The sequence below is a fragment of the Rousettus aegyptiacus genome, unplaced genomic scaffold (assembly GCF_014176215.1).
Source record: "Rousettus aegyptiacus isolate mRouAeg1 unplaced genomic scaffold, mRouAeg1.p scaffold_m13_p_3, whole genome shotgun sequence".
Lineage (NCBI taxonomy): Eukaryota > Metazoa > Chordata > Mammalia > Chiroptera > Pteropodidae > Rousettus > Rousettus aegyptiacus.
The window spans coordinates 23648592-23720680 of NW_023416306.1; the positions used below are offsets into that span (position 1 = coordinate 23648592).

Below are 72089 nucleotides of genomic sequence, written 5' to 3' on the forward strand. Positions count from 1 at the left end.
CTGCATGGTGATTTCAGTGCTAGCATTTATACTTGCATAACAATCTCTTTAACATGACGTAGAGGTATTTTAACACAATGGGCCATGATGTAAAATAGAGGTGTCCTTATTACATATATATGATGTGTTCCTAGTAGAATGATCATAGATCAAATGACATATAGTGCTGTGTAAGGTTTTAGATTGGAGAATACTGAGGAATGTGTGTGTGTTTGTCGGGGGGATGCATTATACAGTTCCCACTAACATCCTCAAATGAAAAGAAGCTGCCCTGCAGTGGGTATCACTGTCTCTCCCTAAGCAACTTTATTTCACCCTTTATCAGCATAATTAGACAAATATTACGCTAAGCTTTGTTTTGTGGTTGCTTGTACTTATTTTGTATTTTTTAAAATAGTTTTATGAGAATAGAAGGTGAAAGGAGTTCATCTCAAAGTTTATGCCCTCACACATTAGAGTAAATCTTGTATGAAAAGCATTTTTCCCTTAGTTTTTAGATTAAATAATGTTTTAGAAACAACTGTGTAGTTGAAAGATTGTGAATCCTGAAAATAGACATATTCAAATCCTGATTCTCTTGCACCTTAACTGAGGAAGTAAATTAACTTCTCGGAGCCTATGTGTTCTCATCTGAGAGTGGTAATAGCAACTTTGTTCTTAAAACCAGGAAAGAGATCAAACTATGTACAATCAATGTATGCTTCTTCTTTTTTTTTCTCTTGAATCTACATTTTGCTCTTTAAAATTTTCAGCAGCAGTTCACCAGGGAGTAGCATGGGCGATGGATTAGCAGCACAGTGCACTTTTGGTCCATTTAGCCTTGATGGAAATTATGTGAGAGAGGGAGTGGAAGATACAGCTTAAAGTACTAGAATTATTTATAAAGGTAAATTACTCATGGTCTTTCTGGTCCCCAAAAGCAGAGGTAATCAGGATGTGTTTAACACCTGCTTCCTTATGCTGTGCTGGAAGCAATCTCAGGATAAAAATATTTTTTAGATTTTTTTCCTTCAAATTAACATCTGCCTTGAATTTTTAATCCTTAGTAATTAGCAGTAAAGCAAACTTCTATCCCTAAATTACTAAGGGATTTAAAATTTTGTCTGATTAAAGTCGATAGATGTGAAATAAAAACCTTTCATTTTGGAACACAATCATTTAGACAATTTATATATTTTTCATGCCTACAAAAACTACTAAGTATTAGATATAACATATAAAAAGGCTGACATCAATTATTTTAATTCTTAAGAAGTCTCCAGCATGAAATCTTTGCTTTTAAAATTTTACTGAGACTGCAATACAAGCATGGTTATATGACAAAACCCTAATAGCAGAGTGAATATGGGTCGAAAAATCTTTCTAGTTAGTTTGCTAATGTGTACAAGTGTGGTAAATGGGCTAAATACCATGGTCTAGCCCATCTTTAACTTTTATGAGTCTATTCTTTCATTAAGCAAATCTTTGAGATAAGGCACTAATTAAAAGGCTATAGGCTATAGAGATGCACTCAACAATTTAGTCTACTAGAACTATAACATTGCAGGATGGGTACACTGTTGATAGGAATGGTTTAGGGTGACTTTCACACTGAGAAGAGCATGAGCAAAATTACAGGGACAAAGTATGTGGAGGGGTGGCAAGTGTTGCAGACTGGGCAGAATGTAGGGTTCATAAAGGCAGTTTTAAGATAGGCTGGAGTTTAGAGGGTTTAGAATGCCCAACTGTTTAAATAGCTAGTGATGTGCATTAGGGCCAATACATGGAATGGAGCAAGAGAAATTTAGAAAATTCTTAATGACCATCAAGTAACAAAGCTAGTCTTACAAACCACATTAAAGAAGTTGTCTTGGAAAGGATAATGTGTAAAGCCTCAATCCATTGAAGAAAACTCTCCTTAACTGGAAGAAGAGGGATGGCTTATGCCTACCATTCTGCCTCTCACTAGATTGGTATGAAATGATCCACTAGCATGAGCCTTAGAACTGAATCACAACCTTTATCTCTACAATGCATTTAAACTCTCTCTCTCCAGTGAATTTAAATATCTTTTGCTCACACCCATGCATGACTAGGGTTCTCTGCAAGACAGAATGTGAATGTTTTCTCAGCTCCAGGCATAAACCCAAGATTATACCTAACTCATAGCTTGTTATATTATTTTAACGGCTAAGAGAGTACGAGCTCTTCAGACAGTCTGAGAGTTGAAATCCTGTTCCCCTCTCCTTCCTAGATGCATAACTCTGGACAAATTATTCTAGTTTCGCACGTAGAGCTGAGAATAAATATGGAGTTCAAAAAGTGAGGATTAGGCAATATTGATATTCTTTCTTGATACTAACAACAAAAATGAGATATGATAGCTTCTTATTTGCAGCATGGAATCTGAAACTGTATTAATAAATTTCTCATTCTCCTTAACAATAAATCCATAGGTCTTTCCTGTACTTAGAACGGATATTTTACCCATGCAGGATTCTGTAACATTACGCATTGGTCACTGGAAGTTTCCATTCATGGATTATGCAGACCCTCAAAATGTTAACATGTTTCATAATATAAAAAAAATCCCATGTTAGTATTACCATGTCACCAGAAGTCTTTGAGTATTGAGATATGACACTCACAATGATGAATATGTTTTGCCAAAATTCTAATTTTCATTTGAAACCTAGTTATTTGCAACAAATGTGAGATCCATATGATGGGCTCATTTTATTTTTGAGAAATGCCTACCAAATACTGTAGACTTAATAACCATGTCTTAGCTTATGATCAAGTAAGCTCTTTTTCATGATATTCCATGAAAAAGAAAAAAAGCAGTTACTTCATACCCAAAATGAAATAACTACATTTCTGCAAAATACTCATGATTTGGTATATGGCAGAAGTGCTTTATACATAATTCTCATTTTATCACTCCAATTATTAAAGACATGTACTCAGGTTGATATAAAATTTTTTTACAGTTTCATCGTAGAACCTAAGTGAAATTGTCATTAAAAAAAAAAAATTCCAATACACGGCTGTGCCAAATGTGATCAATCAGTACTACCAAGTGTGCTGTACTACTGCCTTGATTTACAGTGGGTGACTGCAGTTTTACCTGCCACTGTTTTTGCACCATTCATGCAGATGTCAGTTTTATACGTTTTGCATACAATTGACAGCTGTGTATGTTGCAAGTAATTTTTCCTACTGTGGCGTGGTGTCCTTTCATTTTCTTCGTGTCTTTTAAAGAGACTTTTTTCTTCCAAGTTCATGTTCCATTTATCCATGTTTGATTTTATAGTTTGTTGTGTCCTACACAATCTTTGCCTAATCTAAGGTCACAAAGATTTGGTTTTCGTCTAGAAGTGTTACAACTATTACTTTTAGGTCTGACTCACTTTAAATTATTTTTTGTGTATATATAAAGGGTCAATATTTGTTTTTCTATATATTTAGCTGTCAGCACCATCTGTTGAAAACTTGAGAATAGCTTATCTTTTATAGATGTTAGATTCAATTTGCTAATATTTTTGGTGTTTGTGAGGACTACTGTCCTGTAATGTCGTTTGGTATGTCTGTCAGGTTTTAATATTAGAACAGTGGCCTCATAAAATAAGTTGAAAGTGTTCCATTTTCTGGAAGACTGTTAAGATTGGTGTTATTTCCTACTTGAACGGCAAAATGTATTAAGTGAAACCATATGGAATCGAAGTTTTCTTTGTGGGAAGATATTTAATAATTTCAACTGCATTAATAGATGTGAAACTAATTCAGGTTTATGTTTTGGTTAAGTTTTACTTTTCTAATAATTTTTCTATTTTGTCTGTTAAATTGGCATAAAAACAGTCATAATTTTGTATCCCTTTAATTTAGGTAAGCTCCATAGTGGCAACTCTTTTTTCATTCCTGATATTAGTGATTTATAATTTCTTTGATTTACTTAATTAGAGATATTCCAATTTTGTTGATCTTTTGAGAACTAGATGTTGGTTTCACTGATTTTTCTCTGTTGCTTTTGTCTTACAATTATTGATTTCTACCTTTTATTTAATTTGGGTTTGACTTTGATCTTATTTATTTAGAATACAGCTTAGGGTAGAACCTTAGACCACCTTTTTGTTTTCTCAAGAAGCATTTAAATCTATCATTCTAACAATTTTTTAAAAACTGAAATGACACAAAGTATGATCCTTGACCGTAACTAAATTAAACTAGAAATCGGTAAGTGAAAGCTACTTAGAAAATCCCCATGTATTTGAGAATTAAGAAATACGCTCCCCGCAAAATAGAAAACATTTTGCAATTCATTTTATAAAGCTAGTATTACCCTGAGACCAAATAAAGGCAGTGGTGGTGGTGATAAGGGGAGCTCTACAGGCCAATGTCTCTCACGAATATACACAAAAATCATGACCAAACTATCAGCAAATAGAATCCAGCAATATATAAAAAGAATTATACACCATGCCAAGCAGGATTTATTCCAGAGTTTAATATTCCAAAATTAAGCAATGTAATTCACAGTACTGACAGGCTAAAGAAGTTACATGATCATATTAATCAATGCTGAAAAAGCACTTGACAAAATTCAACACCCATCCATGATATAACAGTGATAAAAAGTAGAACTAGAACTTATCTAACTTGATAAAGACTATCTAAAGCCCATAGCTAACATACTTAGTGGTGAAAGAGTGAATGCTTTCCTCTTAACTTTGGGAAAAGGCAAATATGCTAGTTCTTATCACTCTTATTCAACATAGTGCAGGAAGTCCAAGCCAGTGCATAAGGTCAGGAAATAAAAGCCATACAGATCAAACAAAAACAAAATTGCCCCGAAGACCACATGACTGTGGGAATGTTGGCCTGTTAAGTTACTCCACCATTTTAGAAGAGGGATCCTCAAGTTTATGCTTTTACATTTGCTATTAGCATACCTGAAATGCTGATAACAACAGTACTTACCTCACTGGATTATTATTGGATTAAACGTGAAATATGTGCAAGTGAGAATGGTGTCTGATATATAGAAAGCGCTCAATAAATGTTAGCTACTCATTATTGCAGGTGTGTGGAATAAATACCCTCATTCCCCTCTAATCAAAGAATGACATTACTTACAAAAATTTAATGTTTGAGGATTTTCATCAAAGAGCAAAGTTATATATGAAAAATATTAGGAAAGCAAATGAACAGAAAATTTGTAATAGGGGAAAGAAAATTAGTATATATGGCAAAATATTCGACCCCACAAGTTATTTATAAAATGCTAGTTGAAAGAGTGAAGTACCATTTTATAACTAGTAAATCAGAAGTATTAAAATTAACAGCCAGTGCTGACTAGGTGTGGTCAATAGGCACACTATAGTAAGTGACAGTGTAAACTGCTTTAACTGTTTTGGCAAACAATCTGCAATGCACTTGAAAGAAAATAAAAAACTTAAGTCTGTTATATGTGATATTGGGCTTCCTGTAACTCAGCATTTATAGCCTTATCTCCCTTGCCTCCCACAGTAGACAGGCAGAGGTGTTTTAAAGATTCGATCTTTTCCAACGTATCCCATAATATCAGTTACCTGGGTGTTGTCTGACATCCTCACATATGTATGAGGATGAAGAATGAGAAATGTTAAATCCAGGGCCAAGAAGTATGAGCATTCATTAGGGACAGGATAACACAAAGGAACTAAGACATATGAAGGAGGGATGTAGGATTAAAATAACATACCCTAGATCAGATTAGATCATGTCAGACCTTTCAAGACTCAGTTTGGAGACACTATTCTGGTGATATATCTAGAGATATCAAAAGCTAGTCATAATCATGTTTATTAGCACTATCTTTTAAGTTATTAAAGAAACTTCATCCTTTTTAACTGGAAAACAGAAGATATAAGAAACACAATAATCATCAAAATTTGAGTCCCTCTGGTAGAACAGATAGAGCTAATTTACTTACATATATATCTGATTGAAGGAAAAAGATAAATTTGGTTTGGTCCACTGGCTCCTACATTCTTATTCACTGAGAGATCGTTCATTGATTGGATTATGAAAAAGCTGACAAATTATACGAAAATATTGGGAGATGTCAGATAAACTTGCAGGAAGCATGCAACACACTTTCTCCCAAACTTCTGTTGAAATATAAATATTCTTTAAAAACTTAAGATTGCACAGACCAATAAGTAAGCATATAGAAACATGATAGTCAAACTTAATAAAAAGGGAAACAGACCCTGAAAGATTTGTCATCTGAGTCTAAATCAGGAATTTTCTTTCCTCAAGGAACTACCGACGAAATAGCTCAGTTCTTGCCTAATAGCTTTCTTTTTGTTCCCTTTGCTGGTCCAACTACTTGCTTTATAATTCTTCCTTAGCTGAATGATTTTATTAGCAACAGAAAACACATTAATATTACCACAGAAATTAAAAACTGATTATGAGCTATATTTATTCTATAATTTAATTTCATCTATTTCTTTGTATTTTTGTTTTTACAAACAGCATTTGCCACCAACCAGGTATCTCAGGCTCCCTAATATATAAAAGATGTGTAAGAAAAATAATTGACATATATAAAATCACAATCACAATAATTAGGCCACAGTTACACTAATTAAGAAAAGAGAATCTATGCTCATTTATAAGGAATTAAAGGAAGAAAAAATGGATTAAGTAACAAAATAACACTAAATTTTTATATAAACAAATTAGATAAATCCCAAGTTCTGAAAAAGTTTGTTTAAAAAATAGGCCAAGGTGAAGAAATCTGTACTTTTAACTTCCTCATGTGATGATCATTTGGGTCCTTTTGCCTTGGATTTGGCTTCCTTTGGAACCTTTCCATTCTGACATTGAGTAAATCTGGCTACTGTAGAAACACCATCCACGAACTTGGTTTTGAAAAGGACATTTGCATTGTTGAACATACCTTCCTTCAGGGACACCACAATGAACTTAAGGGAAAAAAAGAAAAAAATTATAAAAAATACTGCTTCTAAAATCCTTGAAGAAATTCACTCCCTTTTTTATACTGGCTGGGGTTAAAGAATTTTTCGGATATATTTTGATTTTGTTATTTCTTTAAATGTGTGGCTCCAAGCAAATTCGCGTCCTCAAATGCAGGTAACAAAGAGTTATAATATTAGACACCTGAGTGGATTCTAGCTTTCCACATTTGGTTTTAGGAATCTCTTAACTGTACCTTGAGTGCGTCATCACCCAAGTTCACTATTTCCTGCTGGATGTCTGCTTCTTGCTGTCTTCAGCAGCTGTCACCACTGCTTTGTTACTAGTTCCAAATGCTCCATTATTTTTCTCTGATAATTTAATATCAAAAAGGCTTCCAAGTTCCTATAGCACTACCACTAGCTTAAACAAAACATTTGTATTTATATAATTAAAACAGGTACCACTTCACTGTTATCTGCTAAAAAAAAACTCACCATATTAAATATAAAAACAAACTGTTCTTGGCTTAAAGAGATTTTCTCTACTTTTCAGGCAGGAGAAAGAGAGTACCCCACCAAGTGCCACATGATGGTCTTATGCATAAGTATGTTCCTGAAACTTTCCTGTTTAGACTGTGCATCTTCTGGTACCTAGCTTGAGAAACGAATACATTTAACCCTCAATTAATTCCAAATTATGAAAACAATTAGCTTCTTCCCTATTCTACAACAATTCTAATGCCTTTTTCTTTAATAGACTAAACGCTTTTTCATTCTAAACCCATTTGAATATAAGTATATATTCAAAGAAATACAAAATACTTTAGTATTCCTCAGTCTTAAATATCTGATTAATAATGACCACTACTAAAGAATAGTTTTAGAAGAACAAATACTATTACTGAGACAATTTTAAAACTTTTGTTTTTAAATAAAGACACTCTTTTTGGTTCCTACCTGAGAATGTGTGAAATGAGTACGCAGCATCTGCCCAATATTCTGGGTATGAGAGAGATCCAAGGCTGCGTCTACCTCATCCAGGATGTAAATTGGAGCAGGTTTGAAGAGAAGCATGGACAATATTAATGACAAAGCCACTAAGGACCTAAGAAAAAAAGGTTGGAAGAAAGCCATCAAAACTTGATTTACCACTTTTTACCAAAATACTGAAGCAAATCTGCTCTTCTGCTATTATAAATAGTACAGATTTAGTTAAAAGATCATCATAGGAAAAAGAATTTTAAGTCTCAAACTTCAATACTTGTATTAAAATGTTTCTTTTAGCTTTCCATTTATTCTCTCTTCAATGAGTTTTATTTTGACAGAACAGGTTTATATTCTTTCTAGTCAAATAATCGGATATTATACTTGGTACCTGTCTTAAGATCATGTTAGTAGTAATAGTTTTCTCTTTCCTTCCCCCATTGCTTATTATATGCCTATGCAGCAGGTGAGTGAGGACTACATACTTAATGTAACAGCTATTATATTGGTAATAATATAAATGGTTTAGGTGCCGTCCTTTAAACTATTACTATGCATGCATCCACATTGTGTGCACACATTATCTACTTTTTATTGACACCATTTAAGTTCAACAGATTATGGCCCATTACTCTAAATACTTCAGTGTGAGAAGTTTAAGCAGTCCTTATTGTGATGGTTAATATTGGGTCAACATGACTGAATCATGGGGCACCCAGACATGTGTCTAAATATTATTTCTGGGTATGCCTGTGAGGGTGTTTCTGGATGAAATTAGTACTTGAATGGGAAGACTCGATAAAGCAGTTTGCTTTCCCCTGTGTGGGTGGACAGCATTCAGTATGCTAAGTAAGGTCCTGAATAGTAAAAAAAAAAAAAAAAAAAAAGTAAAGGAAAAAAATCCCTTCTTGCCTGATTACTTGAGATATGGAGATTCTGCCCTCATTGTTCTTGGTACTCACACTGAATTACACCACTGGCTTTCCTGGGTCTCTAGTTTGCTGACAGCATTGTAGGACTTCTCAGCCTCCAAAATGAAATGAGCCAATTCCTTGTAATAAATCTCGTCATATATGTACCCTATGTATATCCTATTGGTTCTTTTTATCTGGAGAACCCTAATACACCTTATTTAAAATTTGTTGTTACACCTACTCTTAGATTATATAGCTCTTTCATTTTTCTTCTAGCTAACTTTAGCTGTTTTTGTTCTATCTTGGTATGAATAATCATAATTCTTATAACATTGTTTCTTAGTTTATAAAAAACCCTTGCTTATTTGAATAAAAAATATCTCTAATTACTTAACACTAGAATAAAAACTACAAAAATATTTGTAACACTTATTCTGTAAGTTCAAATATCTCCTGGTATGCAGCACTAAACTGTTAACCTACTACTTACTGCATTCCAATAGGGTATTTATTAAGAAATATGTAAGTGGGAAACATGCCTACAAAGTGGAGGGGGTCTAGGAAAATTAACCCAAAATTTCTAGCAAAAAAACTAAAACAGTACAATAAAAACAAATAATAGTAACATTTACCTCAATAGAGTGTAGCTGAGGTCATTCAAGCAACTTAGAATTATTTTTCATTGGCTTTCTCTGTGAGAAGTGTTTAAGGCATTGGGCTTTAAATTTTCTCATTCAGATATTATGGAAATAATTTTTAGGTCCCAATAAGAAAATATGCATACATTTCTATTTTCCCAAAAACATTTTCTAGGACTTTGGCAAAAATAGTAAAGATGCTGGGAACTAAACTGTGGAATTCAAATTTGGTTAAGAGACAGCAGGTGTCTTTAGACTCCAAATCTTTAGGAATTTTATCGATAAAGAAAAACAGAGTAGACTGCTATTCTCAAAAATGACAAAAGATTTCCTAAGGGAAATTAACAGGTCTTAGTATTTTCTATGTACATAAGAGTTATATGATGGCATTATAGGGCATGTGAACAAATCAAGGACTGTGGATTGTACAGCCTGGGGGGGGGGGCGGGAATTAATAACCATCTTCAATTATGTAAATATTCATAATTTTCTCTTAGGAGGTTTTAATTACTTGGCTCTCTGCAGGTAAGGAATTAGACCACATGGCCTTCTAAGTTTCTCTCAGTATGCTGACTGAGTCACTGTGGAAGGCTAGGAAGGCAGTTCCCTGAAGCCCACTTCGAGCATGCTACTTCCAACACTCATTTGTTCCTTTAAGTGGATCTAACTTTCTATCTGGTATCACTTTCCTCTCACTTGAAAACTTCCTGAACTTGTACAGTTCTGCTGGGATCAAATTCTTCCAACTTTTGTTTTTCTGGAAAAATATATTGCATTCAATTTGAAGACAATTTCTATTAAAATTCTAAGTTTGCGGTTTTTCTTTTTTAACATTTTATAGATTTTGTTCTAGGCTTGCATAGTTTTTGAAATCTAAAGTCATTCTTACCTTTGTTCCTTAACATTGTAATATGCCTTTTAACCTCTGGCTGCTTTTAAGATTTTTCTTATAATTACTGGCATATAAAATCACAGCACTTTTATATGACATGCCTTGATCTGCTATTATATGTGTGCACAAGTCTGGTGTATGTGTTTATCCTACCTGGGGTTCACAGAAATCAGGCCTGTAGGTTTATAGAACTCATCAAGTCTGGAAAATGTAAGGTCATTCTTCAAGTATTTTTGTTTTGCCTCTTTCCTTTTGGAACTCCAAATACATGTATATGTATAACAGGCTACTTGATATTGTCCCACAGGGCAGTGAAGCACAATTTTTACACTTTTATGTTTCTCAGTTCAGTTTGAATAGGTCCTACTGACACGTCTTTAAATACACTCATGTTTCTTATCATATTGTCTGTTAATCTCATGCAGTGAACTTTACTTTTAGGTATATTTTTAATCTCTAGAAGTTCCACTTGATACTTATTTAAAACACTTGTTTCTCTCATCATAGTTTTCTTGTAATTCTTGGAAATAGTTAATGTAACTTTTTACCTTTCTTATCTGCTGGTTTTATCACCTGTCATTTCTAGGTCTGTTTCCATTGACAGATTTTTCTCTTAGGTTATAGGTCACATTTTCTTAATTTCTGTCTAGTACTTTTTATCAGATGCTAGATGCTTATTATGTTGTTCAGAGTCTCAATTTTGTTATCTTTAAGTGTTGGGCTTTTCTCTGAGAAATAAGTTACATTCAGATTAGCGCAATCTCTTCAAGGCCTACGATTAACATTGCTAAGGTGTCTAAAGTAGCCTTCACTTCAGGGATAGTACAGAGATAATGCTATAGTATAGCTCACTGGGGCCAAAATTCTAATCTGCTTCCTTAATTTAGTGAGACTACTGGGCTTTGTGTGGGCTTCCCTTCCTGCATCTGCAGTCCAGAAATTGCTCCTAGGGAGAAATCTGAGGTCAATATTGGCTCACATTATTTTTTTCCTTTCTCACAAGTGCATAAGCCTAGGCTACTCATTTTCCAAAGTCTGAAAACAATTGTTTTTCCTAAATCTTGTCTAATTTTCTATTTATTTATCCTTATAGCCTTTGTTGCCTACTATTTTAATCAAACGTTCTAACTGAAATGTGTAGTCTTACATATTAAGCTCCTTAAATTCTACATGCAGAGAGCTAAGCAAAGCAAAACTGAAATAAAATTGGGAGGCAATGAAATGATGGATTATAATAAAATAAGAGGAGAGTGATTGTAGCTAAGGGATTACTCACCTCTGACCACCACTAAGTTCTGTTAGGTTTTCTTTCCAAGTATTTCCTAAAGCAACCTTGAACTCCAGGCCATCCAATACAGTTTGCCCCTCTGGTGGTGCAAGCATAGCATTAGCGCCAGGCAAAAGAGTAGAAAAAATAGACCCAAAGTCCTTGTTCACCTGAGTAAAAAAAATGATATTAAAATACAGGTTTTCCAAAAATAATCTAACAGTAATATGTATATATATGATCCAGCAGTGCGTCTTGCTATTACTCTAATTGAGGATTTGGCTAATTATGGCCCATATGACAAATCTGACCATATCCATTCATTTACGTATTGTCTCTGGCTGCTAGCACTACAACAATAGTCTTGTAGTTGCAAAAGAGACTATATGGCTCACCAAACCAAAAATAATTATCTGTCCCTTTACAGAATAGTTTACTGAGCCCTATTCTAACTTCCAGAGGGAACTAGAGGATATACCTCAAACTCTACCTTGAAGTTTTGATAGTTTTGCAGGCCATATTGCAGAAATTCTCAGAGACATACAACTATACAATACAAGAGATGGAACTTTCATTGGAAAAGCAAAAACAGAACTTTTTGCCATAAAATGTTGTCTTATAAAACTTTTCTAGTGACTGGTTTGGTAACATGGGCCTATGGTTATCAGCTGACCTTAAAAAACCTAAGATAATCAGGGTGACTCTAGGAGATTAAGAGGAATGAAATCAAACAACCAGATCTGCTCAAGATGTTGAATTGTTTGTTTGAATGCTTCTTCTCATAGCTGAAGAAGTTAAGGTGTCAAGGACAGGAACAGGATTGGACTCCAAGAGAAAAAGACTAAAGAAGCTGTTTGGCCTATTCCTATCAAGCCACAATAGGAGATTACAGAGATTTAGGACCAATATTCTAGCTTGTAATTAGGTAATTTTTGTGCACACACACTTAATCAGCGATTTGAGAATTCAGCCACCTGTTTTGAGACATGATTAATAATCTTGGAGTTCAGCAGACAAATCTCCTAGACATAAGCAGTGTTCCTGAATGTAGATTTACTAAGGGATACATATTTTAAGAATACTGCACACATGCTAGTTTCCTACAAAGAGGATGTAGGTTCTAGTTTTATATATGGGACAGATATCAGAGTTAAACAAGGGTTCATATCGAGGGAGAGGGTCACTGTCTCTTCTGAGAAAAATGGAAGATAGCATAGTATTTATAAACACCCTACATTCATTTTTCTCTTTGAATTTTTTGGCCAGGCAAGAGAGGCCGCTCAGAACTAAGACAGCAGTGGAATGCTAATGTTGATAATAATGCCTAACTAATATTACTGTGAGGATTAAATGAGAAAATTAATATGTGAATAGTGCATGACATATAAGTTTACTCGCTTCGGGAGAACCTTGGAAATTGGGGAAAAATCAGTTTAAAGGATAAATTTGTACCAGCACTAAATTCAGGAACCATGGGCAAAACAAGAAACAAAACCTCTCAGATCCAGTGTTAAATCCACATGATGTGCAAAAATAACAGGGTCAACTTTTAGCATGCTTTTAAAAAATACAGATGACTACTAGGAGATGGAACACTGAAAATTAGCTGCATAGGAGAAAAAACAAGGTGACTGAAAGGGATTAATTGTGCTGCCATTACTGAAAATAAAGTTCCTATAGAATTAAACAACAACCACCACCACAAGGTATCAAGTTAAATCTCAGAGGCACTGTAATTATGTTCAGAATTTTTGAGAAAGTGTCTTTTGCTATGGGAGATATAGGAAAACATATCCTGTATTAGATATCTACATGCAGATAATATACAAGAGGCTAAGGAATTATCCTAAAGGAGACAAATCTATACAGCTAGGGAAATAGAAATAATAGTAAAGAACCTTGAAATCTGCCAAAGTTACCATAAAACACAACATGGTAGTTGGGATTTTTTAAAATAACAGACCAGTAAAAAATACTAAACTTCCTCATTGTCAGTTCTTAAAGAACAAGGTAACAGCACTTAGCTTTGGTTCTAATTAAGGAAGAAGAATCCCAGTTTTTATAGTTTTTGGCAATATGATCTTCGAGACTAATCATTTTAACCTTTAGTTTCTTCATCTATAAGAAGAGTCACTGCTTAATATGTTAACTAATTATCAATCTAATGTGTACAAAATACTTTTAAAAAACCTACAGAAAAATATGAAATCTGAAATGCAATGAGTAATCTGTACCAGGCAAGGAATATACCAATCTTGCTGTACAAACAGTTTTAGAACTAATATTTGACTTCTGTGAGAAACCGAAGTTAGAACAGAAGGGGTCCTTGGGATTGGTTTTCCAACAATGAAAGCTTCCAGTTTCAAGAAGAGGGGGAGTGGGATACAACAGATACTGGGCAGTGTCCAAGGCTTCTTCCAAATATAAGAGCCTGTGATCTCGTGGGAGAAAAAGAGGACAAATAGTGTCCCCTTTAAAGGTGACACAGATCTAGCAAATAAGAATGAAAAATGAAAAAATCCAGATTAGGAATTTAATATAACCTAGGGACCAGAGAAGTAGAACATGAGAGTATGATGGAGCAATGCAAACTTACCTTTGCAAAAAGGTATAGTCAAGACCAAATGGGACAAAATGCATTTAAAAGTGTGAGGTAATTTAAGTGTGAGTAAGTGCCTCCTTCAAACACAAATTAGGCATTACCAATTCATCTTAGAATATAAACCTATGGACAAATACAGAATAAATGATAATATTTTTGGTTCAAATACCTTTTGCCAAGCAATATTTAGGGCTTGGTTTTTCTTCTGGTCAAGGTCTTCTATAGTTGCTAGTATTTTGGATTTGTCATTTTCTACAATTCTCTTCTTTTTCATCAAGTCATTATACTAGTAAGATAAAAAGCATACTTAATTGAGAAAATATAAAATTTTCTTATATTCTAGAATTCAGTCAGGAATATAGAGCTTTTATTATTGTTATATATAATATATACATTCCTATTTACCAAAAAGACATATTGTATCTTTTACATTAATAGCTATAAAGGAAACCAATAATGAAGAAAGTAAATTTATCATCTATATGTAAAATTAAATTATAACTGAGAATTTATAAGACAAGCTCCTAAAATATATTGATTCCACTAATATTCCCTTAAATTCCTAGCAGTTAAGGCACAAAAGAAAATGTCACATATAAACTCAAAAGTAACCCTGCATGCTTTCTTCTTAAGATCTTAGCAGTGACACAAAATTTCAATTCTCCTCCATGATCCTATATAATCTGGTCCTTATTTATCTGACTTTTTGGCATCATACTCTTCCCCAGGCTCCAGCCATATAGTCTTTTTTTTCAGTTCCTTAAACATAATAAGTTCATCATAGCCTTATGGCCCCTGCATTGTTCTTTCTTCCCAAGCATTCTTTCTCTATGTGCAACTTAACTGATGTCTCAAGTTTCAGCTCAAACATCACATCTACAGAGTGGTCTTCCCTGGTTAATGTAGAAATTTACTGAAAAAAAAAACTTTTGAGTAGCAGTACTTCCTAAAAAATCCTCTCAACTCAATTTTCTTTAAAGCCTCACATTTCAAGGAGGCCTCAAACTCTCCTTTAAAAACTCCAGCCAGTCCTGGTAGGTTCCTTGCTCTACCTCTCCTTTATGGCCAAGTTCCTAAGACCTCCTCTCTACATTTTTATCTTATTGCAAAAGGCTATATGTTTGTCAATAACAGAGCTTTCCTCTTTGGTACAGAGATGGGAGTTGGTACATTCTTTTAAAAAATATATTAGATCCAGTTATCATTAATAAAAGCAAACGAGTACAAGTGAACAAGCTTCCTGATGTTATGCAGCTTAAATTCAGACCAATGATTTCCTTCCATAAATATGCTATACATTGCAAAGCTTTAATGAAAAAATGAAAATTAGCAAGAACATTTTAGAGATCACAACACATACATTATTAGCGTCTTTGGTACCAACATAATATAAATTCTTTGTAGATACTAATGTCAGTAACACTTTAAAAAAACCCATTAGAGCAAAATTTCTTAAAAGTAATTGAGCTCATAAGTGTTATCGTTTAGAAGCTCTCATTAACTCTATCATGCAAATTAAAACAGAATTTTGCAGAATTAAAGGTATAGGGCACAATATAAAATTACTCAGACTGCTGATTCCTGTGGGGCTGTCAAGAATAGAGATTGCTTTTCCCTCTGGACTTTTCTAGTGACATGGCAGACTATAAAAGTTTTGTCAGGGAAGATGGATAACATAAAGTAACCAAGAAAATTAAAATAGAGAAGATGCTGTTTTTTACAGATTAGTAAAACATTGGTTAGGTATATTATAATTTTAGTCATTACTTATATAATGGTTCCAGTTATACTAGAGTTAAGAGGAAGAGGAAGCAGTATATCTTATTTTTCATAGACTCTCAAGGTAAGTGAAAGAAACGATAGGGATGTAAGGAATTAGCATGATCAAAAATTATTTTTATTTATACCAAGAATAAAGAGTAGAACATGTTTATGACAAAGGGAAAAACCAGCAGAAAAGTTACTCAAGGTACAACAGACTGATGATGCCAAAAAAAAAAAAGAAAGTAAACAAAACTGAAAAGAGATAAAAAGGAAAACGAAAGCAAGTAATCAAGGACATCAAGCAAAATGTTGACCCTAATAATCACCTCAGGGACCATGCAGATTTATTCATGCTACTCATGTTCCACTGTGGTCAGACAGTCATAGATAAACGACTTACCCGCTCTTCAGCTTCCGTTAGTACGTTCATAGCCCTCATGTTGACATTTCTTCCTAGTTTTTCCTTCATTTCTTGCAACTTCTGCAGTCTCTGACCAGCTTCTTTTGGGTTGTTAGTTTTGAAATCATAGGCGCTATTGGGTAGCCCAAAGAGGTGTTTCTCTGCATTAATCCAGTCATAATCTTTCAACATTTTGGATACCTAGCGATATACAGTAATAGAAGGATCTGTCATTGCTTAAAACTTACATTTAAAAACAAGTTCCTTAAAGATTTATTAATTTTAAATGGAACGCTTTGGAGAAAAACCCCACAACGACTCTTTAAAAAATGAGGTTCACTGTTGACAGTGAATCTCTATTAAGTATGAATATTCTGACCTGGAGGATAGGCTCCAGAAACAAGAGATTATACAGAAAAAAAATTCTCCTATTAAGCATTAGAAGAAAGCCAACTCAGATTTCTACAATGTATATGTAAAACATCTTCATCACAATGAAATGTAAATCAAATGAAGCTCCTTTGGATTTTACCAAATTCAATCTATTGCTTCAAAAAATAACTTGCGAAAATTAAAATTCTTATAGAAATATTTAAGTCATAGATTTGGTAAAAGTGTGAAAACCTAACCCTGACTGATAAATCTTCTCAATTGTAATCTAAGTAAAAAAAAACTGTCCTAAATGTTGATTGCATGCCACTGTCACCCCATTTTGACAAGGCACAGTAAAATACTTCTTTATCTAATTAAAAATTTTAAATTATGGGGCTTAAAGAACACTTCTATTAGAATTGTTTAAGGTTGGTTCTGGCTGGTAGAACCTAATCCTTGTCAGTTTGTTTATCCTTATTAATTCCTGGATATGGTCTCACCGTTAGGCTCAAAAGTAAAATGATCTTTTCTAATCTATCTTCCCTGCTGACCCATAAGCTCTATGAAGGCACCTTTACACATGTTCTTCGTCCTTATATGTTTAGTACCTGACATGGTATCTGATATTAGCTGGCATGCAATAAATATTTGATAAACTATGTATTTCAAAGAATTTTTGATTTTTTTAGCAGTTCCATTTCCACTTGCCAAGTCCCTTTCTTTACTCTCTTAACTGTAAATAAAATCCCCTACCAATCGCCAATACTAGTATTTTCAATTACCAAAAAACTATTAACAACAATATTAGCCTTGGTAATATTTCAGTGAATCCACTAATACTAGGCTAATGGGAAATCAATACTAATAAAATATTAGAATATTATGATGTGACCGTAAAAAATATTCTTTAAACCAAGTATTAAACCTAAACATGATTCTTTCAGAGGGTAGAAAAGCTGTTTTGTATGTTATGATCTTTTTGAAGTTAAAACTCTTGTACTTTTATGATGCTAAAAAAGATTTAAAAGGCACCAAACTGTTACCCGTAAGAAAACATAATGGGTAAATTATTAAGACCACATGGATGCAGCCTTTTAACCAAGCAATGATTTTCTGCAAAAGCATGTCTTTTCTTTAACGTACTTAAGACACTGTGATACATAAAAGGATGAAACTTTAAATAAGAGTGACCAAAAAAATTGTGAGATAACATCAAAAAAGATACCTGCTTGGTAAAACATCAGATTTCAGATGAGAATGCAAAAACTAACTATACAAATCCTAATAAGGACATCCAGAAGCCAATTAAATTTAGAGGTTACCTATATATATATTTCTTTGAGTCTTTAAATTCAATTTAAAATAAGGTAAAGAAAACATTACTACTGTTACATTAGTAATAATCCTATGAACACTGGGGAAAAAAAATTCATTTCCATGTGAGACCGCTAAATATTTGGTAAAAACATCTTGTAGATGGAATGAATACCTTAAGTTAAACGTAAAAACAAAACATTCGCCATTTCGTGAAAATAAGCATTGCTGAGAAGCAGTTAACATAGCTGTAAAACCTCAAAATTATGTTACACAGTAGTCTACTATTTATACATACCTTTGTGGCAGCATCTTCAGCTTCCCGTTTATGTTTGCTGATGTTGTGGTCCAGTTCCTTAATTTTAAGCTGTGAATAATTGTTTTGTTCCTTATGCTTTGCCACTTCTGCATATTTAGTTTTAATTACATTGTCTTGGGCAGTTATCACTTCTTTTTGCTTTGTCATCTCTTCTTGAGCTTTATTTAATGACTCCTGAACAAATCATTAGAAGACAACAAATAGCAAGGTAATGAGACATTTTTCACTTACTAAAACATCTAACAGACTTTTGGGCAAGATGGCGATGCGATTACAGGCAGATGGTCACCTAACCCTTTACATTTTATATCCCCATTAAAACGACTAATGAATTTATACATGGGAAAACCTGGATTACCACTAGAAAAAGGATGGGATATTGTGTTCATGTTGGGAGCAGCAAAGTTTTTACTGAATACAATGTAGTTGGGATTAACTGGAGCGAGGAGTGACTACTGGGTTCTGATCTGTGAGGTGTCTCAGAAAAGTGACATTTCCAGTAGTTAACACAAAGATAATCTGACAGACCCTCAAATGACATTTATCAGGAGGGGCAAAGAAAATAGGTAAAATACAGTAGGCTGGATTTTCCCTTCTGTAGATATTAGCCATAAAGACTTTACCATGGACAACAGAAGGTCTAGCACAGGGGTCAACAAAGAGAAATGGATGAAGAAGAGAAACTTTTTGAAAAAAAGATCTGTGGCACAAAGAAAAATTTGTTGTTCTGACTTTTCCTATCCCTCTCTCCCAAGGTTAAAGCCACTCAACCTCCAAAGTGGTCATTACAACTAGAATTTATTCTACCACTAATGCCACTCCCCCCAAAACAAAAACCCTTTGCTTCATCCTAGATCTTGAAAGAACTCACACAAATGCCTAAAAACAAACAAAAATTAGTTCAACTTGTATTTGGATGGTAGAAAACAAAGAAACAGGACAATCTGCTTGCTAGAAGGCTCTGAGAAAGAATAGTTCTCCATAAGTGATTAAAAGCACCAGTAAAAATTTAGGAATTTTTTAAGGCATACTCATTAGGAAACAAGATAATTTTAAGCAATAAAGAGTAACTGACATTATGATTAGGTACTGTGTGCCTAAAGTACTTTAATGTGCCCAAAGTACTTTCATTTCCTTAAGATGTTTAATCTGTGTCTTTAGAGGGCTTTTGTAGCAGGAGGAGGATAAATCGCAGCATTCATCTAAAAGACTTAAAGATATTTTAGTTCTTTAAAATGTTAGAAAAACAAGTGAAAAATACTCTAGTGACATAAACCAAAGGAAAACAGACATGGGTTTATAAACACTGTATCTGAAAAAAAGCATGTTTATGAGGATTCTCTCATGCTTAGATGTTAAGGGTTGCATTGCAGGTGTGACTGTTTTTATCTTTTTAAAAATCTTTTTTATAATGGTAGGAAAAAACAGGAACTCTGTCACTTAAGATGGAGCAGCAACAAAATTTTAGTTTTATTTGAAGCTAATTAGTAAGTTTCTTTTCTTAGCTCCCTAAGAGTGTCCTTACCAACTCTTAACAGCAAAAGGAAACAATTTAGAATGTAGAGTCTGAGCAAACAAGCTTTAAAAACTAAGTGATGCATTTCAGTTTTCCATAAAGAGAAATGGCTACCCTCTCCATAGAAATGTTCTGATTTTACCTTTATTTAGATCAAGGAAAAAGTGGTTTATTTCCATACTTCTCTTTAAAAACACAATATCTAGTTTTTGAAAAATTTACACCATGATGTTCATGAAAGACAACAGAAAATATTGAATTGAAAAATATACGAAATTAAAAGACAACAGATCAGAAGGAAACAAAATATTTCTAAAACTAAAATTTATTTTGGAAGCAAAACAGGAACTAAACTGTAGAATACTTGGCAAAACAAAGCTGAGAAGCATCACTATCTTAAGAAGCATCACTATCTTACCTTTAAAAAATAGTTTAAAAACTTTTGCTATTGATTTGATAAACACGTTAAGAACAGAAAACTTGAATTTAACCAAATATAGAATAAAGAGGGAATTTAACCACAAATAGAATCAAAAGGAAAGACTTACTTTCCAAAACACCAGATGCTAGTAGCTACACTGATTGAAACAATCATTTCAAGGGGAAAACATAACAGAAAATGTAGAATACAAAAAGCAAGGCAAAACCACTTTACTACAATGTAGGAAATGAATGGACCTCCTTTGTTGAAGCTATATACATTTTGTTCACATGAAAATCAATGACATATACTACTTGACATATACTAATTGATAGCAACATAACAGAAAACTTAAAAAATGAAGTTATATCACAAAATGAAAGTATGTATATTGTACAACATGTTTGCCATAATTAATAATACTGTATTGTATATTTAAAAGTTGATAAGAGTAATCCTAAAAGTTTTCCTCACAAGAAAAAGTTTTAAATATGTATGGCGATAGACGTTAACTAGACATACTGTGGCGATCAGTTACAATATATATACAAATATCAAATCATTACATTATATACCTGAAATTAATATATGTCAATTATACCTTAATTTAAAAGGAGCAGAAATGAAGCAAAAGAGAATTCCAAGTCAAAATCCCAAAAAAGGATAAGCGGTATTAAATATTAATGAGGGACAATCTCAACAGACATAATCCAACATTAATTTGCAGATAACAGGATGTCTTTATAACATTTGAAAACCCCTTCGTCCCAAATCCACCCTTCATTGCCCTGCTTCTGATATTGCAACATTTCTACTTTGTCAGATACAACATTAAGCCTGGTCAGTAAAGGATGCTATAGGGACACTATAGAAGGGGCTTTACTCCCTGGTTCTGGTGTGCTTTTCTCAAGGGCAAGCTTGTCATGTGCAAGGGTTAGCAGCTTGCATGGCTTCCCATGACATACCAGTGAGGGGACCTGGGCACCTCTCCATGGCCCACTGGTATCCAAGAAAGGTATTTCTCAGCAAGTGCTGCCTGTGTGGCACTATACTATGGATGGATCCCCCTGGCACTCCAGACTTTGCCACCAGTGGGCCACAGCTTTATCTTCTTCAACTAGATCTAGTTCTCAGACCTGCAGGTGGAATGGGGCTCTTTTCCAGATCTGTTCCTTCCATGGGTGCACAGGTCATGGTTGTTCCCTAAATCTGCTATTTCTACATTTTTAGAGTTCTCTTTAACCCCTTAGTGATCTCAATCCCAAACTCCTATTATGTTAATAACTTTTTATTTAACATTTACTTGTATAAATTACTGGGGAGTTTTTATGTCTGAAAGGCCTGGGCTAAAATAATATAATTAATATTTCAGAACTCCTTTTGGATCAATAGTCATCATTTTTGTTTCTCATCACGAAGAGTGAAGAGACTGAGACTTCTAAAGTCAAACATCTTTAAGCCAATGTTTCACAAGTGATTAACATTTGCTATTTTTCCACTACAGTAAGTAAATCTTACCTTATTTTTAGCCACCTCAGCTGCCATTACTTCAATCTGACCCTCATAGGATCTGATAGCTTCATTTACAGCTTCAAGCTGTTGTTCACAGGATGCATGCTCTCTCTTGAGCTCTTCTAGCTCCAGAGTGATAGCTTCAACTTCCTATAACAAACACAGTATCTGGGTGATCAACAGGTTATTAACTACTAAAACATACTTACGTATCAATAAAATTAGTAAGAATCTCATGAAATAAGACCCACAGCTTAGTTATTCAACTACCCAAAACACGTCAGCTACCTCCTCAGAAGGGAGGGAAAAGGAAATTATTTTCTGACACTTAAAAAATGACAAATATATGTGCAATATTTATGGGATCAAAGTACTTTGCATAACCTATTCTTTGGTTCCTATAGGGAAAAACAACATAGAATTCTATATAACAAGTAAACTAAGCAGAGGTAAAGCCTTTTCTAAACATAATTATTCAATGTCAAAAAATTAGTTTTTCAGTTTTCTTCTTTCCTATTTTAGCCTTTAGTTCATTAGAAAATACTCTGAGCAGCTATTTAATGACAGAATCATAAGATGGGTTTAAAAAAACAACTATGAAGGAAAGTAGGGTTAAGTGAAATTGTATAGAAAAGTGATTCGGAGCATAGCCATTGGACAGAAAAAGCATAGGTTCAATATCTAGCTTTGATACTATCCAAAAGTAATCAGATATCACTAGTTTATAACTGAATGGCACTTCATAAAATAACATGCCTTGCCCTACATCGTTCTTTCATAGTATACATTCACATCAATAATTACCAAATACATGTTAACACCAAATCTCTGACATAGTTTTGCCACGTTAAATCCACTCTAGAATGAAGCATTTACCAAAAGGCAACTTTGCTCTTTCTTTAAAATTAGCAAGCAAATGCAACTCACACAATTATCTGACACTGAACTGCACGGATGTTATTTTAATTTGATTTATAAGATGTGAAACTTATTTCCTAAAAAAGCATACCCTACTTTTAGATTTTGTGATGAATACTGATGAATAAGGCCAACCAATGATGCTCTACCACCTTCAGCTCTATGTTGATGTTAAAAGATTGGCAACATTTCAAGAGAGGTTATTTATTACCTGTTGTTTTTCTTTCATTTTCTTGCTGGAAGCATCTGCTTTTGTTTTGGCACAATCAAGCTTTTTCTGAGCATCTTTTAGTTCTTTCTCTCTTTCAACTTCCGCATTTTTCATTTTATTCTCCAATACTTCATATTTTTCTTCTGCTTTTTTTTGAATTTCTTTGGTGTTTTTTAAGGTCTCCTCACTTTCCTCTGCATCAATAAAGTAGTAGACAAATATAGATAATGAGGTCCTCCAACTATTAAGTTATAGATAATGCTTACGAATTAAATTTTTAATGAAAGAAATGGTCTGCAAAGTTAGAGGCTAGAGTTAAAAAAATTAACTGTTCTAACCTTATTCTAGAAATAGTATGTTGAAAGATATCCTGTATAAGAGCTACACTTGAATTATCTGAAGATCTGTGATGAAATTACTTCTAATCATATAAAATTGAATAATATAAACTTTACCTACAACTTACCTACTTTAAACAAGGTTTTGAAACAACTTATTAAAAAAGATCATGGACCATCTTTTTATTATATCTGTATACCAGAACTGAGAGAACTGTTATTTTTTTACTTGATTTTAGTTGCCAGAAAGGTTATAATTAATTTCATAAACAAGCTTACTTTGTGCTCTCTGCTCATTTTTTTATTCGAAAAATCTCTTATTAAAGAAGAGAAATATTGTGAGAATATGTCTAGGATGAAGCATAGTAAAAATATTTAAATTTGTGAAGAAAAAAATAAAAAGGTATGATGGAATAAACATATAACTGACACACACTGTGTTAGAACCTAGGTACGAAATAACCCTGGATGCCATTACTACATAATTTCTTATGCTATTATTCACTGCAGAATATTATTGCCAAAAATCAGAAAAATAAATACCTCGAAACTAATGAAAAATCTCAAACAATCTAAATTTATATCTCAAGGTACTAGAAAAAATCCCAAAGTTAGTAGAAAGAAGGAAATAACAAAGATCAGAGTAGAAATAAATTAGAATAAAAGATAATAAAAAATATCAAGGAAACTAAGAGCTGGTTCTTTGAAAAGATAAAATTGACATCCTTTTAGACTTACCAAAAAAAAAAAAAAAAAAAAAAAACCCAAAACAATTAGACACCAACAAATTGGACAATCTATAAGAAATGGGCAAATTCTTAGAAACATACAGCCTACCAAGACTAAATCAAGAAGCAAGAGAAAACCTGAATAGACCAATTATTAGAAAGATTGAATCGGTAATCAAAAACCTCTCACAAAGCAAAAAGTCCAGGATCAGAGGGCTTCACTGATGAATTCTAGCAAACATCCAAAGTACGATTAATACCAATTAGAAGAGTTGGAAACTGTTCCAAATTTATTTTATGAGGTCAGCATTACCCTGATACCAAAACCAAACAAGGATGCCACAAGAAAATTACAGGCCAATTATCCCTGATGAACATAGATACAAAAATCCTCAATAAAGTATTTATTTGCAAACTGAGTTTAACAGTACAATAAAAGGATTATACACCACGATCAAGTAGCATTTATTCCAAGAATGCAAGGAGGATTCAATATCTGCAAACAAATGTGATATACCACATTAACAAAATGAAGGCTAAATTTCATATTTCAATAGGTGCAGAAAAAGCATTAGACTAAGTTCAAGAAAGGTTACGATAAAAGTTCAACATATGTTTATGATAAAACTCTCAAAGTGGGTATAAAGTGAACGTACCACAACATAATAAAGTGCCCACTCTCGCCACATAGTATTGGAAGTCTGAGCCAGAGCAATTAAACAAGAAAAATAAAATGCATTCAAATTAGAAAAGAAGTAAAACTGTCACTATTTGCAGGTGGCTTAATATTATATATAGAAAACCCTAAAGACTCCACCGAAAAATTGTTAGAGCTAATAAATAAGTTCAGTAAAGTTGCAGGATACAAAATAAACACTAAAATCTCATTTCTATACACTAATAATAAACCATCAAAGAGAAATTAAGAGAATAATCTCATTTATAAATGTATCAAATAGAATACAATACCTAGGACTAAATTTAACCAGAGAGCTGAAAGACTTGGAACACTGAAAATATGACATATTGATAAAAGAAATTGAAGACGACAGAAATAAATTGAAAGATATTACATGCTCATGGACTGGAAGAATTAATATTGTTAAAATGTATATACTACTGAAAGCAACCTACAGATTCAACGCAACCTCTATCAAAATTGCAATGGCATTTTTTATAGGACAGAACAAATAATTCTAAACACTACAAAACTATAATCATTAAAACAGTATGTATGGTATTAGCATAAAAACAGATACATAGATCAATGGAACAGGACAGAGAACCTAGAAATTAACCCATACAAAAACAGTCAATTAATTTATGAGAAAAGAGCCAAGAATATACTATGGAGAACAGGTGATCTCTTTAAAATACGATGCTAGGAAAATGGACTGCCACATGTAAAAGAATAAAACTGGACCACTATTTTACAGAATATACAAAAATTAACTCAAAATGGATTAAAGACTTGAAAGTAAGATCTGAAACTATAAAACTCCTAGAAGAAAACATAGGTTGTTCAGTTCCTTGACATATGTCTCTATACCAAAAGAAAAAAAACAATCCAATTTAAAAAATAGGCAGATGATCTGAATAGACATTTTCCCATAGAAGGTACAGATGGCCAACAGGTATATGCAAAGATAGTCAACATCACCAACCAATCACCAGGGAAATTGAAATCAAACCACAATGAGATATCATCTCACATCTGTCAGAATGGCTATCATGAGAAAGGCAAGAAATAAGAAGTGTTGGCAACAATATGGCACTGTTGCTGGCAATGTAAATTGGTGTAGCCACTCTGGGAAACAGTATGGAGGTTCCACAAAAAAATTAAAAATAGCACTACTATGTGATCCGACAATTCCAATTCTGGGTAATTAACTGAAGAAAACAAAACGGTAACTCAAAAGATACATGCGACTCCCACCAAAAAAAATTGCATTATTTATAATAACCAAGATATTTGGAAACAACCCAAGTGTCCACCAATGGATGAATGAATAAAGAAAATATTAAGACAGATAGACACACACACATGAATATTATTCAGCCATAAAAAAGAAGGAAATCTTGATGTAATTTGGATGAACCTTGTGGGCATCAGCTAAGTGAATAAGTCATAAAGACAAATACCATATGGTCTCACTTATATGTGGAATCTTAACAATAACAAAAAGTCCAAGCTCATAAACATACAAAACAGATGGTGGTTATAAGAGGCAGGGGATGAAGGCAGAGGGGTGAACAAGATGAGTGAAATTTTAATTGTATAAGAGGGAAAAAAGGAATAAAGATGCCAGTGAGGAAATAGGTGTGTGGATATTGACCTAAGGAGTGAGAAAAATTAAAACTACTATATATAAAAATTTCTAATTGAAAGGCTAAGATAGGTTCTTAAAATTAAGGAAAGATATCTATTAAATTGAATTACATTAAACATAAAAAAACTTCTATATAACAAAAATACTATAAACTGAATATAAAGACAAGCACATAAGAATATTAAAAATGCAGATACCTTCCAAGAAATAAAAATATGAGAATAATAGAAACTAAGCAACCCAGCAGAAAAATGGAAGAAAAATAGTCATAAAAGTAAGAACCTAGAGATTCATGGAACAAACAAAAGAGATCTCAAACTTCACCAGCAATCAGGGGAATGCAAATTAAAATGCTAATGAACTATTTGTTCACAACAATCCAACAAGAGAATTTTTAAAATCTGGAAAGGAATGGATTTAGAGTCTAAAATGAGAACCTTCATATTACACTGATGGAACTGTGTACTGCCACAGATGGGAACTTTGACAATGTGATAATATGTACTAATTAAGTATTAAAGGTAATTCAAATAAATATATAATAAAGATCTAAATACCTAAAGTAAGGTTATTAGAAACAAATTAAGCACAGGATGTTTTCATCTTACCAATGGTTTTTTTAAGAGCATCTAATTCTTCTTGTTGCTTGTGATAGGAACTTTGCTGGAGTTTGGTTTGTAATAAATCTGCCTCCTCAGTTTTCATCTCCCACTGCTGTTTCAGCCGGCGATACCTTAGAAAAAGAGAAGTTTATAACAAATGCACAATTTTTCTGATGTCTGAGACAGACATTCAAACTACAAGCTTTTACCTTAAAAAGGAAAAAAACTCATGACAGTGGTTACAAGAATAGTTTTGATGAGTCTCACATTTCTGAAGCATCAATTAAATTCAAGTCTGATTTGGTCGCTGAAGGTAAATAACTAAATGACCAAGACTGATAATTACCAACTATTTACAGAAATACTCTTAATTTTAGAAAACACTAAAAATCATATATGAATAGGGTTCCTTAAAAATAATCCCTCCTACTGATCCTTACCAAAAAGAAAAACTTCACAACAGCTCCCCACCAGAAAAATAGATTAACAATATAAAACGATTACACAAAATTTCAAAAATTAGGTCTTTAATCTCCATTTTCAAATGTTAAAAGTGTTCCCTACATTTTCTAATGAGACCAATAGTTTAAAGGGGCACAGTACTGAACAAACATTTGCAAAACATTTTTCTTACAAGCCCTGTAATTAATTCTACCTCAGTTCTAGCTGCTTATTTCTTTGGAAGGTATTTAGCTAATTTTGCTACTGTGAAATTTCGACTTATAATAAACTCAAAAGGTAGCTTGTCACTAAGATTCATGAGAGTTGAGGAAAAGTATAAAACAAATACTCCCTTGAGTACCTTGCTTGAGACTGCTTGACAGCAATTAAAACCATAATTTTAACCTAAAGTCATTTTCAATTCATTAAAAAAATTCAGAGTGTAGAAATTCGGGGGGGGGAAAAAGCTATGTTCTTAATGTAGTCTACGGAAGAATGGCTTTTGTTGACCCTTCCACTTTCATATCTTTCAAAATCTATTTTTTCATTGATCTCAGTGCCACAATTAGTCCACAATACAATTCTGAAAAATAAGTGACTCATTACTGCTGAACGAAGTCAACAGTTCTAAGCCAAATGTGACCACAAACTCATTGCCTTGTCAGATCTTCCATATATCTCAGAAATTCTGTTGCATTTTTCTCACAGAACAAATCCATTCACTTTATGATTAATTTATGCTACTGAAGGTAAAATGCAGGCTTCACATGTGTATGATGTTTGAAAGTGGGCATTTTGATACAATTTATATCTTGGCATGACCACATTAACTGATTATGACAATTTCTTCCATACATAGTGTCCCAAAAAAGTCTTGGTACTATTCTAAGCTGTGATAATTTCTGAGAGGAATGATAAAAATTTACAAAATAATAATAATTTCAAAGTTTATTTAGTTTTTTAAAAAACTTTTTTTGGTATTGTGAATTTTGAATAAAATGTTTAATTTTATCTGTTATCATTTGCCAGCTGCAGAGGGACTGGAAAAAAATCACAATTAAACTTTCAAATAATGTATTTTATGAGTTTGAGCATTTAAACTTCTGAAGCTTTTAAAGCAAGTAAGGACTCTTTTCCAGGAATTTACTCACATCATTCAGGTATTCAACAGCCATCTTCTTAGTGAGGCTTTCCCTGGCCATCCAATCTGAAATTTCAATACTTCTTTGTTCATATCTCCTTTCCTGTTTTACTTTTTTCTTCTTAGAACTTAGCATTATCTAACATATGTCTTAGAGTTCATATCTCCTTTCCTGTTTTACTTTTTTCTTCTTAGAACTTAGCATTATCTAACATATGTCTTACTAATTTAACTTCATTTATTGTTTCCTCAACTATATATATGAAAACGAGGTGAAGAAAGAAATTTATGTTTCATTCATTACTGTATTTCCAGCTCCTAGAAGAGTATTTGACATATAGGAGGGGGCACTCAATAGTGAATAATGTTAAGTAACAATAAGAGGTTAAACAGCATGATCCCAATTTTAAAAATATAAAAACATGCATATACCTGTATTATACACAAACAGAAGTAATGTTTAAAGGTACATATACATACCTAATCTAGACCCACATAGAAGAAACATTGTAAGAAAAACTTTAATTTTATTAGTGACTTTCTGACATGAACTTTGCTCACTTCCTCCACAGGCGACCTAGTGATCGTCAATATCTATAGACCAGCCATAATGCTGCTACAGTAGGAACCCGGTCATTGCTATACTGTATCATATCATTTCAAATCAAGGACTCAATCAATTATCCTCTGGTATCAACCTCCAAAGTATCTATGGGTTTCCCCACCAATCCCAGCACAGGACATCCCAACAAGGGAAATAGTTGGCTAATTTTTTTCCTTTCTTTTGTTTAATTAGTTTTCCTCAATTTCTTATAACAAACATTATTTTTATCAGAAAAAAATGAGTAAATAACTGGTAAACAAGTTATCAACTCACAATTTATTCTACTAAAACTAAGGATATGAAAAAAGTCAGAAGTTGTATTTCTTTAAAATTTTATTTTTAATAAATTTTTAATAAATTTCATTTAAAAATTTATTAAAAGTTAATAAATTAATTTTAAATAAAATTTTCTTTCATTTTCTACTATGCAAATCTTAAAAAATACAGCTTAATCCAACATAAACCTTACTTTTCAGCAGTGTTTTTAAGACCTGCTAATTCCTCTTCTAGAGCCTGCAGCTCATTCTCCTTGATTCTTAGCTCATCTTGAACATCTTTGAGTTCTTGAAACTTGGTTAAAATGGAAGCCGCCTGGGATCGAGCACCTGAGAGAAGCAAATTAAAACAGGCCTTGGACATTAAGTAAACAAAGTTTCCTAAGAGAATTATACTTGGAATGACTCAATACAAAATCTTTTATAGTGAGCTTATGAAGCTATGGAATTCATTCCATAATTTGAATCTTAGGACATGCGTATTTGATTAGAAATGTTTCTAAGTTGATGTAGTGGAATATTTATTCAAAATCATCACTGCCCCTGCCTGCTGGGCCCATCTCCCTCCCCACTAACATCAGCCTTAGTTATATAATTTGCTCTGCTCAATGAAATGGGAAACGTGCCTCTTCTGAAAGTAAGCTTTACGAGGCAGTACGTAATTCACCATCCCCTCACCCCCGACCCCGGTTATCCATTTCTCCTTCAGCCTGGATCCCAGAATGAGAGCAGCATGGAATAGCGACAACTGACCTGTAGTTAAGGTAGCATACTTATGGAATAAACTTGTTATAAGCCACTGAGATTTGGGGGCTGTTTGTTATCACTTCATAACCTTGTCTGAGCTCAAATATGGAAGAGTAAACTGGTTTCATTTTATAAGCAATTATGATTTTATGTGGCTGTAACAGGCTGAGGTGTTATATTGGCAAGAAAACTCTAGGTTTGATAGGAGAAATTAGCTGTGCTTTATGAACACATTGTTAATATATGAGGCAACATATTTGCCATCCCTTAAACAGGAACTTCAAGAATATGCCAATCAGTGAAATCTAAAGTTTCTTTTGTTTTTGATATTTAAAAATATTTGGTCTATCTTCCAATTGCAGATACCAGTCATCTTATTGTGTACTGGGGAACTTTATACTTGTTCGTGGAATTTATTTTGTTGACTATTATTTTCTTGGCCTAAAAAGAAATTAAGCCACTGATATCCTAAGAGGCATTAACACAGCCTCTTGGTTTGATTAAAAGCACAAACTCTGAAATTACACTACCTGACTTCAAATTCTGAGTTTTAACACTTGCAAGTTATTAATCCGCTCTGCACCTTAATTTCTACAACTGTACATTGTAGATGATAGTAATATGCCTATCTCATATTTGCTGTAATGTGAGTTCATTACTTAGAACAGGGCTTAATAGAATGATAGAAATGTTCTCTATATACATTGTCCAGATACCCATTAACCATTTGTGGTTACTGAGCCCTTGAAATGTAACTAGTGCAACTGAGGAAATTATTTTTAATTTTAATTGTTTTAATTAAGTGTAAAGAGCCATGTGTAGCTAATGGCTACTGTTTTAGACAGCACAATCTTCCAACACTGCCTGGTACACAGTTTGTTATTACGTGATTGCTAGACATCTAGAAACTCTATAGCAAATATTAGAAGAATATGATCACTAAGAATTCCTTTCTTAAGGCATTAAAGCACCATCTTGGGCAGATTTAACCTTTCATTTTAGTTCTGACAGAAACAGTGACATGTACACAAATTAGAGGCTAACATGTTTCCTGAAGGAGAAATGGGTAATTAGGCTAAAAATGTACTAAGTAAAAAGACTTTTTTGCCCCTGAAAGGGGAAAAAAGCAAGAGAAAAAGAAAAAGGAATAGAGTTACTTGAAGTGAAAAACAAAAGCTATGGACTGATTACTAGACTAGGAGCTCCTTGAGGAATGACACTGTATAATCTCAATATTACTAAGTACCTATCATGGTATTCAAAAGAAAAGTCCATCCCTAAAACTCTTAAATCATTCTAATCCTACTATTTCCTGTGAAAAACCACTCATCTTATTCACCATACAGAAATATGAGGACAACATAATATAAAATGTACCTCCACTCAATGTCCCATGAGGATCAAATATATCACCTCCCAGAGTTACAGTTCTAGTCATTATCCTTTTATCGAAGGCCACTTTTTTTGCATTATCCATATTGTCACAAACAAATGTTGTTCCAAAGACAAATTCCATTGCTTTCTGAAGTTCTGGTTTGTATTCAACCAAGGAAAGAGCCACATGAACATTGTTAGGGCCGACCTGTGGGAAAATAAGATATGTCATAGTACATACTCCTCTTCTTTCAAAAATCAGTTTATAATATAAGAACTGCTATAATAGAAATTTAGGTAATACTTACCTAGCATTAAAATTCCTTTTTGAACTTTCTAAAATGCTATGGACAACTCAAGAATTTTAGGAAAAAAAAAAATTCAAGTTTAAACGCTAAAAGATCTATTGCTAAGTAAAATATTTAGATAAAGTACCAGGCATTACGAGAGCTTCTATTAAGCAGGAGCCATTATCAAATTTCTAAATCCAAAATGGACTATTTGGATATACTTTCTTAATTAAAATACAGCAATTGCTGGACCAACATTATTACATAAAATGTTGTTTCAATTATTAGTAATTTGTTCTACACTGAATACTTTTTCATTCAAATTAAACATGCTAGGGTAGCCACCTGCTAGTTACAGAAATAAAAATACAGTAATCGAGAGTAAAAAAATAATTTAAAAATTCTCAGTCTTTTCTTTTGATCCAACTATTTCTTCTCAACATTTGTTTATAGTGTCCAACTCTGCCTATCTCTTTAGAACTAAGCATCCTTTATAAAGCTTAGCAGCAGCATAAGTCAAAATGAAATCAGCTCTATGTAACATATGTTCAGCACTGTCTCCTGACACAGCAACAACAATTAAATGGGCCGGACTCAGGGATCTGCATGAAAGTATTTTTAATGTTACTTGAAATCCTAATTTACTTCTAACAATGGGACTGAAATAACTTCTAGAGCCTTCAAAGTAAAGTAAGTACTAACCAAAAATACCACTTTTCAATTATTGTGCACTCAGCTTCCATCTGACGGTATACAAATCACCACAACTATCTTCTGAAATAATTTTCATTGAAAGCTTTCAATTTCAGAAAGTACACTGAATATCCACTTAGTATCTTAATTACAAACGCATTGCTAGGTTTCATGGAATTGTCTTTTTAACTCATGTACTTGAAATGCCTGCTCAATAACAAACTGGTATTGCTACTGAATATTATGTTGGCTTCATGTTTTTACTCAAAATTATACGACCATAACAGCTTCTTAAATGAATTACCTTGTACTCATCATTTTTTTTTTTTTTTTAGTAGTAGCCATATCACTTTAGATCCAGTTTAGTAGCAGACTGAGGATACATCAGTCACCTGCTTTGTATGTCCATAGGGTGGAAGGCAATCTAGAAGAACTTTAATAGAGAGGCATTTCTATAGATGTGCTAGATGCCTTCCACAATGGTTCTTGCTCTGGGGCAGTTTAAATGTGCCTGGTATGAAAAATCTGAAGAATTCTGGTATTTATAAACTATAATTCTAAGTATTCATAAATCATAAATTTAATACTGTCAAGAGTTGCTTAATGACATCAATTATATTCTGAGAAATGTATCATTAGGTGATTTCGTTGTTGTATGAACATCATAGGGTGTACTTACACAAATGTAGAAGGCAGACAGCCTACATACCTAGGCTGTATGGTACAGACTATTAATCTGTAAGAGGTAAAAATAATTTTCCTTTTTACCCTTATTGGTTCTTGGCTTAGATATCTGTGTAATAAAAGGGTTTACAGAGCTTCTCAGGTCTGCAGTTTCTTAAAATTAACCAGTCTAAAATAATTCTTATGCCAAATAGACTTATTTTGGGGTCACAAATTGTTTCCCTACACTTCTAGGCCACAAACCTGTATTGCATGTTACTGTATGACATACTACAGGAAACTATAACACGAGGTAATTATTTGTATGTAAGTATTGCGCTATGATATTACTAAGGCTAGGACTTCACTAGGCTATAAGAATTTTTAGCTCCATTATAATGGTATAGGAACAAGGCTTTATATATGGTCCTTTATTAACTGAAACGTCTTTATGGGGCGAGTGACTGTATTTACTACTATCAGGTAGCCATGTGACTTGACTTAATTAAAGAGATGCTAATACAACTCTGAAATATCAAAGGCAGTTTTAGCCTTCCAACATTTCTATTCTATTTCCATCTAATTTCATAAATACCAACCCTATTTTTTTATCTTAATTTTTTAAAACACAATAACAATAAAATTTTATGGTTTGCCTATGATTATGTCCTCCCAAATTAATGTCCTCTAGTTAAAAAAAAAAGGTAAGATGCAGCTAAAATATATAAACAAGACTTACAAGATTCTGAGCAATCCTCAGAGTTTCTGGAGCTATACGTGAGGCTGAAATTTTATTGAGTGGAATTATAGTGTATCGACGCTTCAATTCCCCCTTTTCTAGTAGCTTTTTTCCAGTAACCTAAAACATTGTGCATTTGAAATAAAAAAATACATATTATTAATGATGACAGAAATATTCGAATTGAGAGAGTACACATTTAGAAATCCAAAAATAAATGTTTAGTGCCTCCTATCTTGAACAATCAAAAGTTGAAGATTGATAACACGCATTCTGGATTTCTGAGTAAACATGAGACTTCCTCTGGAATACAGCTAATCAAACATAATATAATCAATAATATAAGTCATTAACTGAATAGTTTTACCTTCTTGTAAGGATAAGTAACCTCAGGAAAAGCTTAAAACATTGAGAAAGTACCCAGTTTTTCTAGCAGCACATGACTTTCAAGCTGGACAGCAATTATAAATTTACTTTACCAAAATCAACTTACCTCTGTGTCTACTACAACATTGTAGAGTCGTTCTCCAGCCACCAATTCTAAAGCTGTGGTTGCAGAGGTGTCTTTCACACTAATCAGAGAAGCAACAAGTCCTTTCACACAATTTCTATTCCAGTTCCTCTCTGGATCCCTAAAATGGAAAAGTTGACAAAAATTAATTTTAGATAAGAAAATAGAAAAAGTTGTATGTATGTTACTACTCAAGTGCTCTGACAACACATTATATTGAAAGCAGAAGAATCATATAGTTTTGACAAAACAAAAATTTTAACATGCCCCAGATGACTAGCCAGCTATTGTCTGTAAATCAATCAAAATATCTTTCAGTATATTATTGTCAATGTAACAAAGAGAACTTTGACTTTCTAATCTTTATAATACATGTATTTCCTTAAGTAGTCAATGAAAAAAACCCATGTAGTAAAACACTGTAAAATGTTAATGTAGATATTTTACATTAATGGGAGAATAACTTTTAAAAACTGTGGACTGGGATTAAATTCCCCTCGTTTTGTTCTTAATTTAAGATTAGGTACATTAGCAGCCATTAAGTTTCACAAGAGTTTCCCCTACCCACATTTGAAACATTTCAATAACCATTTAAGGAAAAAATATCATTTAAGGTAAAGTAGTTTACAAATAATTGTCATACAAAAATCTTAATATCCGTGAAATTTGCAGATTGCCTTCCAGATTAAATATATCTTGGTTATTACTGTGTTAAAATTCAAGATTTAAATCTCGTACCTGTAGGCAAATTGAAGGTTGGGAAATCTGGCCAAGAGAGCTTCATATGTTTCTTTCAATCTACTGATATCTCGAGATAGCTGCCTTCGCTTTTCCAGAAGGCTTTCCTCCTTGTTTTCTGAACAGTAGTAAATCATGAGTAAATTGAAACCAAGTTTTAGAAATTGAAACGCTCTACTGTTTTAAGGAAATTATTAGTAACCTCTATTTCCAAAGCATTTCTAGAAGCAAAATGTAAATTTCTGATAAGTATTAAATAAAAAGCATGCTTAACATTCAAATTCCTATCAAGTGTCAAGTAGACATTATTTCTGACAAATATAATTTTCATTTCAAGAAACCACACATGAATTGAATGCTTACTAATGTAAAAATATACATATAACATTTTTGAGTTTTCAAGTGGCACTTCAGAGAGTCTGAAGCCGGAAATTCTCAGGAGTGAGTTTTCAAAAATTCGAAGTGATGGCTTATTAGATATTTTTGTGAAATATTTACAAATTTTTATTTGCAATTTACTTTATATAAATTAGTCTCTACCAATAATTGCTACCTCCTAATGATTTAATATCATGTCTTTAAAGGCAAACCTTCATAATTTAACTTTTTCATTTCAGCTTCAAGTTTTTCTTCAAGTTTCTTCACGGCCTCTAAAGCTTCTTGATCCTTCCTGTAGCCACTATCCATCTTCTTAACTTCAGCTTGTTTAGTCTTTAATTCTTGTTGGGCATGCTTCAACTTCATCTGAGCCTGTAATAGAAAAAAGAAACAGACTGTATGAGGCAGACAGTACAAGTGATTAAATGGCTACAGATTCAGATTGGTTTAAGAGACACCAGGCTTGAAAATGTAATAGTTTGGTCACTTGGGTTAATATTTCAAAAGAACAATGATCTTCCAGTATTTTCTCCTCAAAAAACTACTCACAGTATCAACTAATATACGCCTAACATGTTTAGATAATTTGCAACAGAAGTTCGTATTTTTAATATTTATAAAATATGACAGTAGCTCAAAAACTGTATCGAAGAATAATTGTCATTAGCTCATTAAATTACAAACACTACTGAAAAGTACAAATCCCAACTCTAGTTCTCTTTCTTTCCACTTAGAAGTGGAAGTAAATACAAATACAACCTAACAGTGGAGAAACTGTATTGAGCAATGAGATATAATATAATATAGAAAAGGGAAGCTAAATTGACAGAGAAATTTAAATGCTAGGAGTCTGATATTTATATGCTATATAATTGAGTACTGTTCCTTATAACCATAAGCTAGTATGCTAAGATCTATATGGCTATATCCTCCAACCCTGAATAATAGTGGACTTTTCTCAATACAACATAAGGTTACAGGAAAACTGAGATGACTTAAAAGTTTTTTTGCTATTGACTTTTTACAATAATTTGTGATCACCATCTTTAAATGAAAAAGTTGCAAATATGTAATGAAAACGTTGACTACAATTATTAATATACAAACACGTCTGTATATATTTTTTAAATGAGTCTTCCTTTAAAAAAAATGTGTGTATATTTTTCTTTCTGCCATCAAAACCCTTGCATTCACAGGACTTTAAATTGAACAACTATCTAAACCACTATAATAGTCTGACAAGCTTTTGAAGATTATTAAATCAAGGTTAAGGAAACAAAAGAATGGAATGGGGGGGGTGCATGGGAGAAATGAAGAGGACTTTTGTTTTCCTGTTAATGGTTAGGACTTGAACTTTATAATGTCAATAAAAACATCAAAAAAAAAAAAAAAAAGACAATCACATAGTGCTTAATGTCTGTATTTACCTGTTTTGCTTCTGTCTGAGCTTTACTTATGTCATTTTTACAGGCCATCATTTGACCAGCAAGAGTTGCTTCTGCTCCATCTTCATTACTGGACAGGCCAGCAGAGACAGCATTGAAGTGCTGCTGCGCAGCGGCTAAAGCTTCAGCATCTTTATTACTTGCTTCTTGAAGGGTGTTCAGCCCATCTGTTATCTTTTTAACCTCTTTTTCCTTTGCTGCTAAAGTTTTAGAATCCTTTAGGTAGTAAGAGATTCAGATTGAAAAGTATTATAATGTAGGAAAAACATCCATTTTCTTATACACATATATGCATATGTCTTATACACATATATACATGTCATCAAATTTGATAGCAATTTGAAGTGGGCATGGTAATAAAAATAACCACTCTAACTTTAAATATTTTATTCCCATTTTGAAATTACCTCTGTTTTTAGGATAAATTGTGCCTCTTATCCTACCAGAAATGCTTTCATTTCATGTTATAGTTGAATCTGGGAGATAATGAGGTAAAACATCATTGCAAATGTAAACAAAGCACTTGAAACTAAAAATCAGTTTCTAAATCTAAAAATTTGAAATAATAGCCATCCAACACCAAATTTAAAATAGAGGTTTTAGGATTAGGAGCATGTAGATGAAAATATTTTTATAAACTATTAAGGGCTATAAAATTTGAGTAAATAAATATAGAGACAGCATTACTTAACATCTTTTAAGTTACATTAACCAGATATCTAGCATTATGCAAGATACCAGCACACATGCACATGCACACACACACAGTCTAGCTATTTGTTTACATGAGCATGAACAAATATTGGCCCACTTGGTTAATTCACAATTCATTAAATATTTATTAGATGTTTACTATGTACCAGGGGTTGTTCTGGATATTAAGGACACAGGCTCCTCAGGGAGCCTATACTTTAGGGCAGAAAACATATTAAGCAAATAAAGCAAAGTAAAGGGATGGAAAATGATGGGGACTACTACTTTTAAAAAGAATGATGAGAGAAGACCCTTTTGTGATAACATTTTGAGCAGAAAACTAAATGAAATACAAGGACCATGCTAATACTAGGGGGACAGTATACTTGGCAAGATCTAAGGAATATGCTTCAGTGTTTGAGGCACAGTGGTTAGAGCAGTAACAAGTGTCAAGAAGGAGCCAGGAATCACATCATGTAGGGTCATGTAAGCCATTGTAAAGACTTTGGATTTAATTATACATGTGACTTTGAAACCATTGAAGGATTTTAAGCATAAAAGTGATGTGATCCAATTTATATTTTTGCTTTTATACAGAACAGACCATAGAGCATAGGGCAACCAAAAGGGACATTTTTGCAGTATCCCCTCATGAGAGGTGATGGTTTATACCAGGTTAGCTGTGAGGGAAGTGATGAAAGGTAGCTAAATTCTAGATATTTTAAAGTCAACAAATTTGCTGATGGAGTTAGATATGGAATTTGAGAGAAAAGGGGAAATATAGGATTCTGGGACTTCTGGGCACAACATAGTTTAACACTGGTACCCTTTACTGACATTACGAGAAAAATTTAGTATTTCAGGCAGGTTTGGGTAGGTGGAGAAAATTTAAGAGTTCTACTTTGGATATGTTAAGTTTTAGACTTTGTTAGTCATCCATGAAAAAATGTCAAGTAGCTAGATAACTGAGTCTAGAATTAAGAGGCTAATTACAGATTTGAAAGGTATCAACACATAGATGGTATTTAGGGCTAGAAGGGATCATCACTTAAGATGAAACGAGTGCATATAGAAGAAGTCTGAGCACTAGCCCGGGTGTGCGCCTACATTTGTGTTTTGATTTTTATTTCTAACTGGGATTCAATATTTCAACTATCTAATCAACATCTCTATTTAGATGTCTAACAGGCACCTCAAGCCCATTAGGTTCACGGTGCACTTCTTCCTATTCTCCACTCAACTCATGGTAATCATTTCTTCAACTGTCAAAGACAAAACTCTGGAGTTTTCCTTGAGTCTCTTCTTTTATATTTGACCAATCTCCAAGGTCTATCTTGTTGGACTAACTCTTAAAATACACACAAAATCCCACAACTTTTCTCAGTATACCCACTTCTATTCATTTATCTAAGGGTTATCACCTGGACAAGCTTCTTCCTTCTTTAGCCTCAAAACAAGAATAGGAGTCTTCTGGTCAAGATGATAGAGAGGTTAACACTGTGTTCACCTCCTCCTACAACCACATCAAAATTACAACTAAATTATAGAACAATCATCATTGAGAACTACCTGAAGACTGGCTGAATAAAAGTCCTATAACTAACATTATAAAGCAGCAACCACACTGAGACTAGTAGGAGAGGCAAACACACAGAAAGGCAGGTCCCACACCCAAGGTGTGGTGATTAAGAACGGAGAAGGATTTCTGGTTTGTGCAAGTCCTACCTGAGGAGCAAGGGGTCCAAGCCTCACAAGTATGCTCTCTAGCCCAGGGCTCCAGTGCCAGAAAAAGAGTTCCTATAACATCTGGATGTTAAAAGCAGCATGCATGGAATGCCTCCTATTGAGATAGAGGGGGTGCTGAAGACCTAGGCACTGCAGGTCTTAAAGCAGTTGCTCACAAATTCACTAGCTCTGAGCTCCAGAGCAGAGGCAGCAGCTTGAAAACCACCAGAGACATATAAGGAGGAACTAAATTGACTAGCTTCAGAGCAAGGCTGGAAAGGCATGCGTCTGGACAGTTCTCTCTGACATGGAAGTGCTGGCAGGTGATACTGTTCCATTATTGAGCTCTCCCCCAAACCCAGCCGGTCCAGTGCAGGTGGGCGCCAAATCCAAGTTCTACATTTGCCCCACTCAACTCACCCACTCAGCAGAACCCCTTCCAGCATCTCCTCACACAAGCAGCCTGCCTTGAATTGTGCTGCAGTTTTCTAAAATCTCTCAAAGGTCCACAAATCCCAAACAAGCCCCAGTGTGCCCTGCACTTCTTGCTTAACTACCCCAAACCTGGCAGAAGCGGCAACTGGCCTCAACTTGCATTGTAAATCCTATCAGGTAGCCCCAAGCCTGGCATAAGCAGTTGCCAGTCTTAGCTTGGCATGTAGCCTCAACTAAACAGCCACAAACCCTGCACATCATGGTGCCCAGCAAAAGGTACCAAACCAGTGGAGGACAGCTAGTATACAGAACAGTCTCTCCTAAACGCCTCCAAACTCAGTACAAGGTTCAACCAACAGTGGATCACCTGTAGCTCCTACGAAATGGCCCAAGACAGGCACAAGCAGTGGCTGACCTTGAACAGCATCAGAGCCCCTCCAAAGAGGCTCCAGAACTAGCATACCCAGGGCCGGCTTCAGACCATACCAGAGCACCATGCAACCAACTCCACAAATGACATACCTGAAGAATGCACTTGGCTGGCATTAGAACCCCACTAAATTAATTTCTGCTCTGTGAAATCAGCCCGTACACAACAGCTCTTTCCAAGGTCATGGCCAGTCCTCACTTTCAGCCTGAGGGTCAATCCCAACTGACGTGCCAATAGTAATCAAGGTTCAACTACAACAGGAGGGCACAACAATCATACAAGGGACATCCCTGGAACACACAGCTCAGGTGACCAGACAAACTGCACCAATGGATCCTACAGGACAGCCACTACAGAAAAGCACTCTGCCAAGACCAGGACACATAGATCTACCTAATATACAGACACAAACACAAGGAGGCAGTCATAATGAAGATACAAAGAAACGTCCCAAATAAAAGAACAGGACAAAACTCTTTTTAAATAACAAAACTGAGATAAGTAATCTACCAGATTGAGTTCGAAACACTGATTATAAGGATGGTCAATGAACTTATGGGAAGAATTAATAAATTCAGTGATAATTTCAACAAAGGGATACAAAAAAACATAACCAGTCAGAAATGAAGACTACAATAACTTAAGTGAAGACTACATCAGAGGGATTAACAGCTGATCAGATGAAGCACAGGACTGAAATCAGTGATCTGGACTACGAGGTAGTAGAAAACACCCAACTGGAAAAGGAGAAAAAAAAAAAGTATTTTAAAAAATAAAGATGGTTTAAGGGGCCTCTGCAACAATATCAGGCATAACAACATTCATATACAAGAGGACCAGAAGAAGAGAGAAAGCAAGGGCTTCAAAAACTATTTGAAGAAATAATGACTGAAAAATTCCCTAACCTGGTGAAGGAAAATAGACATACAAGTCCAGGAAGTGCTGAGAGTCCCTCAAAAGTTGAACCCCCAGAGGCCCACACCAAGACACATTACGAGTAAAATGCCAAAAGTTAAAGAACCTACAAGGGAGCTTCCATAAGACTGTGAACTCATTTCTCAACAGAAATTTTGCAGGCCAGAAGGAACTGGTAGAAAATATTCAAAGTGATGAAAAGCAAGGACCTACAACCAAGATTATTCTAATCAGCAAGGCTATCATTTAGAATCGAAGAACAGAAAATGAGCTTCCCAGACAAGAAAAAACTAAACGAGTTCATCACCACCAAACCAGTATTATAAGAAATGTTAAAGGGACGTCTTTAGGAAGAAAAATAAAAGATAAGAAATATGAATAACAGAATAGCAATAACTACATACTCATCCAATTACTTTAAATGTAAATGGACTAAATGCTCAATCAAAAGACAAGGTAGCTGAATGGATTTAAAAAAAGACTCATATATATGCTGCCCACAAGAGATCCATTTAAGATTGAAAGACACATACAGACTCAAAGGGATGGAAAAAGATTTCATGCAAATAGAAATTTAAAAAAAAAAAATGGTTGGAATAGCAATATTTATATGAGACAAAATAGGATTTAAAACAAAGGTTGTTACACGAGACAAAGGGTATTTCATGATGATAAAGGGATCAATCCAACAAGAGGACATAACTCTTGTGAACATCTATCTATGCACTCAAGAGAGGAGCACCTAAATATATAAAGCAAATATTGATGGACGTAAAGGAAGAGATTGGCAGTAATATGGTAATAGAAGAGGGCTTTGAACAACTAACTCACTGACATCAATGAATAGATCACCTAGGTAGAAAATCAACAAGAAAACAGCGGCCTTAAATGATGCATTAGACCAGATGTGTTTAGTTGATATTATTGGAGCATTTCACCCAAGAGTAGCGGAATATACATTCTAATCAAGTGAACATGGAACATTTTTTGGGCTAAACCACATATTAGACCGGAAAATAAGTCTCAATAAATTTAAGAAGACTGAAGCCTTATCGAGCATCTTCTCATATCATAATGGTATGGAACTAGAAATCAATTATAAGAAAAAAACGGAAAAACACATGAAGGGTAAATAAACATGCTATGAAATAAATAGGTCAATAATGAGATCGAATAAGAAATCAAAAGATACCTTGAGACAAATGAAAATAAAAACACAACAACCCCATATCTATGGGACACAGTGAAAGTGGTCCTAAGAGGGAAATTCACAGTAATACAGGCCTACCTCAAGAAACAGGAAAAATGTCAAATAAGCCAATCTTACATCTAAAGGAACTAGAAAAAGAATAGCAAACAAAGCCAAAAATGTAGAAGGAAAAAATAATACAGATCAGAGTGGAAATAAATAAGTCTTAAAAAACAATACAAAAGATCAATGAAGCCAAGAACTAGTTCTTTGAAAAGATAAACAAAATTTATAAACCTTTAGCCAGACTGATTAAGAAAAAAAGAGAACCCAAATAAAATTAGAAATAAAAGAGAAGTGAAGGTGATACCACAGAAATACAAAGGATTATAAGAAAATACTACAAACTATTATCTGCCAACAAACTGGGACACCTTGGAAGAAATGGATAAATTTCTAGAAATGTAATGTTTCAAGTTTCGATCTGGAAGAAACAGTTCTGAGCAGACTAATAACTACTAATGAAATCAAATCAATAATCATAAACGTCTCTACAAATGTGCCAGACCAGATGGCTTCACAGGTGAATTTTACCACACATTAAAAGAAGAATAAATAAATATTTCAAAAAATTGAGGAGAGAAGGCTTGTAAACTCATTTTATGAGGCCAGCATCAGTGATACCAAAACTAAAGACACTACCTAAAAAAAAAAAATCAGAGGCTGATATCCTTGATGAATATACATGCAAAAATCCTCAAGAGCACATGAGCAAACTGAATTCAGCAACGTATTAAAAAGATGATATACCATCATCCAAGTGGGATTTATTCCTGGATACAAGGCTGTTTCAATATCCACAAATCAATCTCACGATACACCACATAAAATGAAGGATAAAAATTATATGATCGTGATCAATAAATGCAGCAAAAAAAGTTGACATAATCCAACAGCCATTTATGATAAAAACTCTCAGCATAGTGGGAACAGAGAACAAACTTCAACATAATAAAGGTCATATCTTTGACAAACCCACAGCTGACATCATGCTCAATGGTGAAAAGCTGACATTTTTTTCCTCTAAGATCAGTGACAAGACAAAGATGCTCACTCTTTTATCCAACTCACCACTTTTATACAAGACAGTATTAGAAGTCTTAGCCAGTAAAACTGTCATTATTTGTAGATGACATACCCTAAAGATTCTCTCAAAAAAACTATTAGAATGATAAGTTCAGTAAAGTAGCAAGATAAAAAATTAATATTCAGAAACCGGTTGCATTTTTATATACCAATAATAAACTATTAGAAAGAGAAATTAAGAACAGAATCCCAATTACAACTGCATCAAAATAAAGTAATAAATTTAACTGAGATAAAAGGCCTATATTTAGAAAACTATGACAAGAAAGAAACTGAAAATAAAATAAATGAAGGGATGTACCATGTTCATGGATAGGAAGAATTAATATCATTAAAATGTCTATACTACCCAAAGCAATCTACAGATTCAAGGCGATTCCTATCAAAATACCACTGGCATTTTTCACATAACTAGAACAAATAATCCTAAAATGTATATAGAACCACAAAAGACATCAAATAGTCAATGCAATCTTAAGAACCAAGTTGGAGGTATCACATAACCTGATATCAAACTACACTACAAGGCTATAGAATTCTAAACAGCACATTACTGGTATAAAAAGGGACACATGGAATTAATGAAACAGAATAGAGAGCTCAGAAATAAACCCATGCTTAAATGGTCAATTAATCTATAGCAAATAAGGCAAGAATATACAATAGGGTAGTCAGTCTCTTCAATAAATAGTGTTGATAAAACTGTGACAGATATATACAAAAAATGAACCTAAATCACTTTCTTATACTACATACAGGAATAAACTCAAAATGGATTAAAAACTTATAAATATAAGATCCCAGACCATAAATCTCATATAAGAAAGCAGATGGTATACTCTCTGACATTACTCTTAGTACTTTTTTTTTTTTTTGAAGTATTTTTTTGGATATGTCTCCTTGAGCAAGGGAAAGAGAAGAAAAAAACAAATGGGACTACATCAAACTAAAGTATTTTTGCACAGCAAAGGAAACCATCAACGAAACAAAGACAACCTATTGACTAGGAGAAGATATTTGGCAATGATACATCCAATACAGATTAATATTCAAAATATATAAGGAACTCAAACAACATCAAAAAAACAAAGAATCCAATTAAAATATGGACATAGGACCAAAACAGACATTTCTCCAAAAAGGACATACAGATGGCCAATAGAGATATGAAAGATGCTAAACATCACTAATCATCAGGGAAATGCAAACTAAAACCACAATGAGGTATCACCTCACACCTGTCAAAATGGCTATCAACAATAAATGAACAAATAAGTTACTGGAGAGGATGTGAAAAAAAGGCAACCCTACTGCACTGTTGATGGAACAGTAAATCATAGAAATAACAGAAAGCAGTATGAAGGTTCCTCAAAAAAATAAAAAATAGAACTACCCTTTGACCCAGAAATCCAACTTCTGGGTATTTATTCGAAGAAATCCAAATCACTAATTCAGAAAGACATATGCATCCCTATGTTCACGGGAGCGTTATTTACAATAGCCAAGATATGGAAGCATTGATAGACGACTAGATAAAGAAGTGGTAGGACATATTTACAACGGAATATTTCTCAGCCATAAAAAAGAATGAAATCTTGCCATTTGTGATGTGGATGGACCTAGAGGGTGTTATGCTAAGTTAAATAAGGCAGAAAAAGACAAATGCCATATGATTTCACTTACATGTGGAATCTAAAAAGAAAATAAGCAAACAGAAACAGATTCATAGATACAGAGAACATGTTGATAGTTGGCAGATAGGAGGGTGGGTGAAAAATGGGAAGTAAGAAGTACAAATTGGCAGTTATAAAAAGTCATAGGAATGTAGAGTACAGCATAGGGAATACAGTCAATATTATAAATATGTATGATATCAGACGGGTAATAGACTTACCAGGTTGAATACTTTGTAAGTTATATAAATGTCTAATGACTAAGCTATACACCTAAAACTAATATAATACTGTACGTTGACTGTAATTGAAAAATTTTAAAAAATACCAACAAAAACAGTCCTATTAAATATAAAAAAATGTCATGCTTCTGCTCAACCAACTCTAGTGGTTTCCCATGTTACTGGGAATAAAGGTCAAAATCCTTCACATTGCCTTGTAAAATCACATGCAATCTTACATCCCATAATCATTCTGCATTCCTACTATTTAGTGCTAACCAACTACACCAATGTCCTTGCTTTTCCAATACTCTAAGCATTGGGGCAACCTATTGACTAGGAGAAGATTTTTTGCCTGGACCACCTTTCCCCACAGACTCCCAATTTAGCTACATGGTTCTCTGACCTCCTTTGGGTCTTTAATGGAATACGCCCTCTCAGTGAAAACTTCAGTAGCTACCCAATTTAAAAGCCTAAACCGTAACCGTTTCCTAATCCTCTCTCTTGCTTTATTTTTTCTCTATATCAGGTACCACTGTAGAACATACTATATATTTTGATTATCATCATGATTTTTTTTTTATCATTTCCCTCACTGGAATGAAGACCCACAAGGCATTTTGTCCATTTTTGTCATTTTGTCCTTTGGCTACACACCCAGCCCAAACAACTACACTCGATCCATAGCAGACACTCAATAAATATTACTGGAATTAGATACATGTCTACTAATGAGATTATTTGCTTACCTCAATCATATTTTTTTCTAGCTCTTTGCGTTTATTCTCTTCACTTGTCAGATTTTTCTTCTTGAGATCAAAGGCACTTTGAGATTTAGTATTAACTCGCTGAGCTTCTGCAAGAGCATCTTCTAAAGATCGAAGTATACCTCCAGTTTCCTATAATCAGATGTACCCAATTGAATCAACATATTTAAATTATGTTCATGTCATTTTCTTGTATGAATTATTTTTTACAAGCTATTTTATTGTCATACTTTTAAGATTAACAAATCAATATGAAGGACAATGCCCAATAGAATCATACTGTTCACAATTTAATGTTTTTACAGAGCATATTATCTATTCTAACATAAATGTCTGACCTTATCTTTTCTTTTTTCCAACTCTTCTATTTCTTGACTAAGTGCTTTTATTTTTTTATCATTCTCACACAATTCCTCTTGAAGCTTTACAACTTTATCCTGCATTTCTTTTAATTCCTCAGCTGAGCGTTCTTTGGTATCTTCGGCCAGCAAAAACTGATAAGCGATATATAAACGACTCAAATGTTCTATTTCTCTCATTACTTTTTGGTACTCCAAGTAGGAAGATCTTTCCTGAAAGAGAAATTACCAAGAAAGCATAGCTCAAAACTAAAAGCTTCAAACAAATTTGGAAAGAATCAAACTACAGCAACATGTATACAATCTCCCATTACATAACAGATTTTGTCTGAGACTAAGTGATCATGGATTATAAATTTTAGAAAACTTTACCATTAGAACTCTGGATTATTAAGGTAGCGTTATAACAGCTCTAGTGAATCTTATGTAGCTATTTCTTCTAATATATAATCAGGCAATTGGGATTACCAAAGAAAGGTGGATATAAGGTACAAAGACTGAAAGTAGTAAGAGGTCTATAAATACAACCTATATGACCACCAATGATACACAATTAAATGCATTTTAATAGTACGGTCATCCCTCTGCCTCTGTGGGACATCTGTTCCAGGGCCCTCTGTGGAGGATACTGAAGTCTGCAGATGCTCAAGTACCTTATATAAAATAGCATAGCACAAAGTATATGTATTACCAAAATGACTACCCAACATTCATTCAAGTATTTACTCACACATAACTAAATTGATTTCCATAAAGACTCACTAGGGCAAACAAAAATAACAATTAAAATTCTTAATTTGCAGATAAAGAAATTCAGAGTAGTTAAATGACCTCTCCTAAAATGACAAGACCTAAATCTGTTGTCAGATTTAGAAAGAATTTGGCAAAATCATGTATGAGATCTAGGTTTAAACTTGTGAACTACTGTTTTCGACTAAACTATACATAAAGGAGTACCTTCAAGATTAGACTTTTTGAGTTTATCCAATAACACTTATGCTACTATATTAATTCAGAAGACAGCTTTGAGAAGGATCAGATTTGAATCAGAATTTTAACAAATTCCTAAATGTACAACTTTGAAAACAATGTGCTATAAATGCGTTCTTTCACTGAAACATTGATTATGATATCAGTAGCTGCAAAGGTTAGGGAAAATCTAATTATCTTTTTTAACACCTTTCACTAACCAATTGCCTTAGAAGTAGTAATTGTAGTGATAGATAGCCCCTAGTAATGTAGAAGTTATTCACTCTACCAACAAGGTTTACTAAGACTGCTGCATCTTTAAGAAATGTTGTTCTCTTCAATTCTAATTATCCAAAAAAATCTAGACTTATTCTCTTCAACAAAGTATTCAAATCTAGCATATCATTATCTGAGATAATGAAGAGCAACCTCCAAAATTATGACTTAATAGATATGAAGTACATGTCCTCTATGAGCAGAAGGCTGAGTATAGGGGACCAACTCTAACTCATTATCTCATCCCAGAAAATAATTTCTAATAAATGGTACACATTTCATCCCTATGTGCATGATCTTGGATACATCACCAATTGTGAGAGACATTCTAGCTTGCTGTCCTCACATACACAGTATATACCTCTTTTAATTTTTGAATGGTTGGAGTAATCTCTTCTTCAAGTATCTGGAAAATAAAAGAAAATCAAAATTTTCAGTCTGTAAATTACCATTAAAAAATTTAAAAAGGAGAAGTGGCATGACTGGAAAACAGAACTGGGGAGGGGCAGGATTTCCCTCTTTACAGCAGAGAAATTTTAAATGCAAAACTACGCTTTAAAAATTTCTTATATAAATTTAATTACCGTCTTAATTTCTTTCAGCTTAGCCTCCTTTTTTTCTATAGTTTTCTGGGCAGCAATTTTTTTATATTCATACATCCTGGTTCCAGCTGCTTCTTCTATCATGGACAGAATCTAGAAAGACAATGCCATTAATGTTTTAAGACTCTGAGACAATGAGTCTCACTGGAATTTACATTAAGTATATCATTCAAAGCCTTGGCCTCACTAAGCACCTTACCAAAATAATGGCCCTAATGGACCATAAAAGTTAAGTATGCAAAATGCACAGTTAGCTGTAACACTAACATTCAAGAAATATTTCTGGCCTTCACTTCAATTTTAACATCAAACTTTATGCTACACTAAAGTTCCAGAGTATATTTCTTTTAAAATTGAAGCCAGTAATTCCTCACTCCTCTTTTCCTTCAAATACAAGTTTTAAAAAAGGCAAGGCTAACACCATCCAGCTTTCATTTTAGAGATTTAAATTGTCCCAAGTAAGACTTCAGCCATTTTTAGACTACAAGGATAAAGCATGGCATTACATCTGCATCCCAACCACAACACATGCTTTAATAACTTAAGTACGTTTTTAATTTTCTCCGTGCCTCAGTTTCTTCATCCAGAATACTGATAATACCTCATAGCATTATTGAGCATTAAACAAAATAACTCATATGAAAGGCACTCTGAAGAAGGCAATTATTAATCAAATATAATTTTATAAGAGAGGCAATTTTGCAGCAATCCCTTTTTAGAAGTTCCTATTCACCATAAACCCTATCTCAAGAGGATTATTTTTCTGGAAACCACTTTGATTTCTATGTATTTGGCAGATTTCAAATTAGGAGTTTTCCCTCAAGATGTTAAAGAAAATAAGGATGCCCCACATTCAAACTAGACCGATATCATCAATTAATCTTATTAGCTCTTCTCAATAGAAAGAAATAACTAAAGAGCCTGTGTTTCTATAAAACGTTCATTCCTTCATACCAACTCTTCTCAAGGGAGCTCCGAGAGAAAATGCCCTAAGCAATTTATCATATGCATGAATTAATTTCACTCGAACCTTTTTCTGTAGGTTTTTCTATAGGACTTAACTCTGACAATGAAAACACCAGTTGAGAAAGGTTGCTTTGTACAGTCAAAATTTCTTTTAATATTGGGCACATACAACTCCTAGAAAACATAGGCGGTAAGCTCCCTGACATCCGTCTTAGTGATGATTTTTTGGATTTGACACCAAAAGCAACAAAAGCAAAAACAAGCAGGAAGGACTACATCAAATTAAAAAAACTTCTGCACAGCAAAAGAAATCATTAACAAAAATGAAAAGACAACCTATGAAATGGGAGAAAATATTTGTAACTCAAGTATCTGATATAGTGTTAATATCCAAATACATGACAAACTCAACAGAAAACAAACAACAAAATTCAAAAACAGGCAGAGGATATGAATAGAGATTTTCCCACAGAAGACATACAGATGGCCAACACGTACATGACAAGGTGCTCAACATCACTAATCATCAGGAAAATGTAAATCAAAATCCCAATAAGATATAATCTCACACCTGTTAGGATAGCTATTATCAAAAAGACAAGATAAGTATTGGCAAGGATGTGGAAAAAGGGGGAACCCTTGTGCAATAATGGTGGGATTGTAATTGGTACATCCACGACAGAAAACACAGTTTGGAGGTTCCTCAAAAAATTAAAAATAGAACTATGATATGATCCAGCAATTTTATTTCTGGGTATTTATCTGAAGGAAACAGACACTAACTTGAAAAGGTATCTGCACCCTCATATTCACTACAGCATTATTTACAAAAGCCAAAACATGAAAACCACCTAAATTGATGGATAAAGAAAATGTGGTATACAAGTACACCTTATTTTATTGCACTTTGCTTTACTGTGCTTTGCAGATGTTGCGTTTTTTACAAATTCTGCAAGACCCTTTGCCAGCAAAAAGATTATGATTAGCTTTATTGTGGTGATCTGGAATCAAATCTGCAATATCTCCGAGGTATGCCTGTCTATGTATACAAAGGAACATAATTCAGCCATAAAAAAAAGAAGGAAATCTTGCCATTTGTAACAACATGGATGGACCTTAAGGGCATTATGCCAAAGTCAGTCAGATAGGGAAAGAAAAATACCACGTAATCTTGTATTTTTTCTCAAAAAGCAAACAAAAACGAATTCATAGATAAAGAGAACACTGATGGTTGCCAGAGGTGGGGACTGGAAGTGGGTAAAATCTGTGGTCAGAAGTATAAAGTTCCAGTTATAAAATAAATAAGTCCTAGGGATGTAATGTACAGCATGGCGACTATAGTTAATAATATTGTATTGTATGTTTGAAAGTTGCTAAGAGTAAATCTTAAAAGTTCTTAGTTGCAACTGTGTGGTGATGTTAACTAGACTTATTGTGGTGATCATTTTGCAACACATGCATATATTGAATCATTATGTTATATACCTGAAACTAATATGTTGACTTTATTTCAATTAAAAAAACAATTTTAAAAAATCTGCTTAATAGTGTCCCTTCACTTTTCTTATACATATATCCTCATTTAATCCTCAAAAGGATTAAATCCTTCAATTTATGGATTAAAAAACTAAGGCTCATAAGGGTTATGTTATAAAACTAAAAAATATAACAATGAAATACTAGGCACAGTGTCAAACATTTAAAAAAAGTACTTTCTTTATTAATCATTCTTAAATGTTTCCAAGAATTTTAATGAAAAAAAAAAAGTTGTTTAAAAAATTGATTATTTAGAAGATTAAAACAGTATCTATTATTATTTTTACTATTCATAAGTAGTACTCTTACCTCTGGAGGTTTCATATTCAATACTTTTGTGATTCGGCCCTGAAAATGAAATGGCAAATTTACTATAATAACAAATTACAGAAAACAACCTAAAAGCATACAGGTTTATTTGCACTGAAGTTATTATATACTAATATATTGATCTTTTGGGAATTCTTCCTTCTACCTACATGAAAGAGAGATGTTTCTTTTATTTGAGACTAAAGGTATCTTATAATTCTAGAATTTTGCTATTCCCTTTCTTAACAGTGATATCAATTACAAGTTATTAAATGATACAAAGTTAATTCAGACTATATTTCTGAAAGTTAATACTAATGATGTAGAAGTCTCCAATTCTAAAACAGATGGGTTATATCAATAAATTTTAGCATATTAAACATTTCTTGATTTTTTTTTTTTTGAATGACAGCCCTCCAAGGTAATTTCTAGAATCAGAATGCACACTTCTAGGTCTCAAAATTAGAACAGTAAAATGTTTTCCTTAAATGCCAGAAAACCATCAAATTACTTAGTACCCCCCCAAAAAACAAATAAAACTCCCCAAAACCCTGCTACCCAACTCTCAGAAAATCATATTACTTCAGATTTAGTTTCATTTAAAGTAAATTTTCAGCTTTGAGGCTGTGATGTAGTGAAAATAATTTTATTTGTCTCATCGAGATCCTGCCATTAACTTTGCTATGACTTTCTCAAAGGATAGCTGGATGGGTCAAGTGAGATAATATAAGGGCAAAATAACATTACCCTTATGTTTCATTTGAATAAGTCTCTAAAAAAGAAAGTTATTTAAAATTTAATACATATTTACAGTAATAAAATACATTAATACAATACTTTGAAAGGATATAACTTAAAAATTTTTTTACAGTTAGCAGGTATTGTTCTTATAGTAACAAAGTAAAATGAAAATTACTTCTAGATGTTCTACAAAATTCAAATGTTTACAACATGCTAGAATACACCAGTACAAATAACTATCCTGCATTTCTTAACAAGTGCCCAAACACCAGCAAAACTGTACATAAAAAAAGAAAAATCTAAAAAGAAAACAAAATTACCTGCATGATGAGAAAGTGAGGGTTGTTAACATTAAGGCCAACAGAACAAAATAGATCTTGAACTCTGGTATTGTTTGCATTTACTCCATTGATTAAATATTTATTTCTGCCACCAATAACCACCTAAAAAGGTAAATATTTTAAAAGATATAAACACATACATTATGAGCTAAGATGATAAATTCCAAAATACATTATCTCACATGTGTTTGTTCTGTCCAAATAATGGTAAAGCCAATCTTAGCAAACAGTAGAGGAAGTGGGACATGGTGAAAAAGAACACAAGATTAAGTCAGGACAATTGGTTTCTAATCCAGGGATTTTTACTAGCTTGTTAGATAATTGCACACAAGCCTCCTAAGGTCCCTGCATTGGATTGAGTCTCTAAGGTCTCTTCTAGCTTAGTGTCTAGTATGTGTACATATTCTCTATCCCTCATCGCCCTCTTTCTACAACTTTTCCACACTCAGAGGTTAACCCCTTTTCCTCCACCTTTTACTCATGACGTGCAAATACTTAAAAGAAAAAGAGGAATTGTGGAGCTTCGGCATGGGTTCATTAAGGACAACTTATATCAGACAACAGCTTGTTTAAACTCTACTATAGCACTTACATTGTCATTTATTGGACGTGACTGTCTTACCCCCTTTGAGATCCTAAAGACAGATCTGTTTCTCAATCTTTCTATCTATATTTTCCAGGGCATTTAAGAATGTCCAGCATGTTTCAGGTACTTGATAAATCTTGAATAAACATTAATTCTTTTCCTGACAGGATTATTAGGCTGATAGATCATCTATTAATATTCTTGAACAGACCTATTTTACCCAAAAGTAATTTAACCAAGTATATTGGTTAAAAATTTTGGTGAAGACATAGGCATAAGGACCACATGAGGACAGAGATTTCAGCCTTACAGAAAATTCCTTAAGGGTGGTTATTTGATGGATGCTTAATGACAAAGAACAGAATTCTGTCCAAACCGAGTTTTTTTTTTTTTTTTTTTTTTTTTTTTACTAAGGCTTTCATTAAAATACAAGGAAATCTGTAAGTTATACAATGCTAAGATAGAGAGTAAATGGGAATCAGAATTTTTAAAAATAAAACTTTGACAAACTGAAAACACTGACTATAAAAAAAAAATTTTAAGGGACAAATGCATTAGTTCCAAAAACCTGCTTACATACAGAAATGGTAGTAACTTGGCTAGTAACACACATTTTAAAAAGTGCAATTTTAAGTAAATTAGATATGAATTCATAGAGTATATTGAGGAAAAAAAGAAGTAGAAAGAAGTCACAATTCCACTTAATCCTGACCTAACTGCACCAATTTTGGTACATGGAATTTTAGGCACTGTGCATTAAGGAAAAAAAAAAAAGATATAAAGAACTGGAACAAATTCATATTCGAAGTGATCAAACAAGTAAAGAAGCTAGAAACAACTAAATATTAGTTGAGAGACCCAGAAATATATGGCTTATAAAACACTTAGATTTAAAGAACATTTAAATATTGAAATATAGAATAAATTAGATTTCCTCTTAGTGCTTTCAAGAGAACTAGGATTAATGTGTAAAACATGCAGACAACACTTTAGCTCAATTTATATGAAAAGCTTTCTAATTAGACCTATTCATAAACAAAATGAATTACCTCAGAAGATAGCAAGATCCCAAGTACTGGTAGGTGTTCCCCACACAGAGAGGATTCAAATATGGTTCAAGATTTAGGCATGGTTGAGTGCCTATAATGATAGATGACTTTTCAGATCCCTTTCAATGCTCTTGGTAAATGGTAAAATTTGCGTGACCAAAATTTTAACATAAGGAAGATATTAAGGAATCTAGTCAGTATTTAATGCATTAATTTTGCTCATAAACTTTCTCTCTGTAGCAAAGACATAGCACCAAAAAATATATCAGATATGCAAGTTTTTAGGTATCCAACCATTTAGTAGCCACTCACCTGCCTTGTTACTGTAATTTCATCATGGACCTCAAATCCTAAAGGACTTTGCTTTTTGTCAGAATTGTCAAAGGTGATTGAGACTGAGGCTTTGGTAATACCAGCCTGACCATTTTTATAAACTAAATCTTGTAAATTAGAAGCCCGAACCTAAAAGAAAAGAAAAGCTCATCAATTACAAAACTCCATGCTGCACAAAATGGCACAAAAAATAGGTTTCTTGTTGTTGGAAAATCATTCACATATATTATCCTTCCAGTAGCCAAAGACAGGCAGTTGCATTCACAGGTGAGGAAAATGGGCAACAACCTGAAATGAATGTCTTTTTCCATAGGACTTTTTCAACCCTGAATTGAATTGTTTTCTACTCCTTTAACAGAAGTTCATTTAAAAGAGTTAAGGGTAGATAGTAGCTAAGAATTTCACTGTTATCCAATTCCATTCGCAGATCATGAAAAGGCCCTGTAACACAGGCAGAGGAGAATACAGACTCTGGAATGAGACTGCCTTAAAGTAAGAATGACTGAGTGTGAATGCTGCTCCAAAATAAGACGAACCTTAGGCAACCCTTCCAAGTTTCTATTTTCTCACCATAAAAATGGAGTAATAATACCTACTTTTAAAGTGAAGTATAAGGTAATTCACGTAAAGTAAAAAATGTAAATATTGGCGAGTTTCCTAGTTCAATAGGATTCCCTTTAAGTTTCCCAAAATTAAATTCACATGAATCAGAAAGTTTACACTTTACCTGAGACAGGTTGGAGATGCCCAGCAAAAAGCAAATGGAGTCCAATATGTTAGATTTCCCGCTGCCATTTAAACCAGTGATAGCATTGAAGAGGGGATCGAAACCATTGACTTCAGTCCTCTGAGCATAGGACTTGAATCCCTCAAGAACGATTGACTTAATATGCATTTTCACTGATGACTTGGACAGTAAACCTTTGCTAGGACTCTAATAGGCCACAAAATAGATCTGTAGAAAACATAAATAATAACACATAAATGGAATGTAAACCTGGAACCATAATGAATGTAAACAACTAAAACACAGGAATGACAGCTCGATAGAAATAAAACCTGCCAAGCCATCTTTACATCTGATGTAAAGATGTCTTCCTCCAAATTAAAAACATACAAAAGTTAGTCGGAACCTGGGAGTTAAACTATTAATTCAATCTGGAAGTCAACTACTTATTTTCCCAAGCTTCTCTTCCATCGTTATAATACTCTAGCTAACAGACTACTTAATATTTCACATCCCATTCCTTTTATCCATAACATACTTCTCCCAGATACTGGCACGGTCCACTCTCCTTTACTACACTCACGTCTCTGCTCAAATGTCACCTTACTGTAGTCCTTTCTGACTACCATATATAAAAGAGCACCTTTACCCATCCCTTTACTCTTCTTTTTTTCCTTCATAGAATTTAGTAATCTGAACAGTACTTATTTGTCTACCCAATCTGTCATAATGTAAGTTACTTAAGGATCTTCGCCTATGTCCATTGCTGTGTGCCCAAACAGTGCCTGACTCGAGGGCGTGCGGAGGTGGGGGTGGTGTTAGTAAATATCTATTAAATTATGAATCTCATATCCTTCTGCCTCTGGCTGTCACTCAGGCTGTTCCCTCGCTTTGCCAGGCTTTCTCGTTAACAGTTCCTCGCCCCAGCCCAAGGCTGGGCAGGAACTAGTCATTCTGCCAGAAACCCTTTAGGACTAATTTTCGTCTGCGGTCCCTTCTTGCTACTACCCCTCCCGCCCCACTGCCCCTATCTCCCGCCAGGAACGCCAGGTTAGGCCCAACCAGTCGCGCGCATGCACCCGCCTCACCGCTGCGTCCGGCTGCCTGGGCTTGAGGCGCCCCAAAAGTTCTCCCTGGTCAGAAAGTGGCTCACCTTGCCCAGCTTCGGGCACTACGAGGCGAACTCTACCATAGCGGATAAAACCCTCACTCCGGGTTCTGCATCACGGCCGGAAATATTTATACCTTTGAATTTCGGCGCGAGCAAAGGACCCCACCTTCACTGCCTAGTTCATTAACTAGTGCCTAGGAGATGCCTGGCTTAAAGATTACATTTTTCTCCTCTATAGCACAATCAAAGTGACAGGAAGATAGTAAAGTGGGTCGCGTCAATAGCAGCTCCGGGGATGCGACTTTTCGGGCTTAAAGACTAAAGGAATAGGTAGCCTATGTTGAGACTGACATCCGGCACACCTCGGGCAGCCCCGCACCTCAGCCCAGGGGCCTCCCGCTCCGCAGTCCCCGCCCCACTTCAGGTCCCATCATGCTGCGGGCCGCGTCCCGGAGACCCCGCCTTCTCCTGGGCCTGGAGGGAACTGTGTGGTGCCGGTTGCTGTTGTCTCAGAGTGATGGAGGCAGGGATGCTGGAAGTCTTGTAATCTCCCCGGGTTGGCTTAGATTCCTCAGAAATGGAAGGTGCGCCTCGATGGGGCTGAGGAAGCGCCGGCCTTCTGAGGACTCGAGTCGCGTCCTGGCCCCGCTCCCCGCCGGCCACGGACCCTGGCGGCCCTTTTCATCCCCAGCGGCCGGTCGGCGCCGGACGCGTACGCTCGCAGCCAAGAGCTGTGCCGAGCCCAGAGGAGAAATTGTGTTGGGCGGGCAGTACCTGCTGGACAAATAGGTGTTCCCCTCCTTCCACTGAAAAAGTAATCATAGACAATGGCAGAACTAACGTTTCAGAGACTTTTTTTTTTTTTTTAAGACACCTTACAACAGCTAATCGTTCTTGAGTGCTGTGTGCCAGTCTTGGGTTTCAAGAGCTTCTTAAAATCCTTGAAGCGACCCTTTGAAATTCGTAATACTGTTCTCATTTTATACATGAGCAAACTGAGTCACAAAAGTTAAGCAGCTATTCCACGTAGCAAGTTGAGAAGCTGGCATGTGTTCCTAAGCAGTCTAGCTCCAGACCGCGCGTACCCTCATTTCGTAGTACTGTTCATATACAGAATCCATTGCTACCAACAACAGATCCTGTGATTTATTACTGTGTGTTCTTCCCTTAAAAAAATAAATAAAAGGCCAGTTTACTTAGTTGAGCACATTAATACTAATGAATTTTGAAGAGCTTGGGTTCAGAGTGCAGTGTGGTCCTGTCCTAGGTTATGTATAGAAAGATGGTGCGGGCGGTATACTATTTTAGGCCATATGTATAAAGTTCCTTTCTTGTCCCCGGAATGACTGCAGTATTCAACACTAGTCTTTACAAAGAACGTGCCAGTGTTTTGAAATTCTTTACCTAACAGCGTAATTTTTTTTTTTTTAAGAAAATGTGTTTATTCTCATATCCTACCCCTCCCATAATGGCAGTCACTACAGGCCTGACATTAATTTAAGGAGTTACCTTTGTCTACCTGAATTCCTGCATCCCCTACATTCCATAGCTGTTCACTTGTATTGATTCTATTTAATACATTTATTTTCAGCTATGTCCCTTTCATCACTGTGAATAAATAATTTTAATTTGCCAACAAACTAATGTGGATTTTATTAAGTTGTAAAATAATTCTTTAGGGTGAAAACAAGTGTTAAAACACATTAGCCTTTGCACTTATTAATAGATTAATAACTAGGTGACATTTAAGATAAATGGATGAAAACATGCAAATGTACTTTTGCTGGATAAAGACATCTGGGTAGTTACTATAATATATACATCTAACTACTCCCACTAAAAGTACTAATTAAAATGAAAATTGCTTATAAAGGGAAAGATTTATATCACTTTTAGCGCATTCCAGAAACACTTAAGGAATTGTTAGTACAGATAGACTTGAAGAAATCATGAATGGCTGACTTACAATTCTGTCTCCTGAGATCACAGGGAAGTAGAGAAGACTAAGGCACAAAGCTACTGATATCCGCTCCCTAAACTGGGGAGGAAGTAAAGGTAAACTGTAGGGTAGATGTAGTATAAGTAGAACATTGTTCTTGTTTTATCACCATGGATTAAAAAGCTTTTGAAAGCTTCAACTCTGGCATTCTAGTGGGGTCTTAGACCTTATGTGCAAGGCAGCAGCACCAGCAAGGATATCATTAAGATCATTGAGTGGGAACTAGGTCTTCTGTTCTTAGGTGTTGGCAGGGAGTCTCTTTTCCTGGTGCACTTTTCTATCTTTGGAGTCCTAACATAGCTCTTCTAGGAACCTGGATGAATCTTCTTTCCCTAGAATTTAGGACAAAAGAAAAAATGACTTCAACAATAAGGAAAGTTTGATTCATTTTGCTGAGAGATTAATTTCAGGTTTCAAGGGATGAATTGGTAATGACATGAAATTCAAATTATAAAATTGTACTGAGTAACAGCATATTTTGAATATGCTGGGTGTAACCTGTCTAGGAATCTTGGAAAGAAATGAAGTTGAACATAATTTAAAATGAGAATTAGAAAAGGAGGTGATTATATTCATTTACTTATGGGATCTGGTTGGCCTATTTATTTTCATTTCAATGACTATTGTTTTCAATGCTAGATGTTCTGTTTGGTTCTTTTTGAAATCCCCTTACTCTCATTATTTCTATTATTTTGCCTCTTAAGTTAAATATTTTATCTTCTTTTTCGGGAACTTCTATTATTTCCAGTTTCTGCGTTCCTAACTCTTATGTTTACAACATTTGCTGATTCTTATTCATAGTGATTTATTTCCTCACATGGTGCTGTTCTGGGATAGGATTGTTTATGGGAATCTCTTATGCCCTGAGTTGTGAGTACCTTTAGAGCAGTTGGATATTTGCATCTGTCAGAGTTCTTTGGCTCTTAAAGATCCCGAAGGCTTGGTAAATGATTATTTCTGCTGTGGCTCCTGAATTATGCAGAGAATGTATATTTATATCAGTTGTAAGCCTCAGATTTTGATTTCTCACAAATACCTTTTGTCTTTTTTTCTCCTATCCAAAGCCCCAGGGCAAGAACAAGCTTCTTTGCCTCTTTCCCAAGCAGTTCTTTAAGGCTCCACGTTTTACCTACCGAAGGGCCTACTTCCAGCTCCTCTGCCTCACTGAAGCTCAAGACCTTGTGCTTGAGCATTAAAACCCAGCTACTGGCTCTTGAGCCTAAGAGCCAAGTATAAAGTGTTGGAGGGCCGACATGGCATCAATTTCTGCTCTTTGAATGCTCCATTTGTTTCTGGCACTGAGATTTTCAAGTTTGTTGTTTGTTTATTTTTGCTATTGAGCTTGGTATGTGGTTTGCATAAAAATAATTGTATTTTACCCAGTATGTCTTTGAGTATATAAAGGGAACTTCAGTCAACCATGTTGGATGAGGTCTTCTCCTTTACTTTTTATGAAGGACCTGAGTAATCTTTGTTTTGCTCCTGCCAAGCCTTTCTTTCAGATTCTCACATTCCACATTTGAAGTTGCTTTTCTGAAAACAAACAAAAGCAAACAACAACAACAAAACCCAGAGAAAGAAGTCTGGCACTGGCTCTTAAAATATTTTCACTTATTACTTTTAAAATCCAGTCTCTTACTTATTTCGTATTTGTTCTTTCAGTTTTTCCTGTTCTACTTGGCTTTTATTACTTCCATGCTGGGATATAGCCAAAGCTACACATCTCCCCTCTCTCTCCTGCTTTTCTACACACCTTCCTTTATGGTGATGGTTACTGGCTTCTCTTTCTCAAATGTTCTGTTCATTTCATTGCTCCTGTCATCATGGTCCCTTATTACTTTTTATTTCAAATCTGTACACGTCTGCTTTATCTTCCACAAATTGGTTCCTTTTTACTATCATCTCAGTTTTTATGAAACCCAAAACTATTTAATGAATATTTATTGTATACTTTGTGCTAGATATGTCACAATAGGAATAGAATTCAGACAAAAGAATTGGAAAAAGGATTAAGGGATTACAGAAGAGGGATGATCATTTCAGGTTCAGCATGTGGGTTCATTTGCTGCTTTCTGATTAAGATAAAGAGAAATAATAGATTCAGAAAAGGAAAAAAAGACTTGAGAAAGGCTAAATATTGAAATATATGATATATTCCACAAACTATTCAATATTATAAGCTTCAACAAGTTAATGGTAGTGATTATTCTCATTGATCTAACATTAAAAAGAAATTTTATACCAGCTAGCAGGAGTGTTCTATTTGTGTAATACCATTAATGATCACTGTGACATTTCATAAGACTGAGGAATCTGCCATGAAATACACTATATAGCTTTTGTCTCAGTGCTCTCAGCATCATATACTTCATCTGGTCCTGTTTTTTGACCTATAAAATAAAAGCTTTTACTATGCTATGGGACTTGAAGTTTCAGGTTGAAAGAATATAATTCAAGTATCACTACTTCCTTAGTTGCTGCCCAGGTATAATTACCACCCCTTTTTTTGTGCTCCTTTATTACACTCTCAGACTTGTTACATATTATTGTATTTATTCATTTATATGTTTGTCTCTCCCCACTGTGAGCACCTTGATGTCAATGGTCTTGACTTATTATTGTCTATAAACCTAGCATCCAGCTCAGTTCCTGAAACAGGCATGTTCCATAAATGTTTACTGAATGGCCGAACAACTACAAGAACAAATAAAGATTATAAAAGTGGCCATTCTGTCTAAACCAGAGAACACTCATTCTCTGATTTTTAGATTTTTCAAATGAGCATTGATTGCTGTTTTATTATTTTTGCCATATTTAAATTCCTAGATCATTGTTCTTTCAAACATTTAACATGCAAGAAACTCAGAAATTATCTTGATCACTATCTCTCCTCCCTTTCCCATTCTGGCCTTATTTCCAAACAGTGACTTCTAGTTATCTATTTATTCCTTTTCAGTCTGTACTCTTCCTATACTCCATTTTCCCTAAACTCCACTTCCACTCATAAGGGTGGGTCTTGCTCTTTGTTTACCAAGGGACTACAGACCAGGATAAATTTCCTCAATAAATTTCTAAGAGTTTGAGGAGTTTTTCCTTCAAAAATACCAGGATTTGTAGGCTATTCACAATAAAGTTTGAGTGGGGCTTCAGCAATTCAAATCTGTCAGTGGGTAATGAAAATTGTCTCCAAGTCTTTTCTGCCGTTTCCAGATCTCCCTTCCCAAATCTTCTGTGGGTAACTGCTTGAAAAAATACCCTCATATACTTCTTTAAAAACAAGCAGTAATGTGCAGCCATAGAATGACCTAGATTCATAAACAGTAAAAAAACATGTTTTTAAAAGGAACGGATTCTGCAGATTCTGCCTACATTAATATCAATATATTACAATATTAAGTAAAGCTGTTTATTCCCTTGGCCCTACATGTCTAAAACCTTCCTATTCCAGCACAGAACTATTGCTCTGTATTTGTATAAACTCGAGTACCCTTTCAGACAATTTTTTAAAAACAAAGGCTTTTTGTGCCAAAAAGTTTAATTCAATTCTTTACATTTTAGAGGAAAGAACAATGCTTGCAACTTTTAAACACCAGTTTCCCTCATCGCTGTTCTTCAAGGATTTAAATAATCTTTTATTTCAGACTTACTTTGAGTCATTTTATTATTATTATTATGTAATTTCATTACTTAAAATATTGATGTATACTTATACTGTGCCAAATTTGGACACTTCCCTAAGTTCTCTTATTATCCCTGTTTTATAGATGAAGAAGCTGGTTTATGAACTAGGCTTGGATCACAGAGCAGCACTGGGACTAAAGTCCAACCACCATCCATTCAATAAATGGTTGAGTGCTTGCAATGTCAGTGAATAGTATGACAAAAATTTCTGCCTTCACAGAGCTTATATTGTTGTGGATATCACTTCTTATTTTATTGATTATAAGTATAACTTTTTACTATAGCCTTTTAGTGCCCTAGGAGTAGCTATCAGTCTTAATGTCTCAAGTAATTGTTCTTTCTATGCGACTATTGGAACCCCAGCTAACCTATTTTAGTAGATGCTTGGACATTCTCAGTCAGGCTTGGGTTTATAGAGGCTACCCAAGTATACAAAAAGTATATTAAAATCTGAATTACTTTAAGCACTGCTCATAGGAAGTGAATTCTTAGTGAAGAAGCAATGCCCCACAAGGCATAAATGCTATAACAGGCTAAAAGCTAGATTTGTAAATGTTTATAAAAAGCAGATGGATTTAGTATAGATAGAAGTGCTGAGCAAGTGCAACAGGAGGAGACGTTCTTAATAATGCTGGTTGGTGGCATCTTCTTTTCATACAGAGAAATGTTGCCAGCAATTCTGCTTGGAATACTAATTTGGAGTAATTTTTATTTTGTATATCTTTTATTAGTTAATGGGATCTAGGAGTATACTAACCTGGTGAGAACTTTCCTGCAAATGGCAATCAAATTAGTCTTATTCATGAAACTCATAAATAAGCTATAATTCAGCATTTTATGTCTAGGGAAAATAAAATTGGGATCATGCTGTTTAAGAGGATAAGGGAATTTAAGAGAACACTGGGGGATTTATAGCAGATTTATGACGAAGATACATTCTAACTAGAAGCTTAATTGTGATTTAAATTACAGGTCAAGCTGTGCAATGTATTTCTTTTTAGGGAAAAATCTTTGGGGAGCTAGAGTGTGCTTGTTTAAAGAAGAAACAAAAAGCAAATGAGAAAACAGATTACATTTTCTTTTCTTTTTCTTTTTTCTTTTTTTAAATTTCAAGCTCCTTTAAGTCAAATTGCCCCCGAGTTCTTGATGAAGGCTGTTGTGAAATTTCTTTGTTTTACTTTGTATTATTCTAGCCCTCTGTTCCAGAGCTGTTATTTTACTTGACAGTAACAAAAAGATGCAAGCAGCATATCTGCCAGCAGGCTAATAAGGAACTGGAGATAAGGTGTTCTCAACCTTTCTGTAATTATGACATCCTATCATTTTAGGCTGACACATAAAATCAGCAAGTTCTGCAGATGGAAGATCCCTTGAAGAATTATAGCCACTCATTTGACAACTGGGAAATTAAGGCTTCTAGTGATTTTCCTACATCTACTCTTTATCTCAAGTAAATTAAGTAAAGTCTAATAAAGATGTAAAATATATGTATGAACAATTGTAAAAGTATAGAGAAATTGCTTCTGTGCAAAATAAAAATTAAAATAATTAGATAATGAGAGGTTGACTCTGTGGGAGGATCTCTACTAGGAAAAGAACAGTTATTGCTGACAGCCAGGCTCTTATTCTCCGACATTTCCTCTTCCCGCAACAAAATCTGTAACATCACAGCCACCACGCAGGATTCCACCATGGACAGGATGGAGTCGGGGCTGGGGAATGGAGACAGACGGCCTGAGAAGGAATTGAAATGATCTGCTCTGCCTTTAAGGCTCTGAACCAAGACCAAGTCAAGAATGAAACATTTAAACAATCCTTTAATAAAGCTTTAGGAATAATAATGGGAAAATAACCCATGGAATATGTTAAAAAGAGAGAAGAATCCAGCTTACAAGGTAGTTTAACAACAAGATACTCTGGTACTCACACTTAGTGTCACCTGTGTGAGACCCCAGAGAAACAAATGGCACTAGAGTGTCCTATTCAGATCTCTCGTGTCATTCCTCCCAGCCCTGCCTTCTTCCATCTTAGTTTCTTATCCACTATAGTTATCCACTCAGAAGACCTTTTCTTCATATAAGGCAAACTAATAACACAGGATTGGTGCAAAATACCAAGAAAGTCCACGAGAAAAAAAAAATTGTGGCTGAGAACATGATCAAGAGATAATTCCTGGGAGGATTAAGGTGAATCCTTAAGGATAAATATGCTTTTGACAGTTGGAGATAGGGAAACAGCCCAAGAGAACAGATCACTGTGGACAAAAACTCAGAGGTAATGGTTTCAATAGGTGATAACCTGATATAGACTTCTAACAATTTTGTTAGAAGTGAGTGCTGCTCTTGTAGTGGAAACTGTTGTACTGCACAGAATCCCCCTCAGGACCAAGGCATAAGATCCTCCAGTTGCCAGGATTACTGATTGCTAATGGCTCACTTCCCACACATTGCCTTCCCTGACAGAAGATGCTTTGCTGAAAGTTATAGCTCCTCTTTTGTGTTTGTCCATATTTTATAACTGGTTGACACAGGGAAACAAGAACCCCTCTGCTTTAATCAGGACCCTCTGAATGGCTCTTTATACCATTAGCTGAGGCCTTGTGACTACATTGCAGTTTGGCTTTCTCCTTTGGCCAATTCTGTTTCCTGCACTAGGTCACAGGTGTTGTTCTAGACAGCACTCCCAAGTAAACCTTCTGCACAGATATCTCTGTCTTAGTCTTTTCTCTGGGGAAACCACCTAAGATGATTCCAAATATAATTCGAAACACTATAGGCTATTTTTAAAACAAATTAACATAGACTTTGGAAAGCCTAGAGAGTACATACGATTTGGTCATTAGAAGTGCTGACTTGTGGTCTCTATGGTATCAAGTTGGCATCTTGAGTTAAGTACTGAATTATTAAACCAATTTATATTCCACTGACTAGAACTGAAAAAGGAGAGAAATCTTACATGAGCTGTGATTCTTCTGTTCTCAAGCTTTGTCAAACCCATCAATCGGCCCTATCAGAAAGGCTATATCAGGAAGTTATGCTGTGAGAAGGAAAAAAAAAATTATATATATATATATATAATTATGTAGCATGAACAAGAAATAAACTGTTGCTGATTTTTAAGCCCTTCAGATTATACACACACACACACACACACACACACACACACACACATCCATTATAGGTCAGCAGAGGGAGGTGTTTCTGCTCATCATTATCATAATCACCAAGGAAGCCAATCTAATAGAGCAGCTACTACTTAGAACTTTATAGATCCCTGCCAAAGTGAACAAGAGCTCTGAAAGGGTCTAGAACCAGAATTTAAAGTGTATCATCCAAAATGACACACATCACTTACAATTCACCACAACCATTTACCACAAGGGGCTCATGAAATGCCACCCCAAAATGTGCCTGAAAATATACGGTGTGCAGGGAGATGGGGAGGGACTGGACTCTTTGTCAGGCTGTACTAATAAAGACTTGAGGAGAAAGCTTGGAATCTAGAAAATAAAAAAGAAAAATCAAGTTAAACTGGTGGTTGAATCCTCAATTTTCAATTAAATAAAAAGAAGCTTAGTAGTAAGTAATCAGTGATCCTTTAACTCTTAAATCATATTTGTACTGTTTGGATTTCATATTTATCTATTTATAAACATGTATTAGGTGCCTTCTATTTACAAAGTGCTGTGATAGTTACCCTTGGGGCACAACTACGAGAAAATCTCTGTTGTTTCTTTAAAGACACTCATATCTAGTTGGAGATATATGCATTCAAAATATATAAGGGAGAGAACAAAAAGAGGACTGGGCAATGTTTAGTGAGTGTAAAGAGGGAATTGTAAAGTGCAAAGTTTCCATGTTTGGAGCCGGAACAGACAAAACTGTGCCTACAAGTATACCTGAAAACACCCTTCTAATCTAAGGGGTACAGAAGGAGTAGATAAGCAAAGTGAATGTTACATTGTTGCTTTTAGGTCCGCATCTTGATGTTCATTTCTCCCTTCCATTCCTGACCCTTCTATTTACATTTAAAATTCTTTCCATTGATAGTGCCACAAATCTTTATGTGGTTAGGATAAATGATTGCAAACCGAAAGCTGATATCATTGTGCCTTGAAATCAGGAGCCACGGTTTTTTCATATTCTGTACACTCTCCTCCAAGTTAATGATTACTTATGGTGATAATTATAATAAATTGGATTTCTAATGCCTCTTATAGCTTATAAAACAAGTTTGCATATACTATTAATGTTATTTCCACAATAAGCTCATGAGATAGGTTCAAGAAGCTTTAATAAAATTAATTTCCATATCATAGACAAATTGAGGTAGAAAAAAGTAAAATAATTTAATTATATTTGCAATTATTTATAGCTGTGAACAAACCATCCTAAAACAGTGGCTTACAATAATTGCACTCATTTATTTTGCTCACCTGAGGGTTGACTAGACTCAGCAAATCCTTATTTGTGGTCTCTCATGTGGTTGCAATCAGATGATGGCTGGGGCTGAGGTCACTTCAAAGGCTTCACTCACACGTGTAATGCCTGGGCTGGGAAGATTCAAACATCCGGTGTGAGAACACTGTGGGGGTCCTCAAATGTGGCTCTCTTTGTGGTTTCCCCATATGGTCTTTCCACATTGACTGTGGCTATCCTGTTCCCCCTGCATCAAAGGGAAATGTGGCTCTCTGAAGCAATCCCTGAAAGTGGTGACAGCTGAAGATTGCCTGCCAATAGGACTCCCAGCAGTGGAGGGAACAAGTTCTTCATTAAAGAAGAATTACCTCACTTTGGCTTCAAATCCAGTCCCCTCCCATTATACCACACTGTCTCTACTAATATCACTAATCTGTAGACATTAACAAATGTTCATTGTGAATTAAATTATACCAGTGAAAATTAACAATCACATTGGGACACTTTGTTAAACAATTACATAGCACTTTGCATGTACATTCATTACCGGAACATGCCATACCTTATTAATTTGTAGGTATCAACAAGATCACATCGACATTAGCACTCAAATCTTGCTTGTTTGAAGCTTTCTGCGTGCTTCCTCAACAATTCTAGCTTCTTTTCTTTCAAAGTAACCATCCTTAAACAAATGTGGGAATACCCCTAGATGGGATATTTGGACTACGGATCAGTCCGGGCAACCTGGGCAACCACTGGCTGTCGGCCTTTATCTATGATCCAGGATGCACTACCAGTGCTCCTATCCCTAATTCCATGTTTGTTTCAGAGCAGATTCACTGCTGTACTCCAACCCATCCATCAAGCTCCAGACTCCTATACGCAATGGCTTAATCAACACTTCCATTAACATCAAGCCAGCATCTCAAAATTTACTTATTCAAAACCACAGACTTGATTTTGTCTACAGAAACACCTATGCTTCTGCATTTAAGTAGATAGCCTAACCATTCTCCAAAACCTAGAATTGATCCTTGATTTCATTCTTTCATATCCCATGTGTGAATACCTGAAATTACATTACACATTTACTCATCTACTTGTTTATTTTTGGTCTCCTCCTCCTAAAATTTTATCTCCATGAGAATAGAAATTTCATTTATTTTGTGTCCTACTATGTGTCTAGCACCTACAAAAACTTAGAACTGTGGCTTAGGGTAGGCACTAGGCAAATATATGATAAATTAATTTGTGAAGAAATTATTTAATTTCTTTTAACTAATTCAGTATTCCACAGTCACTGACCTCAATAATTCTAGAGGTGTGTCTTCAAGAAGACACATCTCTGCTCTAAGCAAAGATAGCTCTCACTGTCCTTAGAATCTGTTGATTTCTACCACCACTATTTACTGAACCAGCACTCTCACAATTTGCTGCTGTCACAGCCAGGATTGCTAGTCATTTGGGGATTTCCTAGCTGCTGGCCTCCAAAACTGTTTTGCCCTTATTTTAATAGCAATGTGTTCAATGGCCTATGGTGGCATGAGGCAGCATTACTGCTGCCGATATGCAAATATCTCTGCACTTCTGAAGTATGTTATGTTCAGTTATAAGATAACAGCAGTTATTTGAGTCTCAAATCATTATTGAGTCTAGTGAAACAGACTTTTCGATTGACATACAGCCCCTTTTATTCTCCCCGGACCTACACACAATCATGACTGGGTTGTTAGGAGGGATACAAGGATACAAATAAAATTTAACACCTGCGGGGGCCAGTTTAAGACTAATTCCTTTCGCTCTTAAAGAAAATTCTCTTGCAGAAGCCATATTTTCCCGTACTATAGTCTGGCTCTAGTTTATCAGGGTTTATCCTTCTTTTCTTCCTTCTATCTCTTTCTCCTTCCCTATTTATCTTTAACAAAAATTCACACAGCGCTTATTCTACTAAGCATCGAGGAAACAAAGATGAATCAGAGTCTGCAATCCCAAATTACAGACATATACTTGAAAAGGTGCAAAAAATTGTTTCAGGTTTATGACAAACATATATTCAAATTACAATGGGTCACAAAAATAGGAGAAGTCAATTATTAGTGAGTAATTAATAAATTCTTAATTTAAGTGGAAAAACCAGTTGTGTCTGGAGATACGCCTAGATTATTTTAGGGTGACAATGGACTATTAAAGGCAAAAGGAGAAAAGGAGATACAGGCAGAACATCATAAGCAAAAATACACAGGGGTGCCCTAATTCTCGACATGTTGCAATGTATTAAATCAGTGTAAGTTGCACTGATTGACAAAGATTTGTCTTTATCTTCAATCAAAAAATATATTACTGTTCAGATATAAACAGTTCACATAGGGGAGAAGGCATCCCTTTATTTCTCTTTTATGAATTTTCTGACTATAAAAGTATTATAATTCATAATGGTGATTAAAATACAGAAATGTACATGATAACGTCCTGGTATAATTTCTCCCAATTTAGTATATGCTTCTGTATTATATATGCATTCTTAACATTAATATGAAAATTTTTATATGTAGCTAAGGTGATATTTTATATACTTTACTTTTTTCTGATCTAAAATACACATATTACTCTAATTGCTCAAAACCAAGGTGTAGTTGGGTGTGTGATCTAACTGCTTCTACTGACCGTTGTCTGTTCCAGGACATAATTACTTTTTGTGAGTGATCCAGCAGGATGTCAGTTCCTAAGATAAAATTATGGTCAACATAGCTTGGGGTTCTGACTGATCTGATAGATATATCCCTTTTTTAAAAAGGAGAGAAAAACACACATTTAAAAAATATAAATTGGAGTTATACACATATAGCTATTCATGTGTATAGAATACACATAAAATATAAAAATATTTTTTCTTCTTATAATGAAGTACAATCTATGTTTTCACTTATTTATACAGAATAATAGTTATGCTTTATCAGGCACTGATTACTGGCAGATACTATTTTCAGTTTTCTCATGTATACTATTCCCTTGTATTTACAGATGGGAAAATTGAAGGTCAGGGAGGTTAAATATTATTGCCCAAGGTTGCACATGTAATAAATGCCCAAATTGAAACCAAACTCAAGAGGATTGTGGTAATTATTGTGGTGCTAAATAAATATCACAATCTATTCTCTTGTCGATGGATACTTAGGGAAATAGACAATGATATTTTAATAACAGTTATCTCTGGTAGGATTTTGTAACTGAGTTTTATTTTATTCTTTACTGTTACAATTAGGAAAAGTTAATATATAATAGTGGCTCTGTCACTTCCAAGCAGTGTGACACTAGGCAAATAACCTTTTTAATCTTTTACCTTTGTTTTATCTGAAAATTGACAATGTCGAGCCAACATTTTGAGGATCCTCTCCTGCTCTGAAATTATGTGACTTCAATACTTGTCAGAGGATAGACTATTGCATGCGGAGGACTTATATAATATTGAGACTAAAGTTCATTTTTACATAATATTACCTCTAGAAATATATTACAAAACTCAATTTTGTATAGCAAATACCAATAAAATCTCAGCAAAAAACCAAAACAAAACAAAACAAAAAAACAAACAAAAGAAAAACAAAAAACAAAGAAACAAACTAAAAACTAAAAGGAAGAATCACTTTGGAAGAATAATATAGTAGAAACAACATTTTACTGAGAAGCTAAAGGACTGAGTTACATTCTACTTTCTGGCTGAATTGTAAAAATGTTTTCTCTCTCCGATTCTCATAATAAATGAGGCAACTGGGAGTTGAAGAGGTTAATGTATTGTTATATCAGGCCAACTTGACATGACACACAAAATCAGAATCAGAGCCATAGGCAAAATAGGCTTATTACTTTCCGGGGGGGATGGAGAGTAGGCAAAAACTGCTGGCTGCTGGACTATAACACAACACATACCAAAGGTGTCTCATTCTAAACACAAGATGAGCTTCTCAACTGGTAGGCTTCCTGGGAGAATTTGAGGGTAGAGGGGCAAGGATGCTTAACTATTGATTCCCAGTCTACAAAATACTAAAAGCCTTGCCCTGTGAGATCTGTATGCTTATTTGCAGAAGATTTACCTGAATACAGTCAGCCTTTAACTAATCAAACATTCCCTCCATATGGGAGTAGAGAGAGGAGCCCATTCTCTCCATTCCTGATTCTCCTTCCTACAAACTAAAACTCTTCCTTGCTGCAAACCATGGTGGAGAAATAGGTGTGGTTTCTCCCTACTGTGTAATTGTGACCAATGTTCTTGATAAGGAGAATCTGGCAGTTACTATAGTTGAGTACTACACTGAGGTCTGAGTCAAAAGAAAATAGGAATCACAGTTCATTTTAGGTATCATTATAGGATAACAGGAAAGCACATCATTTATTTTAGAAAGGAACATGTGGAGAAAGGGAATTCTCATACACATTGAATGAACTGTATATTGGTAACATAAAGTTGAAGGTGTATATTCCCTAAAACTCAGCAGCTCCTTTTCTAGCAGAGAAACTCTTCATGTGTACAAAGGAGATATGCCCAGGACTTTATGGCAGCATTGTTTGAAAAAGAAAGAATTGGAAACAATTGAAGTGTCCATCAACTGGAGAATAAGTAAATTGTGTGACATAGTCGTAAAATGGAATGTTACAAAAATAATGTAGTAAAGACAAACCAACCAAAGCAGCACATAGAATAAGATAGATGAAGCTCACAAATGTAATGTTAAATAAAACAAAGCAATTTGAAAAGTCATAACTGTAATATGATACCATTTCTATAAAGTTTAAAATCCTGCAAAATCATAATATATATTGTTTAGAGATAAATACAAATTAGAAATCTTAGAAAACCTAACTGTAAATAACATTGAATTAATGAGAGTAGATTACCTCTGAGGAGTGAACGTAATTGAAATATGAAGGATTTTAGAGAGAAATCCAATTATAACTAAAGTAAATATGGGATGATGTGAGAATATGATAAAACTTTATGTCGAGCACATGCTTTTTATTATATTATTCCATATTTTTGTCTGAGCTTTTTGAACTATCTAATTTTGAAACTCTAATTTAAAAAGCTTTAATGTTATATGTAGCACATTCGAGCTTCGGTATTTTTTTACATGTTTAAAAATTGCTTTTGACATGCCTGAAAGATAAAGTGTCAGTCAATGTTAGAAACACTAAAGTACAAGCTCATGTTTCTGCAGGGCCCTGTACAAACATATGAACCTGTGAAAGGAGATTAATTAGGGAAGTTTTGGGTTTCATTATCATAGAGGATTATATTCTCTTATTGAATGAGAGAAATTTTATCCATTTTTATATGACTCATATCCCAGCTCTGAGTTTTACTACATATGTAAACCCGTGTACATTCAATTTTCTCTTGGACATATTGTTTTTTTCAGATTATTGATTCAAAGCTCTTTGATAAGGTGGCTTCTAAAACTGTAAGTAAAGTCAGCATATTTATTTGGCTACTAAACAAAATGTGTGCTTTATTTCAGCAAGTAAAACTCATGAGGATGCATTCTCACCATGTCTGTCTAAGACACATGGAGGTAGTGAAGTTCTAAGGTGTTATGTTCCTGTAGATTTCTATTATAGTAAAAATCCTTGAAGCATGAGAAGTGTGTAGCCATACTGATTTTCTCCCCAGCATGAGATGCAGAATTTATATACTCTATTTCGCTCTCATAAAAAAAAAATCTATTGCCAAAAATAATGGTCCTGAACAAATTATATATTGAAAATGATCAAATACCTCCTTTTAAAATTCCCACATTTTATATGACATAAAAATATAAATTAGGAAACAGGAATTTGAAGAAACATGGTTAAAATTGTTATGGCTTTTAGCA

The 72089-nt window shown here is 34.3% G+C and overlaps 1 protein-coding gene across 3 annotated transcripts; it reads right to left on the reverse strand.

Moving 5' to 3' along the window:
* Positions 1–4463: 4463 nt before the first annotated feature.
* Positions 4464–56298, reverse strand: SMC2 (structural maintenance of chromosomes 2). 3 transcript variants are annotated; one of them, XM_036239154.1, is made up of 25 exons: positions 56167–56298; positions 55014–55241; positions 54266–54415; positions 52298–52420; positions 51237–51275; positions 48408–48518; positions 48185–48229; positions 46558–46791; positions 46202–46351; positions 37008–37241; positions 35793–35952; positions 35203–35320; positions 34447–34585; positions 33954–34073; positions 31572–31776; positions 29642–29777; positions 26993–27117; positions 22989–23182; positions 21866–22009; positions 18390–18584; positions 16406–16606; positions 14411–14527; positions 11649–11809; positions 7902–8049; positions 4464–6950 (listed from the first exon to the last, which is right to left on the reverse strand). In XM_036239154.1, the coding sequence occupies exons 2-25, from the start codon at positions 55179–55181 to the stop codon at positions 6792–6794; spliced, it is 3576 nt and encodes a 1191-aa protein (XP_036095047.1). In that variant the 5' UTR covers positions 55182–55241; positions 56167–56298; the 3' UTR covers positions 4464–6791. The 3 variants fall into 3 exon arrangements, with proteins under 3 accessions (XP_036095047.1, XP_036095049.1, XP_036095048.1); XM_036239155.1 differs by having other exon boundaries at positions 6792–6950; positions 56102–56253; XM_036239156.1 differs by lacking the exons at positions 52298–52420; positions 54266–54415; positions 55014–55241 and having other exon boundaries at positions 56167–56253.
* Positions 56299–72089: the final 15791 nt, after the last annotated feature.

Bases quoted from the DNA above. Each gene is read 5' to 3' on its own strand.
- SMC2 (XM_036239154.1), bottom strand. From the start codon at position 55,181: ATGCATATTAAGTCAATCGTTCTTGAGGGATTCAAGTCCTATGCTCAG. The intron at 54,416-55,013 runs GTAAAGTGTAAA...CTTTTCTTTTAG, and splicing joins GCATCTCCAACCTGTCTCAG to GTTCGGGCTTCTAATTTACA. The intron at 14,528-16,405 runs GTAAGTCGTTTA...TTATCTTACTAG, and splicing joins TAACGGAAGCTGAAGAGCGG to TATAATGACTTGATGAAAAA.